This window comes from Delphinus delphis, chromosome 5, assembly GCF_949987515.2.
Source record: "Delphinus delphis chromosome 5, mDelDel1.2, whole genome shotgun sequence".
NCBI lineage: Eukaryota > Metazoa > Chordata > Mammalia > Artiodactyla > Delphinidae > Delphinus > Delphinus delphis.
This window is the reverse complement of record NC_082687.1, coordinates 93,136,542-93,208,630: the sequence shown is the minus strand read 5'-3', so window position 1 is coordinate 93,208,630 and position 72,089 is coordinate 93,136,542. Positions and strand designations below refer to the sequence as shown.

At 35.1% G+C, this 72,089-nt stretch overlaps 1 non-coding gene and 1 pseudogene across 1 annotated transcript; both read right to left on the bottom strand.

Moving 5' to 3' along the window:
* Positions 1-18,942: 18,942 nt before the first annotated feature.
* Positions 18,943-20,253, bottom strand: LOC132426303 (probable ATP-dependent RNA helicase DDX10 pseudogene; annotated as a pseudogene).
* A 4,888-nt stretch (positions 20,254-25,141) lies between these two features.
* On the bottom strand, positions 25,142-25,248 carry LOC132426385 (U6 spliceosomal RNA). The gene has a single exon (XR_009519679.1). It is a non-coding gene; the product is annotated as a U6 spliceosomal RNA (small nuclear RNA).
* Between the last annotated feature and the right edge of the window lie 46,841 nt (positions 25,249-72,089).

The window sequence follows — 72,089 nt, the reverse complement described above, 5'->3', positions numbered from 1 at the left end:
CATGGGAATATGCATGGATATTAAAAGGAATGAAATAAATCATTCAAATTCTTAAAAATTGACACGTAAATCTTAAATATTAAATGTGTTTATTTTTTGTATGTATTATAGAACAAATCAATTAAATGCAACTTTAAAAGATGACATTTCATAAATTACATAAAACAGAAAATTGAAGTCATTAAGTAAGTAGGAATGGAAAAAAAGAAAAGTACTTTAATTACAACCAACATTTGCTGAGTTTTCTTTCACTGTGTTTTCAGCAGAATGCAAGGCATACTGTGGAATGCAGAACGGTATGAGCCACAGTTCTCCTCCCTAAAGATAGTACAACCTAGTTGAGAAAACAATACCAATATTTACAAGACAGAATTGATCTGTACAAAACAGGGATTGTTTTTCAGCGATGAGTTTCACGGAATTGATTTTAAGCACAATAAGAATTCAGAGAATGGCCTTTCAGCAGGGCTTCCTGTTCTCTGTCTTGACAAGGAAGATTTTAAGAAGATGAATGAATTAAGGTTTTGAAAGATGAATAAAAATTGTCTGGAAAGAGATGCCAAAAAAGAAGTCAGGGCTTCCCTGGTGGCACAGTGGTTGAGAGTCCGCCTGCCGATGCAGGGGACACGGGTTCGTGCCTCCGTCCGGGAAGATCCTACATGCCGCGGAGTGGCTGGGCCCGTGAGCCATGGCCGCTGAGGCTGCGCGTCCAGAGCCTGTGCTCCGCAACGGGAGAGGCCCGCGTACCGCAAAAAAAAAAAAAAAGGAAGTCAAGTTGAGGTATATGAAGGAAGCCAAGAGGACAGAGACTGACAGGAAGAGTATGGCTTTTTGCTTTTTTTTTTTTTAACTGAGAAAAAAGAAAATAGATGAGTAAAAGTCTGATTAAGAAGAACTAGATGATACCAAGAGGAAAAGGTGGGGGCGGTGGGACAGACTGGGAGATTGGGATTGACACATATACACTGCTGATACTATGTATAAAATAGATAACTGATGAAAGCATACTGTATAGCACAGGGAACTGTACTTAATGAACTGTGGTGACCTAAATGGGAAGGAAATCCCCAAAAGAGGGGATATATGTATATGTATAGCTGATTCATTTTGCTGTGCAGTAGAAACTAATACCACACTGTAAAGCAACTATATGACAATAAAAATTAATTGAAAAAAATAATAAGGACTAGAAAGACAGGAGAGGAGGCCAGCCAGAAAGAGTCAGTCAAGGGAGATTCTTTGAGCAAGGAAGTGACTTGATAAAGTTGATTTTGAATAAGTTGTTGTAGAGACTGGAGCTAGAAAAGTGAGCTAGGAGATGATCGAAAATATGTCATGAGGTAGGAAGCTAAGCTAAGCTAAAGTGTTGGTTCAGGGGATGGAGATGATTTATTTAAGTGCAGGACTTACATGAAGAAAAAGCTAAGAATTGTCAGTGTAGTATATCTTCAGAAATCATATACATTGAACATTAGTTACTCTTGGGACTACTTAATAACAAAACAAAATAGATATCCAGTGACAGTAAAAAAGAAAAGTTGTGCACCTGTGTGTATATTTAACCAGCAATTCACCCAACCTAAGGAATCAGTTTTTTATATTACATGAATGAGAGAAATGAGATAATAAAGAAAGGCACCTCAATAGAAATTCCTAAGTAGTTTAATGAACGAAAGATTTGAATTATACACCAAAAAGGAGCAAAATCAAAGTGCTAGTTTCTGGTTCAGTGGCGTGAATTGCAGTTTCTGGTTTAGTCCTTTGCCACCTCATATCCTTATTACAGGGAAGCAGAAAATTTTTCCCTTTCTTAACCTACTTAATTCACTTGGCTTATAAGATTAGCTCACATTTTAACCACTTACCCTGTGTGCAGGTTGAAGCAAGCACACCTCTTCTGTATCCCACTATACTACTCATTGCTCCTATCACAGCACTTTTCACATTTTATTATAATTTTGTATTTACTGACCATCTCTTCATTAGATGGTGAGCTTCTTTTTCTTTTAAAATTTGGAACAGAATTACAAAAAAATCAAGAAAAATAAAGCCAAAACACAGTGCTGAATAAATGACTAAACGACAAAGGCAACTTCTGAACTTAGGACACCTATGTTTGATATTCACACAGGGTGGGAAGAAGGATAGTGGCACCTGAAAGGAGGTCTGAGATGCAAGTAGAAATTGTGCACATTGAAAATGCTTAACTTGCAGATAATTCCCAATCAAGTAAAACCTGCATATACTCACATATGCAACGTGAACGTATATTTGCCTTAAGTGTTTGGCTTCTTCCCAAATTTTTCATGAAAACTCTGCTTTTGCAGTGGTCAGCAACAAAACTCAACCTGGCATTCATGGCTTTTCTTTTCTCTGCTCATTCTATCACCATTTCCCTGATAAATGTCTTCCATGAAGACATCAAGGTCTGTGTACCTTCTCCTTTGCCATCCCTCCTTGGGAAATGGGATTTATGGAAATAGATTTCGTGGGACATGACAATGTCTCAGATCATGCCCTTTCATTACTAAAAACTGAGAAAGAGCCTCCAGTTAAAATAAAATTACAATGTGTGAAACTAGTGAAATAAGACTCTCAGGTAAGTTGTGAGGTTAACTAAGAATGTGAATTTTTCTTAAATTTGTAGTAAGTAGTTTGAAAAAAAGAGTCCTAAAGCCCAAATTTAACATTAGGTATCTAGTCTGCTGTGAGTTCCCAGAATCAGTATCTCTTCCTTCCTTGAAGTTCAAAGACTGCTGCCCTTCACATTTTGGAAGATGCAGTGCAGGAAGCTCAGCTACAAGCCTGGGGTGATGCCTGTGGAGTATCACTGTTTTATCAAAGCGACTTTGGAAAACTAACTTCCTTCAGTGGCTCCTGGGGAAAAACAGGTAATTGATTCTTTGGGGTGGCTGTTGTTTTAACTTGCTTCATTATACTTGTTTTATAGTTTTGTGTGACATGTGTACAGCAACCAGGGAGCACAAAGAGATGGAAATGTGCAACGGGTTAACATGCTTTATTTTCACTGGAATAAAATGACATTTCAAAAGCAGGGACACCGTATTGTCTGCAGTTTTCCTTAAAAAGCTCTCAGCAATGTATAATGCTTATTTTGACCCTCAGTTCCTAGGTAAGGCTGCCATTACCCCAAGCCGTGTGGCTTTCAATAACAGTGCCTTATTCCTCGCTCTCAGTAGTGGCTGTGGGTTTTATGGAACTCTGCAACTCATGCTTTCTCATTTCAGGTTTCAGCCTAAGGAATATACTGCTCCCCAGGAAGACACTGAAAATCACACAGCAGTTAATAGGTAGGAATAATGTTCTAATAGAGAAAGGGAGCAGATAATTGGGCACTTACCCACTGTATCTGTTTATATAACAATTATTTCTCTTGGCCCCCTTTCACTTCCCTTTCCCTTTCTCCTCCTCTTTTTCTCCCTCCTTTCCTACTCCTCTTCTTCTGACAGCAGAATTACTGTAAAAACACTCTGCTTCAATATTGCTCAAATGTGAGTCATGTAAGGTACAATTTTACAGGAAAATTATACCCATGGACTTCTGCCATTGATTTACTTTTATCATAATGTTAACGTTTAAATATTCACACTATAAAACTAGTATAATTTTCTTGTGCTTATATCTCTTTTTCAAGAAGGAAAGAGAAACACATTTATATATTAAATGCAAGAAGTCTGCAAAATGTTAAAATTTAACTTCAAAACATTAATTTATTGTGCCCAATGATACATTTTTACATAAACTACCTCACCTATGTCAAGTTAAATGGTGGAAAAAGTATTATCTGGCACCGCTCAGGGATAGTGTTGTAATAATGTTAATGCAGAAAATGACTATTTGCATTAATATGTATAAAAATGACATTAATGCATTTAATTTATCTTTGTATCCTCCAGACCTGCCAAGGTGCCTGGTTCACAGTAGATGTAAAGATATTATATGTCAAACTTTATTTACCAGCTCATGATAATCAGATCCCATATTTAACAAATGTTTAAGAAAATAATCCCTCAGCTGCTTATTTTAATGAGTGCCAGGCACCCTGTCAGGCACTGAGAATATGACGAAAAGCAAAACAGATTATTTCTTAGCCTGCAATGAATAAAGGAAAAAAAAACATTGTAAATGTTAAAAAGTAGAATTATCTGTTGCTCAAGAATATTTAAAGGACAATTAATCTAGTCAGAAAGATCAGAAAGTAATGATTGAGCTAAGATATGAAGGAAAAGAAGAGCTAACTGTGCAGCGGAGGAGAGAGGAAGAAGGCATCTCAGACAGGAAACAACAATTATGAAGGCATTGTGGTGGGAGGGAAACCAGTGCATCAAATAAGGCCAATGTGCTAGACCACAGGGAGAAAAGGGAGCACAGGGTGTAATATTGCTACGGAGATGCATTAAATGAGGTATCAAGTATTAGTACTCTGAAAGCTGTTATTCTAAGAAAAAAATAGAGGCTACTAATTTTTTTTTTTTTTTAGTTAGTAAAAATTTTGGTCATTTATTGATTGTGTGATTATATATCTACCCAAAAGAATTTACAATCTACTTGAACTTTCAGGTCTTCTTTAAATTCACTCAGCAATAGTTTATAATTTTTGCATAAAATTTGTACATTTAAAACATTTATTCCAAGATATTTGATTATCTTGTTACCATTATAAATATTTTAAGTTGATTTTCTAGATGCCCATGTTAGTAAACATTAACCTTGTAACTAAATGTTTTAAGCAGGGAAAAATAACCAATTATATATCACAAAAATAAGTGACTTCAGATTATGGTCAAGTGAGAAGGTAGGAAAATCCTCTCCTTATAAATTTGGAAAAAAAGTACAAAAATAAAAAATACAAACCCACACCCACACAAAATCACATAAAGCTCAAAATACCTTTGTAGTGATTTGGAAATTAATAAAACCAAAGGCGTAAAATATTATGAGAAGTATCTTTGCCAAAAAACCCCAAAAAACAAACAAAAAAATCCTGCTGACCTTAGAAGAGTGAACATCAGAAGAGTGGAAATCTGTAAAATTCTGGCCCAAGGCTGTTTCTTAACTCACTCACATCCCCACAAGTTAGTAGACATAAAAGTTCTGCCAGAGCAGGGCAATCCATACGGAAGAGCAGCTTCTGCTGCCATCCAAGGAGGCTCCCTTATTTTGTAGTGATGGTGATGCCCACTCTCAGTGGCATGAAGGGCCAATGGCTCTACTAGCCTGATTTGGTAGTTGTTGTATATAAGAATATGTTTGAGGCTTGACTGAAGCTAAGACATGGAGGACCTCAGACAGCCACACACTCCTGGCCAAATCTGAGGATGCTCACATGAACACAGAAAATTAAAAAGGGCTCAATAGAAAGTAAAATCTGTAGTATATATGAAACCAATCTGAATTTAAGTGCACTTTTCTATACAGGCAAATACATGTCATATGCAGAGTATAAAAGTCTTATGGACTTGAAGTGGATGAGCATAACCTCAATTATTAGTTGATGACTAAGGTTTGCAAACATTGGGAGACCTCTTAAAAATAATTTTAAAAACAATAATAAAAAAAGAACTGATCAAAGACATCACTAGCTGCACACTGAAAGGGAGACAGACTTCATAACTTTAGTCCAATCAACCATTAAAGGAAAAAATAAAAATAAAAAATGAAAGGAAATAAACAATAAAAACCCATCCACAATTATCATTCAGTAAAAGTCAGAATCAAAAGTTGCTACAACTAGTTTATCTAAAATGTTCTGTTTCAACAACAACAACAAAAAGTTTGATATGCAAAGAAACAAGGAAGTATGACCCAAACCACGAAAAAACAGCCAATACAAACTGTTTCTGAGGGATCTCAGGCATTGCATTTAGAAGACAAAGACTTCAAAGCAACTATAAATATGTGCAAATAGCTAAAGAAAAGCATATTTCAGGATTTAAAGGCAAGCATAACAACAATAAATCAAAGATATACATGCTAAAATTTATAAATTAAAATTAAGAACTAAAATGAAATTTAATGGTAGAAAAGTACAATAACTGAAGTTAAAATTTGTTAGTAGAACTCAACAGCAGATTGAATAACTAATGAAAATACTTTCTCCAAAGAAAAGCCCAGGCCCAGATGGCTACACTGGAAACTTCTATCAAATATTTAAAGAATAAATAATACCAGTCCTTCACAAACTCTTACTTAATTTAGACAAGGAGGACATACTACCCAACTCACTATGAATCCAATGTTACCCTGATACCAAAGCAAGATAAAAACTTCATAAGAATATTACATAACAATATCCATGATGAATATATGGGCAAAAAATCTGTAACAAGATATTAGCATACTGAGTCCAGCAATGAATAAATGGATTATACACTATGGTGAATTGGGACTCATCTCAGGAATGCAAGGTTTGTTTAACAACCAAAAATCAATTAATATTATACCACTGTAGTAAAGAACATAAAGGACAAAAACCACATTATTATTTCAATAGATATAGAAAAAGCATTTTAAATATCACAACACCAATTCATGATAAAAACTCCCCCCAAAATTGGAATAGAAGAGCACTTAAGCTCAGTCTATTAAAAGCCATCTCTGAAAATTGTGTAGGCAACATCAAAGTTAATGTTGGAAGACAATATGTTTTCCCTGATATTTGGAATAAGGTGAGAATGTCTAGTTTTGCCAATTCTACTCAACATTGTACTAGAAATTCTAACTAATGTGATAAGACAGTAACTAAGAGAGAAAGAGATAGAGGCATTCAAATTGGAAAGGGAATAGTAATGTTTCTTTATGATTTTAACATTCTATGAAGGAAACCTTAAGAAATTCATGGAGATAAGGATGGTTAATAGAAATATAAATAAGTTAAAAATTCTAGGATAGAAGATCAATATACAAAAATCAATTCTCTTTCTATTCACTAGCAATGAAACACACAAAAAGGAAATTATGAAAACAATTCTTACTTCAATAGCATCAAAAATAATAAAATGCTTATTTATAATGGAAGAAAAAAATAATTGCAAGACTTGCAAACCGAATATTACAAAACATGGATGAGGGAAAATAAGATGATCTAAAATAATGGAAAGATATTTCATTTTCATGGATTGGAAGACTCAATATTGTTAAATGATGATTCTCCCCTGATTGATCTATAAATTCCATGAAATCTCTTTTAAAATCCCAGTAGTCTTTTGAAGAAATTATTAAGTAGATTCTAAACTTTATACAGGAATTCAAAAAAAACAAGAAATCCATCACACTTTTGAAAAAGAAGAAAGTTGAAGAATGTACAGTATCTGATTTCAAGACAAAGTATAAAGCCATAGTAATCAAAATAGTGTATTGACACAAAGATAGGTATATAGATTAATAGAACAAAATTATGGGTCTGAATGACGCTGAAACAATTGTAAATCCCTATGCAAAAAGAAGAATGAGAAAGAGGAGGAGGAGGAAGAGGAAGGGGAAGAGAAGCACTTAAACCTTTAACTTACACCATAAGAAAAAATTAACTCAAAATTAATCAGATCTAAATGTAAGACCTAAAACTATAAAACTTCTAAAATGTAGGACAAAATATTTGTGACCTTAGGTTGGGTAACAAATTCTAAAAAATGGCAATGAACATAAGAGAATAAAATGACTAAATTGGACTTCACCAAAATTAAAAAGTCTGTGTTTCAACAATACCATTTAGAAAATCCACAAACTAAAAAAAAATATTTATGTCTCATACCTGAAAAAGACTTTGTAAATTGTGATGATTATTAAAAACTCTATAATTTGCTAACAATCATTGAATTGTACAATTACAATGGGGAAATTTTGTCGTATGGAATTATATCTTAATAAAGTCATTGAAGGATGAATGGCTGTGGAAGAGAGAACTGTTTGGTGGGTGGTGAACAAGGAATTTGATACAGAGGATTAGTTAGGAACATATTGCACAAATACAGGTTAAAGAAGATTAAATGAAAGTGCCATGCATGCACCGATGCACAGAATTAGAAATGGAAGTGACCCTAGAGATCTTTGTCTTTTCACACTACTGGATTTTAAATTAAAACTCAATAAGAGTAAGTGAGTTTTCTATTTTCAAATAGCTTTATTGGAAGAACCAAAAGTAGATCTTAGGTCTGTTGAAATATTCAGCACTCATTATACTGTTCATTATTCAGGAGTTGGTAAAAACTCAGTTGAAATCGTTAAGAGCAAAGTTTTCTCTTTAAAAACATTATTGTTCACAATATGCTTTATTAGCACAAGAAAGCAAATGCTTTTGTATGAACTGTGTTAGAATGGGCTAACTGTGTTAGAATGGGCTCTGAATATGTATTAAGAAAGAAATAAAATAAAATAAAACCAGCTAAATGTGTTATTCAGAACTTTAAAATTTTTGAATGCATTTTTTTCCAAAGGAAACAATGAATACCAATTTGTCCAAAAAAATAACTAAATAAAACAAAACAAAACCATTAAATTGGGAAGTATCAGATGTAACCAATTTCCTTGAAATCATAGGCAAGATATAATTCTGATCATGTTTGTTCCACTTGGCAAAGAAGGAAAGGATGTTGGTGGATGTGGGTTCGAGAGCGGGGATGATACCAATGAGATCAGTTAACCCAGGTAGTAAAAATTTGGTGTTCAGGTCAATTCATTCATTTTAGAATGACTACTAGATTTATTTGGATTTAACAAAAGGAGTGAAGATTCCAAAAGCCATAATTTCCCTAGAAATAAGATAAGCAAAAATTAGTTCATTTTCTCTGAATTAATACTGAATTAGTGAATTTATTTCTGGAAGCAAAAAATGATTTACGTTCAATATGTCTGCAATTTCAAGGTGAAAAGCCTAGCCTGTGGAATATTACATGCATGGAAAAATCAATCCAAGGATTTTTTTTTTCCCGTGAAGCAGATATTTCAATAATTAACCTACAATCAAGCGACACCCTCTATAATAATATCTTTCTTACAGTGAATACTAAGAGCTTAGTATACAGTGCTCTTCTTATTCTATAAGCACCTATTTTGACGAGTGACTCTAGAGATTGTTAACGCAATGCCAGCTGATTGAAGGCATTGCATAGATTCAGACCTTCATATAAATGTTACCTGACTACAGTGATCATGATCTCAGTTCTCTAGCCCCTCACCTTCCATGGTAAAAATTCCATGGGATGGAAATATTTGAAATCTAATCCTGGTAATATCACTGATTATCTCTGGAACTTTAGGGAAATTGTTTTAAATCTTTGAGCCTTAGTATCACCTACTATAAAATAGGAACAATTGGACTTGCCATTCCTATCTCAAAAGATCTGTATTAGTCAGTTTAGGCTAGGCATGTTATGGTGACAATTAAAATAAAATAACCCTCACATGTCTGTGTTTTATTTCCCACTTGTGTGAAATTCAGTCTAGATTGTTGGACCTCCTCCACCTTGTAACTATATTATCTGGAACATGTGCTATTCAAGGTTACTGTCATAGGGAATGGGAACGATATAAAGAGGCACCTAACTCTCAATTGCCTCAGTGTGGAATTGACTCACATAATTGTCCCTTACATTTCATTTACCAATAATAATCACATGGTCCCAATAAATTGCAACGAGACCTGCAAATGTGGAGGACTGCCTGATGGGCACTGTCATTGCACACTATCATTAATGACAATAATGGTAATATTATAACTAACAGCAAATATTTCATGTAATCTACTCTACCATCCTCTCCTAAAAGAACTATCATGCTTCCATTTTAGGGATGGGCAGTTTAATTAATTTATATTTTTTGCTCAAAGTCACATAGCTACTAAGTGTTGAAACTAGGAGTCAGATTCAGATACGTCTGATTCCAAAGCTTCTCCTATGAACCACTATGCTATTCAGTATAGAGATATGGAAGGCAAATTTAATTCTCATGGTGTTAAACACAGGGTGCTTCACCTTCTTCTGTACTATTTTGGTCCTATAGCTTCTGATCTAGCCTCTAGATAACCCGAACCATTGTAAGAGCTCATAATGTTTTTTCTTTGAGGAGCATTTGCAAAGACTAGCAATTTTTAAATAAAGGTGTTTCTATATCTCTTTTTAGGCTTAAATATCATTGATGTTGCTTATGTTAATTTAAATAAATTGACATTAGTTGATGTTTCATTAATACAATGTTCTGTTCATGAAAATATGACTGCTTAATGAAAACATTTTAATTGCACAATTGACAACAAAAGTGACAGGCTAATAAATATTATCCTGCTGATATAGTGCTTTATATATACAAACAGATACTATATAGAGTTAGATTATAATATAGTGTCTGCCATTTTAACCTTTCCAAATAAACCCTGGACTCTGTTTTGTCTTTTTTTTTTTTAGCATATAACAACTCACATTGTGCCACTAAATGGCATCTCTCTTCAGAGATTACAAAACAATGATATATGCATTAATGAGCATGCTGCTGCGTTGAGAACATTATGAAAGAGAAAGCATATTGGCAGTGATATTAAAGGATCTACAATTCAGAAAGGTAAGCTGTAAAGGACTAAAATATTCCTTGCTATTATTTAAGTGTAACTCATTTTTCTAGATATTCAATGTGCGATGAATGCCTTTTATATAAGTGGAAAGAAGAAGTTAGCAACACAATATCAGTTTACATAAAAGCTGGTCCATTAATAACTTTGCCTATCAGGTTGAGGTCAAAAATTCAATTAAGTTCCACTATAATGATGATTCTTTCTACTAGAAATCTGATTCTCACCTATCCTGATAATAGAATGATTCAATCTTGGGAATTAGAAGTGTCAGGAGCAATTAGATTAACATGTTTGTATTTTGCTATAAAAACATTGGAAGAAAGAATGCTTTGTAAGACATTACAACTATATTAAATTGATTGAATTGTAGAACCAATTCCTGGTATGTAGCTCCTATACTTACAATTCATTATAAAAGCTTTACACTGTAGAAGATATTTGTAGTTAGATGAATATATGTTTACTATTGTTTAGCAGTGATTTTTTTTTGTTTGACTTTCTTCCTTTTTTAATTTTTTTGTAAACAAAATATATTTCTTTCCCTGGGCTGTAGTTGTAAATTAGCCTTTGAATTCAAATGACAGCATGTTCCTTTTCTTTTCCTGTACAATTCTTGTCACAAATTGTGCTGTTTTTAATGGCAAATCAGCTAATTAGAGACAGCGTGGTGTGGAAAATGAATGGAGCTAATTAAATTAGTATTAAAACACTTAGTAATTAATCACTTCTTGCATAGCTATTATTCAGAGCTTAAAATTGTTGGCAAAGCTTATTCTTATCCATAAGTTTTTCTCAATATTATTAGCATTAAAAAAAGATACTTGGGGCATATCCTAAACACACAAAAGTTTGCAAAGGAACCATTACTTCATTTAAGATTGTGTACACCTACAGAATTCACAATGTCATTAATTTTTCTTAAGATCCTATATTTAAATGCTAACTTTCCTATAAAGAGTTAGTAGATATTGAAAAGAAGACTCTAGGATAAAATATTACTATAAGAGCTTGTTTTCAATCATTAATTTCTCTTGTAACTTGTGGGCTGCTAACTGAACACCAGGTGCTCTTCACTCACACCATCTCTGACTTCTAGGGTAATATTGGCCTTCAAATCTCAGATCTTTCAGTAACTGTTTTTTTCACTCATCCAGCTTGCCTGAAAATCAACAGCTAACTCACATCTTGTGAACCTTTCCTCTAACTTGTGAGTCAACCTAGAGAAAGCTTCTTATTCTCTAATGGTTATAGTTTGTTCTCCTTTGGCAATACAGAAGTATAGGGAAAGATGATAAATTACTGATAGATTGGTTAATTGAGAATAGAACATTGGCATGAAGAGTTTTTTATTTAAATTACTGCTTCAGTTCTGTTGTACAAAAGCTTTGAATTTGGTTGTACAAATCAAGGAAATATCCTAACACGATTTTTGTATGTATTTGTGATGTTAGTTTTTATTCATGTATTCAGTCACTTATTCATTGAAGCAGTAGTTCTATACGGGTGGGACTCAACCCTCAACCCTAACTGAGGCTCTGAAACCACTTTGGACTATTTTAAAAATAGACATGTCTGTACCCTTGAAGAATCTTCATCAATAGACCTGCAGTGGGTCCAGACCAAACATATTATTAAGGCTATATAGAAGATGAGATAATGGTACATACTGGGGTTAAGAACCACTATCCGAGATGTTATTCTAGGCACAGGGACTATAAAGACTAATAAGAAATGGTCCCTGTAGTAGCTTTCAGTCTAAAACAGTTATGAACCACTAAGTAAAATGAGAATAATTATCCCTCTTACATGTGACACTGAGAGTGAACAGCTGACCATAGGAGTATATCCAATGGCTGAGGAAATTTCCCCCAGAATCATTTTTATTTCTAAGTTATTGAGTTTAAAATTGAATTTAAATATATTCATTTTAGTATATACACAGGAATATTGGGACTGATTAAAAGTGATATCAAGAGAAATGGTGTTTTCTCAATTATAGATTTAGAATTAATATTCAAAACAGTATTTTTAAAATATATTTTCTATGGCATATGGATGTCAGGCCCAGGTTTTATTCACCATTTTATTGCAAGATCAAAACCGTGAGAGATGCATAGAGATCACTCTATAAATTTTTGTTGAATTAATGACCAGATGAATAAATAATGTATCTCTGAAATGATGATTATATTGGTTATTGCTTTGCTTTGACTAAATTAATTTCACTAATCACTCCCCCCCTCATTCTTTTAGTGAATGTCAAGGAAACCTTTTAAGTATTATGAAAGGAGTTTTCTGAATTGCCTCCCCAAAGCATGACAGCCATAATGACTAACAGAAATTTTCTCACCTGCTGAGCAAACTACCTCAGCAATCTGTGCAAAGTCAAATGCTATTACTGCCAAGATGGGATTTTGAATTCTACAAATCTTGGATCCTTCTTCCTAGAATATAACCAAAACAAGATTCATGAAACCAAGAAAAATGCTGCCAAGGCAATTACATTGTTGCTTTCCAATTCCTGACTGTTTTAGAAGGCAAATAGCATTGGGAACCAAATTCTGTCAAGAATTAATTATGGAATTAGGTGATAATGACAAAGATGACAGAGAATTTGAGCCAATTTGGAGAATTAACTGAAGAATTAAAACTACAGTAACATGGCAACAATTGAGAGGATTAATAGTACTTACAGTATAGCTTTTGCCCTGATTTCAGCACGAGTAAACGATGAAAATTCTGAAACTCCAAATATCAGTCTCAGACAGAGAGGTGAGAGAACTGACTTATTAGAAGCAATTCCCAAGATTGATAATAGTAGCTCACACTTATCTAATGTTTCTTGTACCGTGTTGCAATGATCTCATCCCTGCTCTGAGCATGTTATAAATACTGACCCCTTTATCCTTCCCAAAACCCTATAAGGCAAGTTCAATTATTATTTTGTTTCTTCCTAATATATATATATATATATATATATATATATATATATTTTTTTTTTTTTTTGCGGTCGCGGGCCTCTCACTGTTGTGACCTCTCCCGTTGCGGAGCACAGGCTCTGGACGCGCAGGCTCAGCGGCCATGGCTCACGGGCCTAGCTGCTCCGTGGCATGTGAGATATTCCCGGACCGGGGCACGAACCCGTGTCCCCTGCATCGGCAGGCGGACTCTCAACCACTGCACCACCAGGGAAGCCCCCTAATATTTTTATGGATGAGGCAGACAGATCTTCTCAGCGTCAGAAACAAGATTTGAACCCAAGCTTTCTGGTTCTAGAGTTTTATGATTTTAACAACTGTGTTGAAAGAAAAGAATTTTACAACATTCCTTTTTGAAAAATATGCTCTCTTGACATTTTTATGCTTGGCTGTTCAGAGACAATAAATGAAATATTTTATGTATTATTTAGTTTCCAGAAAATATAATCTTATTTTCAAACCCCTCTTCCTTCTATTATGACACTAGTTCTCCATTATTGAAAAGCCATCCTAGTCATCATTCATTTTTACTCCAAAATATAGTAATATTATTAGATTTACTGTCAATAAGGACCTGCTTACACCTGAAGTATTTGAGATACAAATGTGTACAACAGGATGTTGAATAAATTTCTGAGATTCCATGACTCTGACACTTAGCAGTTTCAGTGATGATATCTTTGACAGTGTGTTACTGGTGGGAATTCTTTTCAACTATACCATAAATATATTTGGAAAATATTCCTATGTTTTGTGATTTCAGTTTAGAGAGAGAACTGCTAAATGAAAACAGGAATTTAATGGATCAGGTTGACTTTTGAAAAAAGAATTAAAGAATATTACTCAGCTATAAAAAGGAATGAAATAGTTCCATTTGCAGAGACTTGGATGGACCTAGAGATTGCCATACAGAGTGAAGTAAGTTAGAAAGAGAAAAACAAATATTGTGTAATATTGCTTATACGTGGAATCTAGAAAAATGGTACAAATGAACTTATTGACAAAGCAGAAATAGAATCACAGAAGTAGAGAACAAACTTATGGTTACCAAGGGGGGAAAGGAGGATGGGATGAATTGGGAGATTGGGATTGACATATATACACTACTGTGTATAAAATACATAAGAAATGAGAACTTATTGTTTAGCACAGGGAACCCTACTCAATGATCTGTGTTGACCTAAATGGGAAGGAAATCTAAAAAACAGTGGATATATGTATAGGCATACTTGATTCACTCTGCTGTACTGCAGAAACTAATACAACATTGGAAAGCAACTATACGCCAATAAAAGTTAATAACAAATAAAAATTTTAAAAAGGAATATAAGACTAAAATCCACTTGTGTTACTATCTTGGCTCTCTTTGAATAGCAGAATTTCAATTGTGTCCAGATAGTCTTGCCACAGTAAGAATCTTTATCCTCTTCTCAAGCCTTCTCAGACAGGCTGCTTGACCTAAAGAGTTGAAAAATCTCTTCCTTTTCCTTTTTGACTTAACCCAGAGGATAAAGCATGTGGGTTTATAAGCTTGTCATGACGTCTTAAATTTTGAACTTTGATAATTCTAGGCTTCATTCCAACCATAGTCTTGGCTCTTGGTTGTCTCCTACAGGTAAGATGTGCCATTTATGGATTCAGAGGAATCATTTTCCTTTCTACTAACAAGGATGTAAAATCTTGAAAACTTGACATGATTCTGGCATCTCTCAGCTGCAGTCAGTAATAAAATTCACCTGCAGGCTTAGTCCAGCCAAATTCCTGAACACTTAAGAACTTCTGATCAACAGAAACATTGGCATCTGGATCTTACCTTATGTCTCTTCTTTTGGCTGGATTTGTATATTCAGTCTTTAGTTTCTGGGTTCAATGCTCCACTGTCCCTATGGGATGAAAATCTTTCCTTGAGTCCTAGACTGCTTGCCTTTTGCCAGTTTAATCTCATGTTTTCAATGCTCATGGTCACTAGAATCTATGTGTGAATAGTTTAAGCTTAATGAGTATAAACACCTTAACTCTGCATTTCTAACCATGTGTCTTATCCATATAGTCCTTGATTACTGAAGGAAAGGCAATCCTCTTGTAAATAGAGTCTGGCTCCATATTTAATATTTGATTGCTGGTATCTCCTTCTACCCTACATCTGGGAAAGCTGATAAGAAAGCCTACTTTCTCTCTCCTTTGATGCCACTGGGAAGATCAAACCCCATAAGCTCCAGCTAGTGCATGGGAGTCCTCACCACAGCCTCATTCCCTAACCACCTTAAAACCCCAAGTTAGTCTCTTTTCTCTGTTCTCTCAAGCCCTTCTCACACCAGTTTCAGAACTCACCCCTGTTCTCCCAGAAAGTCTCTGTGTGACTAATAAACCTTTCATAACTTCTTGGTGCATATATGACATCATTAGGATTGACATCTGAACCAAATTTGGGATGAGTGTCTATTCTGCTTCTTTTGAGTGACCAAAATTAGTTGTCATTCTTCTTGGGACTTTTCTCATTTTTTTATTTCTCTATATTTCCTGTAGCCTGATTCCTTTTGATTCTGATTTCATTTCTGAATCCTTTCAACTTTTTTTTTTTCTGGAAAAAGAAGGCTTATCTACCTATTTCCTCACCCTCTTCATGGCCTTTTTTCTCTACTAGCTTGCGTTCTCTTAATCCTGGATCTGCCTAAGGATATCACTTCCTCTACAGGACTCAACAATGGACAATATTCGTTTTACCATACCCATTGTGGATAATCCCACCTGGCTTTTACCATTCCAATTATGCATCACCCCTTTTCCACAAACAAACTTGTACTGAAGAGTTCTATGCCTGGTTTAGATTTTCATTCTTTATCCTAGATATTTTCACCATATATCTAGGAAACATCAATAATTATGAACAAAATCCATCCAAGTAACCAGGTGCTAAATTCCTGGGCTTCCTCCATTTACTGGCTTCACCCATGCTCTGCTTCATTATTTTCTTCCTACACCATTTCATGACCCTTCTTTTATCAGGCAGACCAGCATAAAAGAAATCTTAATATCAAGCAAGATTACTCTCTGTCCAATAAATCTTGTCCTTCCAAGAATCTCACACCCTCACATTTACTAAACTTTCTAATTAAAGTCCTGAGGCCACCAATTCTTTGACCTCTCTTTTCTTCCATCTTAATGGAAGCTCAGCAATATTAAGTCAGTATCACACAGATAGTAACTAGACAATTCCTTGGTTTGCTTGGAAAATAAAGTTATTATGCATGGTCTTTCTCAACTTTCCTCCCCTCTGTCTGCTCCTCAACTTCATTACTATCTATACTTACTTCCTTTTCTGTAATTCCAAAGAATGAGATCCCTCTTCCTATTCGTAGGCAACCTCTGACTCTATCAATGTCTTTGACCTCATTAATCCCTGACTCTTTTGGAATCTTGTACCATCAGTGAGCCACACTCTAGCTTTTCTATCTTCAACCAGTTTTTAGCCTAAGTATCTCATCCTTGAATCACGTTACTCCCAAGCTCTTATCCTTCTCAAGCCATTCTAATCCACGATTTCAAAATAATCAGCAACAGTCTCTATCTCCATTTTCTCACCTCCCCTTCCCTCCAAAATAAATCATAAAAATCTATGTAAATTTTTGGCTTACATGGTACCAATAACATCAATTCTCAAATGCAATGGATTTTCTATTATTTTCTTCCTTAACCTTTATTCTGTATTTAATTGGCAATTCCTTTCATCTTGAAATGCTGTTTCTCTTTGATTCTGTAACATCATTCTCTCCTGCCCTCTTCATACTTTTGAAGATACCTTTCTGGTCTTGTCTATCCCCTCCTTTTCCTCTACCCATTATGCTCTTATTACTCATATGTTTTCCCATGACAAGGGCATCCAGTTACATAGTTTCATGCTAATCACACTCATATGGATTGCTCAAGTCATCTTCATATATCTACATTAAATTTTGCTGAACTCCTTCACCTGAATATGCCCCAAGCTCTATATATTGATTATGTGCCAATTAAATCTCCACTTAATTCTGTACCATTTGAGTTGCTCGACTCTGTCATCTCTCGAGAACTTAGCTGTCGTTTTCACTTTTCTTTTACCTTCATCCACCACTTTCAGTTATTTACCAAGTCCTAAATATTTCACATCCAATATATATATGAAATAAAGGCATATTTCACATTATGTGTATATTATATCCATTTATATCTGTCTATATCTATCTGTCTGTCTATCACTCCTCTGCTTTCATATCAATCTTTCTGCCCTAGTCATGTCCCCCAAATCTCAAAACTGGATTATTGTACTAATTCCCTAGCTAATCTCTCTGCTGTCATTCTTCACTCTTTGGATTATGCTGGTTTCAGTGTTCTGTAAATACAAACCCAACTGTGACAATTCTATTGAAAATCCTACCTTTACTCCACATTTTCTAAATATGGTTTACCAGGCATTGTAAGGTTTGGACCTACTCATGCAGACTTACTTCCTGCTATCTTCCTTTATACCTTTCATACTCCAGCAGCAATGAATTGCTTATATTTTCTCTATACCTCAATCCCTCCCCAATATATCACACTGCTTTTGCTTATGTTTATCTTTGCCTAGCTATCCCTTCCTAGGCATAGGCCTTCTCCTTCCTCCACTCCCCCAGTCTACCTGGAAAACTTCTACCTCTACTTATCTTTTAAGATTCAGATTAGAGGTCACTCTTTCCAAAGCCTTTGCTCTGACCTCTCTAGGCTGCATTATGTGTCCCTCTTCTGTATGTCTTTTACTTATTAGACTCTATACCATGTTTTTTGCCTATCTTTACCATTAGATTATGATATCCTTTAGGGCACAGGCTATGTCTCATAAATCGTTGTTACTCCAGCACCTAGCAAAGTTCCTGACACATGGCCAATAAACTTTTATTGCATGGGGAGTCTTCAAGCCATAAAATGATTCACAGGAGAATTAATGGAGAAGTAACATGGTCTGAGCACTCCTTTGGGAATCAGTACTCTGTGTGATGTTGGTGAGGTCACTTAACCTTTCTGTGTCTCTATTCTTTCAGCCGAAAAGAGACCACCTACATATTAAGATTCTTTTTCAGCTCCATATTTCTATGAAATGTGTACTCTTCATGCTACACTTACATTTTTGATTATAGAAATTTAACAACTCCCTTGAGATATTTTCAGACATTACACACAGTAACTACACTGAAGTTAGGAAGTTATTTTGAACCAAGTCATTTATACAGATAATGTTCCCTAGGAAAGTAATATAAGTAAATGTGAATTGAATAAATAATAAATTTTTGTGACTTAAAAAAATTTCTTGACAATATTATATATGCAGTGGAAGTACTAAACATATACATATATGTATATACTTATTCAATACATTCTATATATAAAATCATACATATAAACCATACATATTTCTCTCCAGTAATTTTTTTTTGCTTCTGTAGCTATGGTCACTTTTTTCTTGACACTGGATTTAGAAGGTTCTTCCTTCTGTAATGTTTTATTCTCTTTAAGGTCCAACCCAAGCACATTTCACCTTAAAGAAATCAGCATCGAGTCCTTCTTCCTCCTCCTCATCATTTCCATCCAAGAACTGCATAGAAATATCCTTGATCTTCTGTACCTCATCAGTGTTAGAGACCAATTGAGCTTGAGCTCCTTTTGCTTTTCCCAATTTCTTTTTCCTTTTTTATTCATCTTCTTTTTTTCTTCTTCATGATTAATGCAATTAACCAGTCTCTACTCTGCCCCTTCTGGTCTTTTCCCACCTTTTTGAAGGATGAACATTTTCTCATTGAAGTAAGCTCTAAATTCTTCCACTTCATCATTGGTGAGGGAGGGAGCTCTTGGCTCAATTACTTTATTATCTTGACTTACTACCAGTTCTTTGGTGGGTTGTTTCTGAATTTTCTGAAGAAATTTTACCCATGGTGACACAGCAAGACTAAGAGACAGGCACATTCAGGCATAGGTAACATGCCCACATTAAATACATTTTATCCTTCATTAGATATACTGAATGTATGCAGAGAACAAAACACCTTTGAGCTCTTTCTTTTGATCTTGGGGCTAAAAAAATTCCATTATTTTTCTGGATGTCTAAAAGTTTTATTCTGGATTTATTTTGATTTTCTTCATAGGCACTTTCTTCTGGAGAAGCTGCTGTACCACCTCTCTTCCTTCTGAGGGAAGCAAAATTAATAAAGTGTCACCATTCTCTTTGCACCTACAAGTTTTATGTGTTGGTGTCCTATGGACAAACCCAAGAACCCAATTCACAGCCAGGAATCCATCCCCCTGGCTGTAATATCAGCAGCAAAGAGTACTGCAGATCTCTTGAAGGCAAATTCATTATAGTAACTTCCATTCTCCTCACTGCTGCTGTCACACATGGAGGGCAAGGATAGAAATATCAGGAAGACCAATAGCTGGCAGATCTTGTTACAAATACTAAACTTCTTTGCAACTGAAGAAAAATGTAATGTGCTTCTTATTTAGGCGGCTTCTCAAAAAGGAATATATCCCACTTCTTTCTTACTGCAGCTCACAATCTATGTAATTCTGTTTCAAAGTGACAGGGGTGATGTATTTTGCTTTTTCATGAACTTTATATATATATATATATATATATATATATAAACATACATGTATGATTTTTGTCAAAAAAGTGTAAAACATAATCAAATATCTACAAGGTTTTATTTTTTGGGGGGGGGTTGGGTGGAGGGAGTATGAATACTTCAGATAAGCTATGTGTTAAAACCAAACCATTCTTCCTTAAACCAACATTTTGTTTTTAGAATCTACTGAATTCCGAGACTTTTATTATATGCAGTGGGAAGTCCAATCATCAATAACAATTATATCACAATTATCAATTTAATTCTATTTTCATTCTACTAAATACTTAGTTTATGTGTCTGGGGAATTTCTTACTCATCTCTCTATGTTCCTGGTAGAATATAAGTTCTGGAAATTCACCATTTGAATTAAGATTCTGGCCCTGCATATCCCACCCGTGTGGCCTGAGGCAAGATATTTGAATTTCCTGTGGCTTAGATTCCTCTTCCATAAAGAGGAGAGAAATATCAGAGAACCTACCCATATATTGGATTAGGCAGATCCCCAAAGCACACTCTGGAAGAGCCCATGTAATCATAACCCAGGAGAATGCGTAAGCTACAGTGGTTATAAAAGGGGATTTCAAAGTGGAAAATGAATTCAGTACTGGATATTCTGTGAAGTAGCATGGAAAGAGTTTTGAACTTGGGTCAGGTTATTTTTTGCTAATCTTTCTCATTTTAATAAATGTGTTTCTTTTCTTTCACCACTTCTCAGTTCCACCTCCTGTGGAACTGGAGGTGCCCTCTTGAAGGCCTCTCCCGTTGCGGAGCACAGGCTCTGGATGCGCAGGCTCAGCGGCCATGGCTCACGGGCCCAGCCGCTCCGCGGCATATGGGATCTTCTCGGACCGGGGCACAAACCCGTGTCCCCTGCATCGGCAGGCGGACTCTCAACCACTGCGCCACCAGGGAAGCCCCTAAAACCTTATTTTGATACACATTGTCTCACTTAAATTTCACAGTTACTAGTGACTTGCACGTAAATTTTCTCATTTAAATAAAAAAAAGGGAAATAAAGCTGATTGGCTTGTGCAAAGTTACACAGCTAATCTTGCTAGAAATCATGTGACCAAACTAGATCCTGCAGATGATGCAGGACAGAGACCCAGTTTCTTTGTACTGATCAGGGCTCAATCTGCAGAGCAAATATAAGGGAGAGCTATTCATTCAATAAATACCTAATAGATACCCAGCAAGCACCAGGCATTGGTTTAGGGGTTGAGGATAAAGCACAGACTAATACAAGCTACAGTCCTGTCTTTGTGGAGCTAACCTTCTAGATGGGAAAAGCAGAAAATAAACAAAATAATGAGCAAAATATGTTACATGTTATTCTGGACTCAGAATAAAAATAAAGTAGGTATGGGGGATAAAGAGTACCCATGTGCTATTTTTGAATGGTTAGAGAAATTCTCACTAGAATGATAACATTTAATTAAAGCCCTGTAGAAGAAGGACAGGGGTGCCCTGAGATCTCAGAGAAGGGCTTTCCAAGTAAAGGTAATTATAGTAAAAGGCCCCTTGATAAAGCAGAAGTGGGAACTCCAAAGTTGCTTCTCCTCCACTGAGCCCTCTTCTACCTCTCTGGGGATGGTAGGTACTTTAGGGTCTGAAAAACATTAATATAGTCCATTCCCCTCAGTTTAATGATTGAAAACAGAGTTTCAGGGAGTTTAAATGATTTACCCAAGAACAAAAAAATTTTTAATGGCAAAAAAAGAACAAGGAGCCCAGTTCTGTGCATTTTTGTAACATATGCTCCCATTTACTTCCTACATTGTTCCTACAATATTAACATCTGAAGGGTCTCCTATCTCCCACTCAAATTCTGAACCAGTTAAGAGATATATGAAGAAGTTTATCCTATGGAGATAAAAATATAACTCATATAATTGATGGAGAGCACAGATCACTGTGTGATAACAAAAGGCAGCTCCCCAGGATCAGGGCTCACCTTGTCACAGGTAGCACTGCTTCCTCCACGTGGAAGGAGCCTTTACCAATAAACTTAACCACTGGGGACAAAAACGGGCCAGAATACAAGCTTCTTGGAGGCCAGATTAAAACTGAATGGGTAATAGGTTGAGCTCTACCTACCTAGTTTCTACTCCCTAAATTTCTAGATTACTATCTTCCAGGGAAGTGAGAGGTCAGTAAGAGTCCAGTGCTACCTTAATATAAGACTCTTGTTGTAAAATGAAACATCGGGAGAATGGGTTTAGTGACTCCCCCTAATGGTATAAGGGGCACAGGTCTGATGAGATCACACATCATAACATATGGTTTTATTTTGTTTAAACGTCTGGTTTTAATTTTTGATTTGTGTATTATTCTATGAAGAATAACATTCTCATGAACGTATCTCAATATTTGAGTACATATCAAATTTATAAATATTATATATTTCCTTGTGGCTTTGTAATTTATAGATGAACTTACTTATTTCTGAAACTGAAAGTTACTGTAGTGAGATGTTATGTGAGGCAAAACCAAATGGGGATAAATCTTGAAACAGCATTTTCCCCTATCACCCTGAAAGAGCAGAGTAGAAGTAATTGTCATATCTTTAAAACAGGAGATATCCCAAGAACAGGGTGGAAGTTGGAGTCTTAGAATCAGTGAGACCTTGCAGGACTTATGAGAATCAAATAAAGAAGCTGTGAATAGACAATTGATGAAGGAAGCTTGTGGTAAAGAGGGGCTTGAAACACATACCCTCCAGGTAATAATATTTACCTAAGTAAATTCCAATACATTTTGAATCTCTGATTAAAAGAGGATTACTAGGGCTTCCCTGGTGGCGCAGTGGTTGAGAGTCCGCCTGCTGGTGCAGGGGGCACGGATTCATGCCCCGGTCCGGGAAGATCCCACATGCTCACGGCTAGGCCCGTGAGCCATGGCCGCTGAGCCTGAGCATCTGGAGCCTGTGCTCCAGAACGGGAGAAGCCACAACAGTGAAAGGCCCGCGTACCGCAACAAACAAACAAACAAAAAAGAGGATTACTAGATATTTAATTTAAAATAAATATTCAATTTAATTCAAAAACAAGTTTAGCACTTGGCAGCATCAATTTCAAGAGCAACCATTGAAAAGTCAAGGTACTCTGGAGGTTACAAAAACCATCTTTCTGTGTATATAATTATAATATATGGTTTCAAGAGCTAAGAGTTCAAAATTACTATAAAAATTAATATAAATCCTAGCTTCAATCCCCAAAAGAGAAAATTGCATATTCCTTCCCATTATTCTCTACTTTTCTTTGAATCTCAGATCTAACTTCTATCACTGGGATGTAGATCACTCTGGTGAAAGTCCTGCCTCCACTGTTGTTGATATTGTCACTAACTTCAACCCATCTTCTGATTCTCAGCTTAAATATCACCTCTGCAAGGAGCTCTCCCATGATCTTCAAATGATAATGAGTTCCCCCGGTTGTGTCTCTCATACTACTCTAAGATTCCTCCTGTCCCTTTTTATAACAGCCTCACTGTTGCTCATTTGGTCAATCAAAAATGTTTATTGAGCATATATTACATGTCAGGCATTTTTCTAGGCTCTGGATATACAATGGTGAGGAAGACAGGCTAGATTCCTGCTCTTATGGAGTACACATTCCATGCCACCAGGAATCTTAGTGGCTTTTCTTTTTTTTTCCTACTGATGTTTGCTAAATGTCTATAATAGCTGTTGATATATGTATGTGCTCAATAAATATTTATTGAATACATGAGTGAATAAATAAATGGAAATTATGGGGAATAAATAAATAAATATATAAGATATTGATTAATGTTTTGCAGAGAATTCATACTGGATGAAAAAATTGATAGTGGATGACTTGTCCTAGATTGGTTGTTCATGGAAGACTTCTCTGAGGTTTTAACATTGAAGTTGAGACATGCCTGATAGAAAGAAATCTGTTTTACATGATTTACGTAGTCAAAAATGACCGTGCTTTGAAAAGTTCAAGCAGTGGGGAGAGGCCTAGAGTTTGAGAAACCTCAGAGGGAGAGAATGAGAGTGAGGGAGAGGGGATGAGAAAGAGGGTTGGGGGAAAGAGGGGAAGAAGGAATGAAAAAGAGAGAGAGGCAGGGAGAGGAATAAAGAGGAGAGGAGAGGAGAGGAATGAAGAGAAGAGAGGAGAGGAGAGGAGAGGAGAAGAGAGGAGAAGAAGGGAGAGGAGAAGAGAGGAGAAGAAGGGAGAGGAGAGGAGAGGAGAGCTGGCAAGATGAACCAAGGCAACAAGCATGAGAGATGAAGCCATTTGGAAGTGGATCTTCCAGTCATAACTATCACCATGTGCATCAGAGATGAACCATCCAAATTCCTTTCCCACAAAATTGAGAGTAAAGGTAAAATGGCTTTTTAAGTCCCTGTGTCCTAGAGTTGTATCACAGCAACAAATAATTGAAATGTGCCTTTCACAGTCACTGTAGCATCCACAAAGCTCAATTACCAGCCCACACTAGGTGAGGAAAAAAAAAATGGAGAAATCACATCACTAGCTCTTCTTAGACTCGAGTTTTTACTTATTTATTTATTTTATTGGAGTATAGTTGTTTTACAATATTGTGTTAGTTTATACTGTACAGCAAAGTGAATTAGCTGTATGTATACATATATCCCTTCTTTTGTGGATGTTCTTCTCATTTAGGTCACCACAGAGCACTGACTAGAGTTTCCTGAGCTATGCAGTAGGTTCTCATTAGTTATCTATTTTATACATAGTATCAAGAGTGTATATATGTCAATTCCCATCTCCCAATTCATCCCACCACCCCCTTTCCCCCTTGGTATCCATATGTTTGTTCTGTATGTCTGTATCTCTATTTCTGCTTTGTAAATAAGATCATCTATACCAATTTTTTTCAGGTTCCACATACATGCGTTAATATACAATATTTGTTTTTCTCCTTGTGACTTACTTCACTCATATGACAGTAAAAATATGGAATGCTTCACAAATTTGCATGTCATCCTTGCACAGGGACCATGTTAATCTTCTCTGTATTGTTCCAATTTTAGTGTATGTGTTGCCAAAGGGAGCACGACTCTGAGTTTTAGTGTCTTTACATGTGGAGTAAGGGTGCTATATAATTTTCAGAATGTTTAAGAGAAGTAAATCAGGTAATATATGTAATATGTTTAATACTGTGCTTGCACACTGTAGCTACAGAAGTAGTAGAAATATGTTGTTCATTTCATTCACTGTTTATTCCCAGTGCCTAACCCATCACCTATTAGACAGAGTCCTCATTAACATTTTTTTAATGAATAAGAAAATGAATGCATAAAGCAATCTATTAGACACTGTTTAGGTGACTAGGATCATAAAGAATAACAGCTCACTATTTTATAGTGGCTATAGATATGCTGTCTGTTCTAATACAATAATGTAAGTGCTATAGTAATGGTCTGTGCAAGGGTTTATAAGAGCCAAGAATGGAGCATCAGATTTTGCCTGGAGAGAGAAAGTCAGGAAATATTTTACTAATGTAAGGACTTCTGTTAGCTCTGAGTCTTAGAGCATGCCAAATTGATCATTATGAAAACATGAAGTCAATTCATTCCTAACAAAGAAATTTTGTCTTTAAAAAAATAGACCAAACTGAGACTAATATATGACATATCAAGACACTTCAGATTGGACTTCTGAGGGACTTATATCAGGCATAGGATATAGGTGGGAGAATGACATGGTAGTCAGATAAGCAGAAATCAGATGATGAAGGGCTGAGCATGCCACCACAATGCATTTGCCCTTCATTGTATAAGGAATAGAGAGACAGTTACATGTTCTATTCAGAAGTCTGGCACTCTTAGACTCTCATTTTACGAAAGTTACTCTAGATCATTGTGAAGAATGGATTGGAAAGCTTGAGATGGAGGCATCTAAGATGCTGGTGCTGTTACCTCTCCTATTACCGAGGAGAGAAATAATGCTGACGTGAACTAAAGCAGTGACATATGATCAGTGAGTAAAGAAAAATTATGGAGAAATTTAATAGGGTTAATTTATTGGACCCGGTTGACTGATTATATATGGAATTTGAGGAAAACAGTGGAGTCAAGAGATTCATTTAGATTTTTGTAACTGAGAACAACATGATACAGTCAACAAAAAATTTCAGTACAATTTTGGATACTGTAGCAATTGAATATGGCCTTTCATAATAGTTCATAACAAATAACCTCAAAATCCCAGTGACTAATGAAACAAACTTTTTTTTTTTGCTCATATGACTACATGTCTGCAAGGGATGAGCTGCAGGGTGTGGGTGGAGCTCAGGTCTGTTCCATATGTCATTCACTCTCTTCAGACCAGAGGCTCGCTGGAGCACATATGTCTCATGGAAAGTCCAGGAGCCAGGAAAATAATCAGAAACATGCAGGGCCTCTTAAAGTGTAGGTACATATCCCCCATACTGCCAATCCCATCCACATGCCATCAGTGAAAGTAAGTAAAATGGCCAAGTCCAACATCAACAGGACAGCAACACACATTCTGTCACACCAGGAAGTACTACATAGTCATATGACAAAGGACATGGATACACAATTCTAATATAGGGAATCAAGTGAGGAGTTGGGAACAATGACCCAATGTCCATGATAGTCATGTCAGTGCATCAAGTAAGTATATCCATGAATAGAGCTGAAAAGAGAAACATTAGAGATGTCCACACTGAGTATCTTTCTTGCCACAAAGCTTCTTTACCCTCACTTCACAGTACTTTGAAATCATTGCTTTATGGGGCTTTCTATACTAAGTTAGTTGTTTTTTAAATCACATTTGCCTAATTTTTGTACTACTCCATGTAAAGAAAAATGCCATAATAAAAATCAAGCCAACTTTCTCCAATAACAACAAGAGATGAACAATGGCACTTGTAGATGAATGTTGATACTCATAGTCTCAAAGATTATTCCCCAAGAATGACCTATTCCTTGGAAACGAAATACCACTTAGGCATCAAGATACTGCTGTCTTCTTAAGGCCCAAATTTGGACTCATAATTGTTCTCTTACTAACTGCAAACTTGACCAGTACTATGAGGAAGAAGGAAGACAAGGCTTTGCCTAAGGGTTCAGGAATGAAAAAAGGTAAATAGTTCAAGATAGTATCAAGATAAGTTTAACTCCTCTTCACTTCATGATCCAGACAGGGACCCTTTTACCTGGTTCATATATCATGCTCTACAGCTCTATAACTACCTTTTCTGGTGGCTATACAGGAGTACTTGAGATTCTGCCAAAACCAGTTGAAATTCATATCCAAGAGAAGGGAACCCAGAAGTTCTTGATCAAACCATTGTGGTAGGCAGAATTAGGATTCCCCAAAGATGTTTGTATCCTAATCCCTAGATCCTCTGAATATGTTGGGTTACAAGGCAGTGGACAATTAAGTTGCAAATGTAATTAATTTTACTAATCTTTACTTACTTAAAGATCAAGATATTATCCTGTATTATCTAGGTGGGCTCAAGGTAATCACAAGAAGATTCTTTAAAATAAAAGAGAGAGGCAGAAGAAGAAATCAGAGTCAGAGAGAGATTTTAATATACTGTGTTGTTGGCTTTGAAGTTGGAGGAAGTGGCCACAAAGTAAGAAAGGCAGCCGTCTCTAGATTGGAAAAGCAAGGACCAGATATCCCTTAAAACTTTCAGAAGTGCAGCCCTGCTGACACCTTGATTTTAGCTCACTAAGACCCATTTCTGACATTGTACTTCTAGAACAGTTAAGATAATCAATTTCTGTTTTTTTAGGCCGCAAAATTTGTGGTAATTTGTTACAACAACAATAGAAAGTGAATGAAGTCCCATATCTTTTGCTGATGATTGATACCAGAAATACCAAACCCCTTTAAAGAAAGAGCTCTTCGGGCTTCCCTGGTGGTGCAGTGGTTGAGAGTCCACCTGCTGATTCAGGGGACGTGGGTTCGTGCCCCGGTCCGGGAGGATCCCACATGGCGCGGAGCGGCTGGACCCGTGAGCCATGGCCGCTGAGCCTGCGCGTCCAGAGCCTGTGCTCTGCAACGGGAGAGGCCACAACAGTGAGAGGCCCGCGTACCGCGGAAAAAAAAAAAAAAAAAGACGAACTCTTCAACAGGGGATTAAATTTATCTGATGGATAACCATACCAAAATGCAGTAAGATCATTGTCTTCCCATAAAAGACAAAGCCAGCAAATTAATATGATTTTCCCCCTTTAAACCATTTACCATCTATTCTTTAAGAATAGCTTCAAAAATACTGACATTCTGAGGCAAAACAACAAAAATGACACCACTTTACTGACTATGTCTTGGAAATATGGTTTTCTTCCCCTTCAGTAGGGAGAGAGGATCTACTAGGGAGGAAAATTCAATTTTCTTCAAATAAGTCACAAATTTAATTTACCCTTTGGGATTGTAAACTACCCATATAGGTAATAAATAAATAAATAAATAAATAAATAAATAAATAAATAAATAAATACCTCTTTGTATGTATCACAGTCCCAGATTTATGCTTTATGCATAATAAAAAATATTTATGCCTTGCTACCTCAATACCATAACATTCTTATCTCATTCAGTTGTCAGTGAGCTCAGATTAATGGCCATTTCATTTCTGACTCTCTAGAGTCTAACAAACATGCCTGACATATAATTCCCACTGCACCATCATTGTTGGATTCATTAATTAACCTTAAGTGCTTGTTGAATTGATCCATAACACTTCATAATTTATAAAAAGGTCTGAGGATGAGATTTTTGCAGATCTGATCCCTTTTAGATGTAGTTCATGCATAATGGGCAAGCCTAGGATAAGTTAGTAATATTAACATATTCACCATGTTAAATTGCTGGGACTATAAAAGATAATTACTGAAGGGAGAAAAATATCTGTAGGCACAGTTTTAAGAACAGAATGATTTCTCCTAAAATGTATTAAAATTGCTTGGCAGTAACAGTGTACATTGAGCATTTGATTATTTTTAACTGTTTTCATTTTTGTTCATTTTCTCTGTGCAGTATTCTTAAATAACTTCCACCAATATTTTTTTCTTTCTTTAGATCTTTAGATCTATGAAATGTAAATGAATTTAATCAATATGCTCAGAGGACTAATTAGTTATAATATCTTCAGGACATTCAAAACTAAAAATAGTGCAGTTAAAAAAGTGAATATGCTATAAGTGATATTCCAGAAGTGTTATTAAAGGAAATAAAAGCTGTTTAAAATAAACAGACATTTTTGGCAATTGAATACACATGGGTTTCATCTTATGTTACTATTTGGTTTGACTAAGTTAAATTGTCCAAGTAAAATAATGACTTAGCTGTTATAATGCCTCCCAAGTTCTCATCTGCTATTTCTAGTCCTTGAATGTTTCAAGATCTATAAGACTTACAGAACTCACAGTAAGATACTGTATGCAAAAGGCAAGTAATGGTGGCCTAGAAAACACAGAACTGGACTCATATCTATGAATAATTTTATTTGGCTTAAAAATTTACATAAACTGAATGCAATTAAATTATTTTAGATTAAACCAAGAACATTTCTGACTTTATAAGATGAATGCTGCTCCACACTCTGTCAGTGTACGGTCCCACAAAATGAGATAAAAATAAGACATTCAAATCTTTAGGAAGGAGAGATACGTATTGTCTGTGCTCATATACAACACGTGAACAAACCAAGGATTTCAGTAGCAAAGACATGTGCTGGTCTTTTCTTTTTAACTTGACGTTGCAGCTGTCCAGCACCCAGTCGCTCACAATCTCTCACAGCAGGATCCAAACAGCTGGGACTTAAGGGAGAGGGCAGCAGGTTTAACCACACAGACGCCACGATTTAGGAAGAGAAGGTGATCTATAGATATTCGCAGTGACTGAGACCTGGGAATGTAATTAGAAGATGTGGCACCACATCAGCTGCAAAAACAGCAGTGAAATATGAAATGGAGAATGATACTAATGTCATTGGACAGTACTCATGTTGGTATTCCTCAGATTTTGCTTAAATCATGTAGAGCATGTTAGTATAAAGGCATGAGATGGAACTCATTCTGTGTGTGTATGTGTGTCTGCGGGGGATGTGTGTGTGTGTGTGTGTGCACACGTGTATAATCATTTTGGCTCTTGCCTATATCACTTAGAAATTTAGGCAGGTATTTTAACTTCTCTGCATCTCATGAGAACACTGAAAACTAATTCTCAGAGTTTTATTTTGCCAGAATCTGGAAAGATTTTCTAATTATAGCAGTGACTTAAGAAGCACAGCTGGTTTCCAATGCATTGTTTGCCATCAGAAATGGAGTAAACCCACTGGGCTAAAAGGAGGGGAGGAGGTGCTATTTTTCCTTCATTTTCTGCCCTTGTCTCAGAGACTGAAGAACTGGATATACTTTGTGAGAAGGATAGAATACAGCATTCTTCCTTCCCTTTAATACTTCTCATTCTAAGAATATTTAGTGACTTCCACTTACAAAATCAGGATAAGAAGGAAAATGAGAGGTAGGAACTAACTGTGGCTCATTGGATCTTTGAAACATGCATTTCCAAAAGAAAAAAAAAAAGATATAGGGAAGCAAAACCCAAAAGCATTCCAGAGTTAGTGCAAGCTGTGGAGTGTAACTTATAAAATTCATGTTTCTATGTGAACAAAATGAGGGAATGGGGGTAGAAAATGATCCCACTTTTATTTAGCATGGCTCCTTTAGTTAAATTTCTTATTGTTTTCCTAGGTTTTTTGAGATATAATGGACATATAACATTGTGTAAGTTTAAGGTGTACAATATGATGATTTGAAACATGTATATATTGAGTAATATTTACCACAATAAGGTTATTTAATGCATTCCTCACCTCATATAATTAACATTTTGTTGTTGTTATTTCATTTCCCTGGGATACATACCATCTGTAGGACTGTTGAATCATTTTGTAGTTTTACTTTTAAGATTTTGAGGAAACTCCATAGTGTTTTCCGTCTTGACTGTACTAATTTACATTACCACCAACAGGGCTCAGGTGTTCCCTTTTCTCCACAGCCTTGTGAATTTTTATTGTCACTTGTCTTTTCTAACTGGTGTAAAGTGATATTTCGTTGTGGTTTTGATTTGCATTTTCCTGAGATTAGTGATGTTTATCACCTTTTCATATACTTGTTGACAACTTGATGACTTCTTTGGAAGAATGTCTATTCAGGTAACCTATCATTTTTTTTTTTTGCGGTACGCGGGCCTCTCACTGCCGTGGCCTCTCCCACTGCGGAGCACAGGCTCCGGACGCACAGGCTCTGCGGCCATGGCTCACGGGCCCAGCTGCTCCGTGGCATGTGGGAATCCTCCCAGACTGGGGCACGAACCCGTGTCCCCTGCACCAGCAGGTGGACTCTCAACCACTGCGCCACCAGGGAAGCCCACCTATCATTTTTTAATCCAATTATTTGATGAAATATTGAGTTATATGAGTTCCTTATATAATTTGTATATTAATCCCTTATCAGATGTATGATTTGTAAATATTTTCACACATTCCATAGGTTGCCTTGTCACATTGTTGTTTCTTTTGTTGTACTTATTAGTTTGATATAATCCTACTTGTTTATTTTAGCTTTTGTGGATTGAGCTTTTGGTGTCACATACAAAAGTTATTGCTAAGAACAATATCAAGGAGCTTTTTCCTTATGTTTTCTTATAAGAGTTTTATGGCTTCAGGTCTTATGTTTAAGTCCTTAATGTATTTTGAGTTAACTTTTGTGAATGGTGTAAGACAGTGGTCCAATTTCATACTTTTGCATGGGAATAATCAATTTTCCTCAAACCATTTATTAGAGACTATCCTTTCCCCATTGAGTAGTCTTGTCTCCCTTCTCAATATTTGTTCAGTATGTATGAATGGGTTTTTTTCTAAAATCTGTTCCACTGGTCAATGTGTCTGTTTTTATGCCAGTACCGTACTGTTTTGATTACTGCAGCTTTGTAATATAGTTTAAAATCAGAGTGTGTGCTGCCTCCAGCTTTATTCTTCTTTCTCTGGATTGCTTTGGTTATTTGGGGTCTTTTGTGATTCCATAAAAATTTTAGTATTCTTTTTTCTATTTCTGTGAAAAATTACATTGGAATTTTTATAGAGATTGCATTGAACCTATAGATGGCTTGGGTATTATGTACATTTGAACAATATTAATTCTTCTGACCCATGTACTTAGAATATCTTTTAAATTATTTGTGTCTCCTTCAGTTTGCTTCATCAGTGTCTTATAGGATTCAGTATACAGATCTTTCATTTCTTTGGTTAAATATATTCCTAAATTTTTATAGTTTTTTATGCTAATGTAAATGAAACTATTATCTTTATATCTTTTTCAGATAGTTCATTGTTAGTGTATAGAAATGCATCTGACTTTTGTATTTTCATTTCATACCTAAAAACTTTACTGAATTTTTCTATTAGTTATTTGTGGAGTCTTCAGAATTTTCTACATCTATTATTGTTTCATTCTTCCTTCCCTTTTGGTGTGGTTATTCTCAGGGTTTTTTTGTCTCTCTCTGTTGCTTAAAATGGATATTTGGACTCTGTAAGAACTATTTTCATTTATGGATAGCTGTGTCATTGTTGATCTTTGAGGAGAATGGAGGCTGGGTTTTCTACTCTGCTATATTGGTGACATCAGATAAATTTCTTTTTGATAATGGCTATCAGATTTATCTTTGAAATTGAACTTTTCTGAAACTCTTAATCTGAGAAACAGCTTCTACCTAAAAGGCCAGTGGACAGTGAGTATGGCTGACAAATCCTATGTAGGGAACATGCTTCTCAGACATTTATGTATCTATGAATCACCTGTGGATCCAGCAAAAATATAAATCTTAAGACAAAGCTTGTGTGATGCATTTCTAATAAGCTTCTAAGTGCTTGTTGCTGGAGACATTCTTTGGTGGGGTAAGCAACATCAAATTAGTTGGACATTGTCTTAGGATGAATAAACAGGAGAAAAAGGGGAGAGAGGTATATAACCAAAAATATAGAAGGACAAATGACATAAAACATGAGAAGTACCTTAATTAAATCAGAAAAAAAAGAGATAGGAAGTTTAAAAAGTTAGGAAGTTGGAAGAAGGAAGGAAGAGAAGGAGAGAAGAAGGAAGGAAGGGAGGGAGGGAGGAAGAAGAAGAAATGGAGGGAGGGAAGGAAAGAAGATAGAAAGTAAAGAAAAATGACATAAAAAGGACCAAGAAAAAATATAGTCTGGAAGAGCTAAAAAACAACCCAAAAAAATTGTACCTTTCCCAAAGAGTGTTTAATTAAAGTTTGGAACTTGTTAAGATTCTAATCTAAAATATATAAATAAGTCCTTCACAATAAAGTGCTAAAATGAGGAAATGGGTTGACAATAGAGACAATAAAGTAGAAGAAATTAACATAAAACACTATTACAGAACAAACTTGTAGACTAGACACAGCAAGGAATAGGATGGACACAACTGAAAGTGAAGAAAACCAAAAATAAAGCAGGATGTGTGGCTGAATCTGCTTGGATTTGAAACCCAGCTCAACCACAAACTAAACACATGGCCTTAGTCAATTACTTAACGTCCCTGAGCCTCCATTTCCTTGCTTGAACAGTGGCAATAAGAACAGCAACTTCTTCACTGGGTATTGTGGGAATTTTAAAATAGAGATTCCTGGAAACATACTTAAAAGAGTAACTGGAATATTCAGTCAATTCCTGTCACTCCTTTACTGGTAATTTCCAATGTTTTCTCATATTCCTCAGAGTAGAAAGCGAAGCCCCCCAAATGGTCTCCAAAGTCCTGTATGATCCAGTCACTGCTGCGCCTCTGCCCCTTTCCCTACTATAGTCATCCTTGCTCCTTCTCCTTCAGCCATGCTGTTCTCCTTGCATATCCCGACTCAAAGCCTTTACACAGATTCTTCCCTCTTCCTGAAATGTGCTCCTCCTGTTACCTACACAGCTCCTTTGCTCATCTCCATGTCTTTACACATAGTTTATCTTTTCACTGTTGGCTACTCCCTCTAAAATCCACAATTTATCACATATTTCTAAATTTACAGTCCTTCCCACCTTTGCCCCAACAGCACTTGCAGCTCCTGGACCTTGATTAGCATTGTCACACACACTGTGTTAGTTAGTACTTGTCTATCATCTGCCTCCCTCTCGCTAGAATATAAAGTCTATGAGGTTGAGACTTTGGCTATTTGGGTCACTGCTGTGTCTCTGGCACCTAAACAGTATCTGAGACTCAATATATATTCGTTGAAAGAATGAATTTCATGCATCAAGTCAGTATTAAGATTTAAAATAAGGCCAAATTTTGTGACATACACATACATATAATCAAACACATAGTCATTTATTGCTGACGTAACTGATGCCTCTCACTTTACTAGATGTTATATACACATTATTTTTCTTATTTATAATGACAAATCTGAAGTACATTATTGTGCCCATTCTTCAGTTTTAGAAACTGTGCCTCTGAAAAATTAAATAATGTACACTCAGTCACACACATAACAATTCTTAAAACTGAATCTGTGTGATTCCAGCCCATTCTGCTCATCATACCTGGCCTGATACTGTATTTGCACTTAATCTAAAAATGAGTTAATACATCCACTCTGACTCCATAAATTGTCAAACCCATTCACACGAGTAATAGGCAGCCATTCAAAAATGAGCCTTGCTTAATTCCTGGCATTGTCTTTTGTTAGCAGAGCTCTTGACTTGAGATTGACTGGTTATGGTTATGACAAGCTTGCTTTCATTAGAAATATCTGAACAATAAGAAAAGAAAACAAAAAGTTGGCTTACTTTGCATGTTTTTAGGTATCAAGTACCTACTTTTTTTTTTTAAAGTGGTATGTTATAAAATAGCAATTGGCATTTTTACATAAATATCTAAAAGTAATAGTTCAGTAGAAAGGCATGTAAATTTGATCTAGTTTTTTCAGTTTATCAAAATTCTTAGGGTCTCCACTCTGATTTGATTTTGGTCCTTGTTCATTGATGTGACAGGTTTAATGATCACGTGTCAGTATTCCAAGAGCCTCCTGTTTAACAGAAGAGCACTGTTCCCTGGAATACTCTAGTCCCCGCTCATCACCTGACCTTTCCCCTGGAAACATTCATCAACAGTGACACTGACTGATGAGCAGCATGATCTCCTGACCTCCAATTTATTCATGTTGATGGTCTTGACACTCTTCGCAGTCTCCCAGGCTCCACACAGCTGCCTAATATCATCAGTGGATTTTTACTTCCCAGAAATACTTTCTGTTTCCTCACTGTACAGACAGTATTACTTTCTTCTCCATCCAGCATGAACTGTCACTTTTTTTTCACTGATTGCTTTTCAAAACCCTCAGATTTTCTCCCACCCCCACTGACATTTCTAGGTCTCTCATTGAGTAACCTACAGTCTGTCCATCTTAAGGGTCATTTTCTAAGGAAAGTATACTCTTCCTGGTAGAATATCCTCATCAGTTTGGTAAGAAATTCCTCATCAATAATAAAGGGACAACTTGACCTAAGCATACCTCTCCCATCTTCAGATTACAGTAACCATTTTCATGACCTCACTTAATGACTACTATTATTAATTCCATGTCCCTTCCTTAAGAAGTTTCAGCAATTCATGCTGCTAACAAATATACTATCACTATTAATAGTAATAACTACCATTGTTTTTACTATTTTTCAAAAAAGAATAAATGAAGGAAGAAAGGAACACATTTAATATCAATATTTGTAATAATAAAATACCTTTCCTGAACACTTACAATGTGTTTGAAACTGTGGTCAGTAATAAGTATTACAGTATCCTCCACTTTTCAGAAAGTTCACTCTATTTCACTTTTATAAGACCTACATTAGTACCTGTTTTCGCTAACAAAATAAATCCGAAGAACATTTTCACTTTATGAAAAAAGGTGTAAAGCAAAACCAGCATCCAGCGTTTGTTTTGCAGTGAGCCCTTATAGAGGCAGCACATGTTCCAGTGGTGAGAGGGGCACCCCCAAGCTCTTTCCTGAGGAACTATACTCTGCTTCTCAGCATCAAGCTGCCACAGCTTTGAACTGTGTCTGTGAGCATCTGTGCTTTATCTCAATTTATTTTTTGCATTCATTAGCAAGACATGCCCTAAGGTAATTGCTTCTTCCTTTTATGCCATTTAAACTTCTGAAGTTTTCGTAGAAATGCTGTACTTTCAAATAGCAAGAGAAAACTGTATCTCATTTAACACTTCCATCAATTCTATGTGGTAAATGATATTACCATCCTTAATTTGAAAACAAGAAAACTGAGACACAGTAAAGTAATCAGTAGGTAAATAACATGCCCAATGTCACACTGCTGTTTATTGGCAGAACCAAGATTTTGTTAGATGATTCAATAATTATCTTGGATTAGCAAGTTTCATCAACCAAATTTGACTCAAAGAAAAAAATAGTTACGATGATGAGGATCGTGGTGATGGTGGTGATGATGATGATGAAGAAGAAATATTACTAATAAAATCTGTTATATTTGGTAGCAGACAATATTCTGTGTACTTTATATACAGATTCTTGCTTGTTTTAATTCTTACAAGAGAACAAGATAGTTATCATCATGACTACTCTGTAGATCAGGTGATTGAAAATTGGAGAGGTGAAGTATTTTTCCTGAGATAATGGGAGTGATTCTTAACAATTTTGTTGGCCATATGAGTGTCCAGAGCATGAATCATTATATTGAGAAAAATATTTACCCGCAGTAACAGCTGATGGGAAGTTTGATCAAAGTCTCTTTACAGGTAGGCATATAATATCCTCATCTTCCCCTTAAATGAACCGGAACTTTGTTTTTTTTTTTTCTTTTGCGGTACGCGGGCCTCTCACTGCTGTGGCCTCTCCCATCCCAGAGCACAGGCCCCGGACGCGCAGTCTCAGCGGCCATGGCTCATGGACCCAGCCACTCCATGGCATGTGGGATCTTCCCGTGCCGGGGCACGAACCCGCGTCCCCTGCATCGGCAGGTGGACTCTCAACCACTGCGCCACCAGGGAAGCCCTGGAACTTTCTTGACAGCAAGTGTTCTGTGTTATCTGAGAATCTAGTCCATACACTGTCAAGAAATAGTTGTTGAATTAAAAGGACTGCAGGAAAGAAAGCTGAGAGAGGTTTAGGTGCTTGACCAGGCTCCCAGGGCTGGTTAGTAGATGAGCTGCGATCTAGTGCCCTGATTTGTATTGCAATGCTCTTACGTAGTCATCTTCTGATGCATTTACAGATGAAGAATTAAAATAAGAAATGGAAAATATGCTTGTATGGTAGGTTTTCAATGGTTAACAGAGGTCAAAATATGCTATCCTAATTTCCATTTCAGTCTTTATTTCTCAACGATTTATCTACAATTAATTATTGAACATAACATCTATCCTTTATTCATAAACATTTATTATTTTTCTATCTCTGTTTTGTCTCCTCTTTCCAAGTGGTTTGTCACAGCTTATTAGTCATTTAAAAGATAAAAATGCATTCATGTATTTGTAAAAATCTAGTTCATTTATGTATAGGTCTTAAAGGACAATAAATCTTAGATGTGTTGCATAATTTTGAAAAGACACTTTCCCCTTAAATATTTGTAAATATTTCTATTTGTAATGGGTGAAATAAATGAGTTTTTCAAGTATTAAAAAGATGCTTATATTTGCTTGTGTGATCACTGCTGATCACATTTGAAGCAGTATACTGATTGTTTTACATTTCCCAAGATAATTTAATTATGTCAATGACTGGTTTCTATATGTAATTTGGAAGAAGGCTAACTGAATGATGGGTGTTCTACTTTATCTTGACCCACTGAAAAGCATAAACACTTGGTCTTAAATACACCTTCAAGTATTTAAATATTAACATATAGAAAAATATCACATTCATCTAACCTCATTTTTCTTTTTTGCTTTCTTTTTTGCGGTACGCGGGCCTCTCACTGTTGTGGACTCTCCCTTTGAGGAGCACAGGTTCCGGACGCGCAGACTCCGGACGCGCAGGCTCAGCAGCCATGGCTCACGGGCCCAGCTGCTCCGCAGCATGTGGGATCTTCCCAGACTGGGGCACGAACCCGTGTCCCCTGAATCGGCAGGTGGACTCTCAACCACTGTGCCACCAGGGAAGCCCTCCTAACCTCATTTTTCTTAACTTTCCAGAATGCATTACTATATTTATGTTCTTAATATTTATGTTGCTTATATTTGTCCTTTCATTTTATAGTCCTCCCATCATTTACATCACTAACAGCAATAGTTTTATAAGTCTTGATAACATTTCACAATTTTTTTCTTCCTTAAGAATTGCTTGAGGAGTGACATCTGCAAAATGGTGGCATAGGAGTTTCTAGTGCTTATTTGTCTTCCCAGGCAGCCCCCCAACATCAATTTAGAAAATTATCCATGTGTAAAAATAATTCACAATAGTTAAGGATCCCAGGCAAGAGATTGTAGCACCCAGATGAGGCACAGAAATAAGAAAAGATGCATTGAGGAGGGTAAGAAAGATAGATTCACATTACCCCCAATAACTACCCCCCAAGCCAGGGTAGCCCAGTGCAGAGAGAGACACCCATCCCATAGAGGAAGGAGAGGAAAGTGAGCATCTACTTCACCATGGACCCCAAAGCTAGCCCACCCCAACATCATGCCAACTCCCATGGATTAAGGTGGTTCCCTGCAGGCTACCATGAACCAAGGCCCCCAACTTTCACTGGCAATTGCCAGCTCCTTTGGCCACATGTGAGTCTCACAACACTAGGATGCTGGAGGTCTCCAGCAATTACAGGCTCCCAGTCCACCAAGGTGCCAGCAAGTTTCCATGGCCTGGGTGACACTGGGGCCCCAGTATCCCAGCAAGGTCCTGTAAACCTAGGCTCCTGGCCCATCCCAGCAATGAGTGGCTCTCCTGGCACCAGGCTTTTAGTAGACTCTTGCCAACCAGGATCTCAGCTCAGCCCAGCACTGGCTGGCTTCCACGGCCTTGGGAGGCTCCCATGGCAACAGACTCCTGATGGGCTCCCATGGTCCTAGGAAGCTTCTATGGCCCCAGGATACCAATTCGCCCCTATGAACCCTGGCTCCTGACTAGGACCAATGCCAGACTAGGACCAATGCCAGAATAACTACACAGACCCAAGCTTTTGACACACCCCTGCCCGAGGCTGTATCACATACACCCAGGCTCCTTGCTTGCTCCAGTACAAAACAAATTCAATAGCACAATATAAGGATAATATACCATAATCAAGGAGAATTTATTCCTGGAATGCAAGGATGGTTCAACATGAGCAAATCAATAAATGTGATATACCACATTAATAGAATGGAAGATAAAAATCATGTGATCATCCCAATAGATATAGAAAAAGCATTTGACAAAATTCAACATGCTTTCAGGATAAAAACTCTCAACAAATTGGGTATAGAAGGAATATACCTCAAAATTATAAAGATCATAAGTGGTAAACTCACAGCTGAATCATACTCAGCAGTGAAGGGTTGAAAGCTTTCCACCTAAAATCACAAACAAGACAACTGTGCTCTCTATCACCACTCTTAATCAACATAGAACTATAAATCATTTCCAGAGCAATTAGGAAATAAAAAGTAATGAAAGGCATCCAAGTCAGAAAGGAAGAAGTAAAATTGTCTCTAACTGCAGATGAAATGATATTATATATAGAAAATCCTAAGACGCCAGCAAAGAACTATTGGAACCAATAAATAAATTCAGTAAAATTAACATACAAAAATCAGTTCTGTTTCTATACTCTAACACATAACTATCTGAAAAAGAAAGAAAGCAATTCCATTTGCAATAGCATAAAAAATATATATAATACCTAGAGATAAATGTAAACAAAGAACTGGAATGAACTGTACACTGAAAATTATGACAATGATGAAGTAAATTAAGAAGACACAAAAAATGGAAAGATATCTCATGTTCATTATTATAAAAATTAACATTATTAAAATGTCCATACTACTCAAAGCTATCTATAGATTCAATGCAGTCCCTATCAAAATTTCAATGACATTTTTCACAAAAATAGAAGAAAAAGCAATTCAAAAATTCTTATGGAACCATAAAAGACCCTAAATATCCAAAGAAATCCAGAGAAAGAATAAAAAAGCTGTAAACATCATAATTCCTGATTTCAAACGTTATTACAAGCTATAGTAATAAAAATAATGTAATGAATATTGTACTTACATAAAACAGACACATAAATCAATACAACAGAATCAAGAGCCCAGAAATAAAGCTACATATATATGGTTAACTAAAATTTGACAAAGGAGCCAAAAAAAACTCAATGTGGAAAGTATAGTTTTTTCAATAAATGATGTTGAGAAAGCTAGCTATTCACATACCAAAAAATAAAAATTTGACTCTGATTTTACACTGCTCTCATGATTAACTTGCTATGTATTAAAGACTTATATGTAAGACCTGAAAATGTAAAACTACTAGAAGAAAACGTATGGGAAAATTCCTTGACATTAGTCTTGGCAATGGTTTTTTAAATATGATGCCAAATGCTCAAGCAACAAAGCAAAAATAAACAGGTAGGACTATCAAACTAGAAAACATCTGCACAGAAAAAGAAATAATTAGCAAAATGAAAAGCTAATTTTGGAGTGGGAGAAAATATGCAGACCATGTATCTGATGAAGAGTCAATGATCAATCTGAATCTGTATAAGTAACTCATACAAGTCAATAGCAAACAAAAACAAACAAACAAAAAACCAACCAATCAGATTAAAAAATAGGTGGAGGAAAAAAAAAATAGGTGGAGGACTTGAATAGACATTTTTCCAAAGGAGATATACAAATGGCCAAATGGTATATGAAAAGATGCTCAACATCACTAATCATCAATGAAATGCAAATCAAAACCACAATGAGTTATCACCTTACACTTTTTGGAAAGGCAAAAAGATGAGACAATAAGTACTGACCATCCTGTGGAGAAAAGGAAATTCTTGTGCTTTGTTGGTGAGAATGTAAATTGGTGCAGTAACTATGGAAAACAGTGTGGAATTCCACAAATATTTTAAATCAGAACTATCATATGATCCAGCAATTTCACTTCTCAGCATATATCCAAAAGAAGGGAAATCATTACCTCAAAGAGATATCTGAATTCCTATGTTCATTGTAGCATTATTCTCCATACCCAAGACATGGAAACAACCTAAGTATCCATCACAGGTGAACAGATAAAATGTAATTCTACTTACCCTTGAACAATGTGGGTTTGAACTCTGTGGGTCCACTTATATGCAGATTTGTCTCAATAAATTCATACTACACCACTATCCGAGGTTAGTTGAATCCACGGATGTGGAACCTTGGATATGGAGGGCCATCTGTAACTTACATGTGGATTTTTGATTGTGTGGAGGGTCAGTAACCCTAAGCCCGATGTTGTGCAAGGGTCAACTGTATATATATATAATTCAGTCTTAAAAAAAAGAAGGAAATCCTACCTTTTTCACCAACATGGGTGGACCTGAGGACATCATGCTAAGTGAAAGAAGTCAGACAGAGAAAGACAAATACCATACGTTCTCACTTATATGTGGAATCTGAAAAAGCCAAACTCATAGAATATAAAGTAGAATGGTGGTGCTAGGGACTGGGATAGGGGAAATAGGGAGATGTGGGTCAAAATGTACAAACTTCCAACCATAAGAGAATAAGTTTAGAGGATCTGATGTACAGCATGGTGATTATAATTAACAATACTTTATTATGTACTTCAAATTTATTATGAGAGTACATCTTTAATATTATCACCACAGATTTAAAAAATGGTGGTTATGAGAGGTGATGGAGGTGTTAACTAACCTTATCGTAATCATTTTAAAAAATATACATGTATCAAATCATCATGTGTACACCTTAAACTTGTATGTTACATGTCAATAATACTCTAACATATAAAAAGGAAAATAAGAGAATTATTTGAAGAATTAATCTATAGTTAAATAATCCTACTCAAAATCTACCTCCACATATATAACCATAGATTCAGTATTTCATTTTTCCAATTACACACCCAGATCTTGATATTCTCTCATGGAGAATTTGATTTCACATGTAGTCCATACCAGTAGAATATCATAGATTAAGAATGATTATAAATCATAGGAGGAACATTTGAATTAAGAGATGGTTTGCTTTTAGAGGTAATACAGCATGTAACATTAATGTGCCTCATCCTTTGTCATTAGGTATTTACTGGGCACTTTAAATATCAGGTGTCATCCTGGGTTCCAGGGGTGTAAAATAATGGTTAATATTCATTACTCTATGGAAGTGTATAGTCCAAGTGAGGAGGCAAAAAACTATACAGAAAAGTACAATACATGGTGAAAATTGGTACGTGCAAGGTGCTTGTCAGAGGTTTACCAGCTTAGCCAGGCTTTGGGGTCAAGTAGGGTTCCTCTGACAATATGTTACCTCTACCAAGTTGTGACTAGTGCTTAGGAGTTATCTAGGTGAGAGAAGATGGGAAAAGTAATCCGAGTTGAGACAAACTGCATGTGGAGAAGCTAGGCAAGAGAGCTGGACACTTCTAGTGAATTTTGAGTTGATCTTGACTGGAACGGAACAGTGAGGAGTCAGTGTCAGGAGACAGCTATGGAGAGGAGATTGTTATCCAGGCTCTATGGAACCATGATCCCAAAGGTAACAATGACCATGGAGAGTATAAGTTAGAAAGTGACTCATTGGATTAATTTGAATTAATATTTTAGTAAATTCTTTAGGCAAAATATGACTTTATTGTTTAGCATCTGATAAAAGCATTTTGTGTGATATGTGGCAAAAAAAATCATAGGTATCTAAGATCCTCTCCTATACTTTTTAATTATACTTGGGATGTGAATAAGAAAATAGAAAAATATACAAGTGTCCCAGAATAAAGAATGGATAATCTAGTAGAAGTAAAGAGAAATCAACCAAAGTTAATTAATGTAATTATTCAAAAAATATTTATTTAATTTCCATCATGTGCTGGATATTGTGCTAAAGTGAGCACTCAGTGATAGACAAAGTAGATATGTTCCCCATTCTCTAGGAACTCATGGTCTAGTTAGTGAGAAAAGGAACCATGAACATGTGATGTGTGTAGCAGACTTCCAAAGGCAATCTCTGCCTTAGGGTTGGGGAAGTTTTCTGGCAGGAAGGCAAGAAGGTCACAAATTCGTGTCCACAGGTATCAAGCAAGGTAACACTAATGCATGAAGTAACCCAAATGTTAAGTGTCTTTTCATGGAATCAAGATTAATGCATGACTAATAATATTCTTTTTTGAAATATCGTGCAAACAAAATAAAAACTCAAATCAAAGCATGCTCATTACCTGAGATCTAAATTCTCTGGCTATATGATTATGTGAGGGAGACCTTACAGTGCCCATCATAGAAGCTCCATGACCCTGGATCATCAAGATTGGAGGACAGAAGTATACAGGTGCCCTTTGACAAACGATGAAGAATAATCACATCACTCAGAGAAAAAGGGTCCACTAGAGAAACAGATTTATACTGTACATCAGCTCAAGATAGCAATTGAGAAAATAATAAGAGAGAAAAAAATAACCCTCTATCCTAAGACAATAATCATAAATCTAAAAAATTATACACACCAGGAGATTCATAACAATAATATTTGTAGTGATGATTAAATGGAGAAAATATAATTGTCTGAAAATAGTGACCTGGTTAGCTAATGTATGGCAGATACCCACAATAGAATATTATGCCACAGTTGAAATTCGGCTCCAAATGCCTTTAGTATAGCTGGGATGTTAGCAAACCATGTGTTGGTAGCCTAATTTTCTAATTGCACCAACTTTTTTTCTCTTCAGACCACAGGGTAGTTTTTTGTTTATTTGTTTTGTCTTGTTCCTATTGTTAGTAGTATTTACCCGTGTGCACTTCTCTTTCATCCTCTATACCCTATATCCTTTTGTTCTAGATTTATCTAAATCCCTCTCACAAAGTTAAAGATTTATTTATCAGTGTCTAATGATAACTTATCTGTTCACAGAGAAGCACATCCTAATGGGTATTAAAATCTTAAGGTTAATATGGAAGTATTTTAGATGCCAGGCAGTAAAAGGAGATAGATTTCTGAAGATTGAGCCTGTACCACTGAATCTGAAAGCACCATAGATAGCATGCAAATGGTTTTGCACAAAACTGGCCATCCTCATTTCCCTTTTTTAAAATTAAGGTATAATTGACATAGAAGATCATATTAGTTTTAGGTGTACAATGTAACCATTCAATATTTGTATATATTGCAAAATGATCACCATAATGTCTGATCAATATCTGTAAACATACACAGTTACACTTGTTTCTTGTGATGAGAATTTTTAAGATCGACTTTCTTAGCAACTTTCAAATATGCTGTACAGTATTATTAACTATAGTCATCATGTTGTATATCACATCTCCATGACTTACTTCACATTTTTTTGTGACCATCATTCTCCTCATTTTACAGATAATGGAAGTGAGACAAAAGGAGAATTAACACAGCTGAGAGCCAAACTCAGGTAGTCTGCTTCCAGTCCATTATGCTCTTATGCCCAATACCCTGAGGCTTCCCTAATCATTTCTTTTGCAATCCTTTCCGATTACACCTTACTTTTCAAATGTGATGCTTGGTGTTGCTGGCCACAATTCTGTTCACCTCGCTTCAGATTTCCTCTCTTGCCCTCTGCTGCTTTGGACTACCGAAGGCAGTATCTATTCCTAGACACTTCCAACAGTCTGCATCTCAAGATTTACATTTTGTTGCTGATAGAAAGATATATTAAAAAGGAAATGTAGACCTCTTGAGGAGAAAAATCATACTGTGTATATATTGCCTGGGGCTAGTCTGATTCAGTTTGAGTTAAAATTCTTTACTATACATCTCAATAACTTGTATTTTCTAGAATATGACTAACAGCATGATAGAATCTTGGCCATGAGTATGAACAACATTTTGCATTTTCGATACCCAATTTATAGTTTATTGATTCCATAATATTTATTTCATCTAAAAACCACTGTCTGAAATTAATATGTGTTCTAAATAAGAATGGTAGCAACATTTTGATAAAGTAAAAGACATCAAATATTGTCTCAAAGTCTAACTATTAATGCCAGTAAAGATAGAGACCAACTTTTAACCAAAAGAGTCACCGTGGAGTGACAGACATTATTTTCCTTGGTAACTCTGGCTTACCCTTTCTTTTTCTTTTCCAGTAAAATTATTATCTTGTATGAGGGTTAAATTCAAAATTAACTGTTTCCCTGTACCTTTTACTATCATTAAGAAGTACACCTCACATGAATGATTTAGTGATTGCTTTCATGTTCATGTTTGACTGTATTGATTAACCTTCAAGATGGGGGCTTTTGTGTGCATGGCAGAGGTTGCCAGCACTCATTGGAATTTTTTCTCCTTCTAGGCTCACAAGAAGATGGTATGTCCCAGTTTCAATCAGTTAGGAGTGGCCATGGGATTATTTGAGTGAGTGAGTTTTAGGTGGAAATGACATAAGTCATTTCTGGGCCAGAGTATTTAATCACAAGAATGAGACTCTATAGCACACTTTTTGTCTGCTACCATGGACAGTTATGTGGGCATGGAATAGCAATCAGGATGTACCTGACTAGGTTTGAAACATAGAGTCCCCCTTGGAAATAAAATTTATTTTATTATTTGTTGTTTTTGTTTGTTTTCTTTTTTTAATTTTGCTTAATGTGTTTTAATAAAATATTATTGTTTTTATTGCTTAGGCTATTCTGAGAGATATTGTATTACATTAAACTTTGATTCCACAACAGTACAATACTTACCTCAGTGTTTGAATATGCTAAACATTTAAGACTTGAAATTAATATTTTTCTCACATTTTGTCTTTGCTTATTTATTAATTAGTTTATACAATGTACTAACTGCTAGGGTAGTTGTTTTGAGGATTAAAAATATTATCAGCATTCAAGGGATTTCTTTTCAATGCCATAGACTATATATGAATTTCTTTTAATGTAGGTACACGGAATCTTTGACCGTGTGAGAATGTTACCCAGAAATATTTTTATTATTATTCCCTTGTCACCATACCAAAAAGCGCATGTAGTTATTCAGGTTTTGTATTAGAATCCAGAAATTGGACATTTTTTTTAGAAATAAGAAAAAAAAGAACTTTATTTCAGATCAAAATACTTTTAAATGTTTATAGCATTTATTAGGTGGTAAAATATTTCACAATAAAATTCAGCCTAATTTAAAGAAACATAGCAAAGGCTGCACTCCAAAAGTTTTGAATCATGATTTGTTTTAAGAGTTAATCCTATTGACCCTAAGAAAAGCTTTATCCATGTGCATGGAAGTGCAGGATGCATATGTGTATTGAAAAATAATATTGATGAATTTGGGTAATCAAATACTCTAAAAGGACCTCTGGCTACTGTATGAGGGAGGTAAGTTTTCTCTAACTGGAGCACTAGGTATGATCACCAAATTCACAGCCCCATAGGGATAACATTTATTATCATAAAAAGAACTATAGCATTTGAAATCTGAGGTTAAACATTTACTACAAGGTTTATGAGGAGACTATGAATCTCAAGTGAATTCACTGCATGAGAAAAGTGAATTTATTATCAAGGGCATGAAAGGAATAAGTCTTCTGAATGCTTAATACCCTCTGTTAAAGCTTCATAATAAACTGTTCACCTCACTGCATGCTATTCCAAAGTCTACAATGCAAGATATGACTAAACTCTAAATCACAGTCCTTTTAAGGCACTGCCAATAAGGTAACTAATTCATGTGTATTCATTATGAAAAAAAAATATACCAAATAGTCAGCATTGTGCTACTGACTTTTCTAAGATCTTCTGTAGAATAGATTCTAGCTAATTTCTAATGTAAATAACTTGCCTTCAAAACATACAAAATATTCTAAATGTCAAAAGATCATAAAATAACAGAGATAAAGTGATGGGCAGAGCTGACAAGTTTTCAAAGCATCTTGGAGGATACAAAATACATTTTTGTTGGTTCACAAACACTAAACTGGTTACTCCATGAGTACTGAATTTTAAAATATATAACTGCCTCAAAAATCTCACCTCAGGAAAGGTTAATAAGCCTGAACTGGCAATATCATGAGATCTCTGATGGAATCTAATTAGCACGAAGTTCACATTCTGAAAACATTTTGTTAGACTGACAAGAGGTTAGAAAAGGAACAGATGATACATGAGAAAGGTCTTTTCCTCCTTACTATATGTGTATAATTTCCATTATGGGTAATTAGAACTTCATACATGGAACAGTGAAAGAATAGACCAGAACATATTTTTTTCCTTAAAAAGCACTATTTTAGCAGCAATGGAACAGACTGCTGAGGTCAGAAGGGTCCCAGAGCTAGACAGTGTTTACAAAGCCAGGGAACAGGTTTCAGTGTGAAAGAAATTCTCCTAGCCAAATGAAGGAAACATAAGGAAATTATTCTGATGAATATGAAACCTGTTAAGCATTATTTAGTTTTCATCATAAAATAGTATAATGGGCTTTCATTTTACTACATATAGCTTTTGGAGCATAAATTTCTCCAACAAATAACAAATGGGAAAGCAAGTTGGAATTAGGCAAGCCCTGGAGATGGCATAAGGTAAAATGTCCATCCAAGCGGTGACCTGGCTGTTGAATTGATGTTACTACTGAGTAAATGGAAATCAAAGGATGAGAGGAATAAAAACAGTATAAGGAAATTTGTAAGCAGGTTTAGATGACACTCTTTTGGTCCCTGAGTTAGAACCAAGCAAGGCTTCCCCTTCAGAAACTAGGTAATCTTTCAACAAAAAGGCAAAATAGGATGAAAGCAGGTGGCAATACATTCAAATAGAATAAGGAGGTACTCATTCTCCTCTGGTTTATATGACCACCAATACCAGACTTGCCTACTAATTGTCTTTATCACTATAACGATTGTTATGATGCTCTATAGCAATCATTATTTCACATACCTTCTTCCCTCTCTACAGTGTGCTAAGGCTATGAGAAGCATGGCTGAACACATTTCCATTTCATGGTTTTGACTCTCATTTTCCCCTGAAAGTCACTAATTACCACAGAAGTTTCATGAGGAAAAGTCAGATCTCTGACCCTGAACTCCCCTGAGGTCAATGTACCTACGTAAAGGAGTAGGGCAGGGTAATGTTCTTACATATAATCCAAAGTATTTTTCTTTTTTAAAAATTTATGTTTCCTCCCTGGAATCATCTTGCAATTAAGACTAGGCCAAGGGGATTAGGTTTATTGTCATAGATAAGAGGCAGGCAGACATTGCCTAGGGGGAAAAAAAAAAGTCAGTGTTTAGCTTTGAACTTAAAACTAAATGCCTCAGGGTGAGTTCTTTGGAAGCAGTTGCTGAGACAGTTTAGCATGGGAGAAATTTATTCGGGATTCACACCTGTGGCAAAGAGTGAGCAGAAGTAGGATCAGGCAGAGGGAGAAGTGGAACTGCCATACAGGTCAAAGAAAGCCTTGGATAGGTCAACTTCTAGCGGACTGTGGGTGTAAAGCCCCCTCTGTGGTTTGTATGTTTTGTGACCCATGAAGGGAAAAGAAGCTCCCTGCAGCTGAGGCTGCTGCTGGCAGCTGAGGCTACAAATCTCTTCTTGAAGAAGAATCTTGGCAGTGTATCTCTGAGTCAGGCACTGGCTTTGAATAAAAGCTCAACTGCAAAGTTTTCAGCCACATTTTCGAATGATAGAAAGGAGATTTCTTGAACATCCTAAAGCTGGGTTTTTACATGTCCACAACCTTGAATTAGAGGATTAATCTCAGAGTAAACCAAGAGTAGGGGGAATGCAAGCTTTAAAGTGAAGAAATTTACCACACCACCTACAAACTCCTTCCAAGATAGGTGAGGGTATGAGAAAGGAAAGAGAGGATTTCATTATGATCTCTTGCAAAAACACTCAGAGTTTTTGGAGAATCTCTCAAAACCTCACTGATGATTCTCTGCATCCTGACCTAGCCTGGAGATTCTGGCAGCCTCTGGGAGAATCCTGCTTTGTATGGCCTGGGATTAGTAGAGTTGTCATGGCTGAGACAGACCTAAGAGTTGGGCTCCAGGGCTTCCTTACTGGGAATTGTTCATACCAGCCTCTTCAGGGAAAGCAGATGAGACTTCTTTATTCTCTAGAGTTAGGAATCAGATATTTTGTGAGAAACAGTAGATATGAATAGACCTGGGGGTCAAAAGAAGGTCACTTACACAAGCAGAAGAAATATGCATAGTCATTAAGTTTAGGTATTAACACAATCTCTAAATGACGAAGGGAACTAAAATTAAATTAAGATCAAACAAATAAAATTAAATAAAGTTGAATAAAATAAAAAATTCAATTCCTTTTTTTTTTTCTAACCACATCTCTGGAGCTCAAGAGTGACAAAAGGCTAGTGGCTACTATCTTGGACAAGTTATATACAGAACATTACCTTTATCACAGAATGTTCTATTGGGCAGTGCTACTTGAGAAAAATGTGAGCTTATTTCAAATACATATTTTTTACATTTTTAACATCTGAATTCTAATGTATCTTTTGATCATGTCATGTGAAGAAATAATTTTTCAACGCTGTTTAGAGCTAGGAAGAAGAAAAAAAATTTTTTTGAAACTTAGATTGTAGCGAGGCCAATTTTTTCACTCTGCATGAAGACACCATACTCACTACAACTCTTGTGTTTTCATCAATTTGCATTCTAATCCAAATATCATATATCTGAAAAATTCCTTGATGAATCAGTCTCTCCACAAAGCCCTCTCTTATAGAATGCATGACCATTAAGTGTTATCCATCATTTCTCCAATACCCAAAGCAATATAAAAGTAATTAAGTTTGTCTCAGAAGACTTTGTATCAGGCTTCTTTCACCTAGCAATTTTTTTTTTTTTTTGCGGTATGCGGGCCTCTCACTGTTGTGGCCTCTCCCGTTGCGGAGCACAGGCTCCGGATGCACAGGCTCAGCGGCCATGGCTCACGGGACCAGCCGCTCTGTGGCATGTGGGATCTTCCCGGACCGGGGCACGAACCCGTGTCCCCTGCATCGGCAGGCAGACTCTCAACCGCTGCGTCACCAGGGAAGCCCTACCTAGCATATTTTTGAGGTTCTTATACATTGCAGCAGGCATCAGTGCTTCATTTCTTTCTGTAGCTGAATGATATTCTATTGTATGGATATGTACATTTTGTTAATCCATTCGTTTGTTTTGGTTGTTTCCACCTTTTGGTTACTGGGGATAATGATGCAAACATTTCTTGTTATGAAGGTACTTGTTTAAATACCAGTTTTTAATTCTTTGGGGTATACACTATAGAAGTGAGATTACTGGTTCATATGATAATTCTGTTTAATATTTGGAGGAACCATCAGACAGTTCTCCACAGCTTTTGCAGCATTTTATATTCCAGCCATCAATGTATGAGGGTTCCACTTTCTCCACATCCTCACCAACACGTTACCTTCCATTTCTTGTTTGTTTGTTGTTTGTTTGTTTGTTTTCAATACATGCTACTTTAATGGACATAAAATGGTTTTTGTGTTTCCCTAAGCCCTAATAATGTTGAGTATCCTTTCATTTGCTTGTTGCCCATTTATATATCTTCTTTGTAGAAAGGTCTATTCAAGTTTAAAACACTCATTTAACATGTGAGAAAATAGACACCAAATAGTTTAATTGTTGTGGTTATATAACAATAGAAATCATTATCAAATATTGATACTTAGCTCCCACCAAGAATATATATTAAGCTTTGCAATTTTTATTTCACTTTTTCTTCATAATAACTATGAAGTTTGTATGAAAGAATTTCTTATTTTACATATTTTACTCTCCACAAGAGTTAAGTAAAAGATCGGTTTAGAAATTGCTTTCTGATTCAAAACTCATTTATTGGTAATATTTTGTTCATTTTTAGAATTGCTATCAAATTTTGGAGAGTTTTTATGTAAATATTTTAAGAATTCAGGGATGTCCTCTTTTTTTTTTTCACAATTACTAACCTTGACTGTTCATTGATTTTATAAACTCACTATGCAATTTGTAATCTATACCCTCATTGCAGAAGCATACTATGAGTTTTAAGCTCATGTTTATGGATTTCAATAAGTCTTCTAAAAGTGGTGATATTTTAATGAGTTATAATATATGTATAGTAAATTGTGTAAAGTTCACTAACTTTAAACCTTAAGCTAAATGTATCTTTATCACCCAACAATACTATCACCCAAATCAAGAAATAGAGCATTCTCAGTATCTCAGAGTGTTCTCTTTTGTCCATTCCCAGTCTAACCTCATCTTTCAGACATGACAACTGTTGTTAATTCTTTCATAAAATTTGTCTATCCCTAGTACAGTATATTATATACTATTTTCTGTCTAGATTTTTTCATTCAGCATAATATCTCAGAGATTCATTCAAGTTGTTGCATTAGTTTGTTCTTTTTTTATTGCTTTGCAGATTTCTATTTTATATATATAATAAAATGTATGTATCTATTTTCTTGCTGGTGATATCCAGGTTGTTTCCAGTTATTAGTTATTATAAATAAAACCGTTTTTGGGTGGACATACATACTTATTTCTCTTGGACTCTTAGGACTGAAATTGCTGTGTCATTTTTAGTTGTGATAAGCAACTCCTAAGATGGCCAACAATGATCTCCACTTCCTGGGGATCAGCCCCTGTGAAATGTTTCCCTCTTGGACATGGGATAGATTTACTGATTTACTCCTAAGAAACCTAATATGGTAGAAATAATGAGATGTCACTTCTGAAATTAGGACATAAAAATATTGGCTTCTGCCTGAAGTACACTTTCTTTCTCTCTCTCGGATTTCTAGAAGACATTCGAGCTAGCCCTATAAAATGGCCCAACTGAGTGAGCTCAAAAGTAGATATTCTGAAGACTTTCAACAGTGGTGTGATTCTGGAAACAGCTCTTCTGAAGTCCACTGACAGACGTGTGAGTAGGCTTCATGGATAATCTTCCCTCAGTCAAAATTTGAGATGATTCCAGGATGAGCTGATATTTCAGTGAGAGACCCTGAGCAAGAGACAGCCAGCTAAACTGATTCTAGATTCATGATCTATGGAAACTGTGAGGCAAAAAATATTTATAGATTTTGTCTTAATTAATATAATTTAAAAATATATTTAGTTTTAATAATTATTGAAAATAAATTTTTAAGCGTTTTATCACTTTATACTTCAGTCAACAATGTATGAAAGTCCCAATTGTTCCACATCTTTGAAAACAGTTGCTATTGTCAGTCTTTTAAAGTTTAGTCATTGTGGTTAAATTATCATTTCTCTGAAATGATATATGATATCATTTCTCTGAAATGATATGTGGTATGGAGCACATTTTTTATTCTTATTAGCTACTTGTATATTTTTTTTTATGAACTGCCTGTAGAAATATTTTGCCTGTTTCTATGTTAGCTTTATATTTTTCTTATCAATGTATCAAGCTTCTTTATATGTCATAGACCTATGTCATTTGTCTAATGTATATTTTCTAAAATCTTCTCATAGTCTGTGGCTTGCCTATTCTCTTTCCTAATGGTTTATTTTTGTGAAAAAGCAACTCTAATAACTCTGTCATAAATCAGATGACTTTATTTTTTGACTCTATTTATTAACTATCGTGCTTCATGAGTGTTTTGTCTATAATTGGACCATTACCACACTGTCTTAAATACTTCAATATGCTTTAAGTCTTAAATAAAAATAGGGATCTTCAAATTTGTATTTTTATTTAAAACTTTCTTAACTGTTTTGGTCCTTTTCATTTCCATATAAACCTTAGGATAGTCTTACAAATGTTCAGACACACACAGACCTGCTAAGATTATGATTTGTATTGTATTGAAAGTATGGATCAGTTTGGACTTTACATTGTAAAAATATTGAGTTTTCCAATACATTAACTTGTATATCTCTCCAGTTATTCAGTTGATTTAAATTCTTTCAATAATTTTGGAGTTTCTGGAGTAGATACCTTACACATATTAGATATCTTCCTATATATTTTATATTATTTCTGCACTCAATATATTATATTTTAATTTCAATTTTGCATTTGCTAGTATATAGAAATGTAGTGCAATTACTGCTATTAGATTTTTTTGTAGATTCTTTGCGGTTTTCCATGAACACATTTATGTCATCAGTGAATAAGTACATTTTTCCTTTTGATTATTTCTTTCCATATTTTTCTTGTTGCTTTGCCTAGGACCCTCGTACAATATTTGAGAGGTTGTAATACTAGAATTATTTAGCTTTTTACCATCATGAGGAAGAAAATACTCATAATTTCACTAATAAGTATATTTTGTCAGCACATCAAAGATAGTATTCCACTACCTTCTGCCTTCTTTATTGCTGTGGAAAAGTTTGCTGTCAGTCCACTTGTCATTGCTCTGTAAGTATTCTATCTTTAAAAAGTTGTCTTTTCTTTTACAGTTTGCACTTTCACTAAGATATATCAAAGTGTGAATTTTTTAAGTATATGAGCTTTGGATTGATTGTGCTACCCAAACTTTAAGATTCTTGTTTTTACCAAAAGTCCATGCTGTTTCTGGAAAATTCTCAGCAGTATATTCTTCACCGATTCCTTTCTTCTCTCAAATTCCCTTTATAATCTTCTTTCTTAACTCAAATATATAATAGTTTTTCATTCTATTTTCCATTTTTAAATTTTTGTCAGTTTTCTTATATAACAAAGAGATAGATAGTTATCTCTTCAGATTGGATCACTGAAGACATTTCTTTTTTCATCAAGTAAGGGTTTTTATGGGGAATTCTATTTTCACATAGTCGTATCTGATATGACCTAAGTAGAAAGTCAAAATTATTATTGACTTAGGGATTAACTTATCAAGTAAGAAATAACAGTGAGACACTTTCATGGCAATCAAATTGATATAATACAATGAATAAAGCAAATATTTACTAATGTTTTCAGAAATAACATAATTTTCTCATACTTAATCTAGTTCCCCAGTTTAAATAATGTATATGGGTTTATGTTTCCCAAGTTTATAATTTTACTACTAAACACGTTCATGAGCTTCAGACTCACAACCAAGGCCTGAGGTTTATACTGCAAAGTTAAACCTTCCCGAAACAAAACTTCTGAATTCCCCCCAAAAAAGCTTATTCCTTCAAAATTAATCTTCATTTTATTGTTGGCAAAATCACCCATCTAGTAACTCAGGTCAAGTTTTTAGATATTATTTTAAATTTTCCCTTTCCCTTACCCCCTACATCATCCCTCCACTACAGCCATGGTGGCTATACTCAAAAATTTCTCCTGAAATTAACATTTTTTCCACTGCTCACTGCTACTCTTCTAGGCCAAACTACCATAAGAACATTCCTGAACTTCTGCAATAGCCCCTTTATTCTTCTCCTTTTTTCATTTTTGTCCCATTTTAGTACCTCTTCTAGGAAGCAGCCAGGGTAATCCCTGAAAAAGATACATTAGTTATTTTTCCATTTCTTAGGTGCTTCTACTGCCTTCTTACTTCAATTAGAATAAAATTCTACTGCTTTTCAGCGTCTTCAAGGCCCTGTTTGTCTATTCATCTCTCCAGTCCCCACTTATATCACTTCTTCCTCATTGAAGTCTTTTAATAGCACTTGAGTTCTTGTTAAACCTTGAAAATACCAAGATTTTTCTTGCTAAAGCACTTCTTAAATTTTTAACTTCCTTTCCTCAATATTCTTCTTGACACAGATATTTAAATCATTGTCTCTTTATCATCACTTTTTAAGGAAGTGCTTAAGCAGTGTCATGAAGACAGAGGAGACAGCCTGAATGGACTTTCACCATCCAAGTCTAAGGTAGTTTGAGCATCAAAAATAATGGAAATAATGGTTTATAAAATTCACGTGTCCATAAGAAAGAAAGAAAGAAAAAAGGAAAGAAAGAAAGAAAGAAAGAGAGAAAGAAAGAAAGAAAAAAGGAAAGAACGGTAATGCTTTTTTTGTAGTGGAATGCCAACTAGTAAATGTAGAAGAAATGGTGGAGTTAAAACATTTATCATTTTTCAACTATCAAAGGAATAATTAGTTGCATAAAGAATCAGAGATGGATGCTAAAGCTAGTGGTAAAAGTTTAATAAGGAAGAGGATATTTATATAATTTTAATATATTTTCCCACAAATTACTTATCAATACAAATGGTAAAAATAATAATGTTATAGTGAAGAAACATAACAAACATAACCTTAATCAAGTTATTAAAGTTGACTTTACCAAAAATGGGTCAAACCTATATCAGGTAATTTTTTATATGATGCACTAAGAAGAACATGATAACAGAGTATGCATAATCTGAATCTCATCATGAGAAAACATCAGGCAAACTCAAACTGAGGAACATTCTACAAAAGCAACACAAAACAAAACTGGTCTGTATTCTTCAAAAATGTTAATTTCATGTAATACATAGAAGTCTGAGAAACTGTTCCAGATTAAAGGAGATCAAACACACATGCCAAAAAAAGTGGTATCATGTCTACAGTTACTCTGAAATAGTCCAGATATACGAATATTGGACTAATTGTGAATTTAAAAAAAAATTAATAATAATTTACTTTGGACTCAACTCCTCCAATTCTGCCTTGATTCATTTGAACCACATTTCCCACCTCCACATTGTAACTTACCTTTTTGTGGATGGATTTCTGATAATTCAGTGGACCTAGTGCATGTTCTAAGAGAAATTTTTTCTTTATAAAATGATTGATTTGTCAGAGGTAAATCAAAAAATATCTATGCATCGAAGCCAAACATATGGCAAACACCTGAAAATAGGTCAAGAAAGTAATCACAAGTGGGACTATTGCTATAAGAACATTAAAACTATCAGTATTACCTTCGGGCCTATAAAGATAATGAAGGCTAGGAAAACTACAGTAAATATCTTGATGATTTCTCATACAACTTTATAACACTCTTCTGTTTAAAATTCAAAGAAACTGTTTTTGGACTTTGCAATGTTTTTAATATTTTATCAGTTGTAAATGAAATTCAGCTTTTCTATTGAAATTGCTAAGTGGCTAGACTATAATCTTTGGAAGCAATGTTTATTACGTACATTGTATATCAAGCAGTGCTAAAAGTTCAATTTAAAAAATATAACATAAAAAGTGATAGTTAAAATATGTAGTCATTGGAATCATTTTTTTGTTGTTAAATTGCTGTGGAAAATATATAAGAAGATTAGAAAAATAAATGCCTACTCAATGTCATGCTGTTTTGTTTGTTAAAACATATAAGACATAGTATATTATTTACTTAACAAAAATGTTAATTAATCACCAACTATGTATAGGCTATGAGCTATTTGCTGGGGATTGTGGGTACACACATATGACCTGGCATAGGTAGGGGTTTCTAAGCTGAAGACAAGATTGCACTCTAGAGCCTGGAGGAAATGAGATGCTGTATCTTTATCCTTAAAAGGCATCTCCATTTTCCATTATGAAATTCAGAATTTTAAAGAAGTTAGGCAAATTGGATAAATGCCTCTAGAGCACCATTCTTTTGTTTTCATAAAATTGTTGATGCATTAAGAATGGGAAAATGAAGCCACATTTTTGTTTATATCACGCTATCAAGTTTGGTAAGATATAGCACATGGTTCTCTAACTGCTTTCCTTCTTTAATTTTTAGACCCAGACATTTTTTCACAGAAATTCAATCTTAATGTTCTTCATTCCTTTCCATTTAACTCATCAACAAGTGGCTTTACATGAGATTTTTTTTTTTTTTTTTTTGTGGTACGCGGGCCTCTCACTGTTGTGGCCTTTCTCGTTGCGGAGCGCAGGCTCCAGACGCGCAGGCTCAGCGGCCATGGCTCACGGGCCCAGCCACTTCACGGCATGTGGGATCTTCCCGGACAGGGGCACGAACCCGTGTCCCCTGCATCGGCAGGCGGACTCTCAACCACTGCGCCACCAGGGAAGCCCTCTACATGAGATTTTGACATTCAACATAAATTTTATTATTTTTTCTTAAACATAGGAAGCTGTATTTTGCCAAGGGTAAACGAAAATATTTAACTTCAGTTTGACGTCATCCAGTAATATACATACTTGTGTGCTTATTTGTGTGTATGCTACTTTTGGTAAAACAGATTTCTTCCTCTGTTCTAAAAACTTTACTGGCATGATAACGAATGAAGAGGAAGGAAGGAAAGGATACACATGACATTCAGCATGAACAAATTAATCATCCTTGAATAAAATGTTGAGGGGATAATGAATTTACACCACAAGAAGTAATAAATTCATTCCATAATTCTTCTTCCTCCAGTGTTTAAGTTGTATTCATTGGTACTAAATATTTTATAAACTAATGTTTCAGAAAAAGTAACATCTAATACTTACTAGAAACCATCTGTCATTTGTTTTGTACAATATGTATTATGTATTTCTTAATTTTTATATAATTTTGAGAATTAAGAACAATTATTTACATTATACAAATGAGAAATTTAAGGCATTGAAAGATTAAGTATCTTCCTCAATCACACACCTATAATTGAGTGACTAAAACAGGATTCATACTCTTTCCTCCTGATTGCAAAGTCTATGAATTTTAGCATACCTTATACTTTCTCATTCTATTTGGCATATAGTCCACTATGACCTTCAAATTTTTAAAAAAGGAATAAATTAGTTTGATTTGTCTCAATCTTCATTGAACTTTTAGTTCACTTATATTAAAAATATGTCAAAGATCACCAGTTGGTAAAATTTTATGTTTCTTCACATGTTCATAAGTAGTTTGTGCATCAAAGTGGGATTAATTTAGGTACTATTATTCAAAGTCCTGGCTTTCACCTTTAAACATTATTCTTCTTTGTCAATGATTAAGATCTTGAAATTAAATATAAATCCATTATTAAATTTTTTAACAACATTTATAAGATTATAAATAACAAATGAACATTATTGGTAATGAGCCAAGGGAGTTAAGTTTATAAACAGTCCTCATCTAGAAGTTTCCATAAGAATTATATAAAAGGTATTTTCCCACTAAATTCGTATTTAAATGTGGTTAAGCAACTGGACACAGAAGTCATCCTGCTATTAAAGCTCAACCTAAGCCTTAAAAACCACTTCTGCTTTTCATTGCACAAACTTACAGAATACATAATTTCATTGACTGTAGAAAACCTGAAGCAACTTGTTCCTTGTAGAAAAGGAACATTGAGTTGGGTAAATATGTAGACAATTATTTTGCCAATTTTTCACAAGCGCATGAAAAACATTTTTCCAAAAATGTAATGTTAGCTTTATTATTATATTAGAAAATCAGGAAGTGATTCTAAGATTCAAATAATCAGTTATTTCACTGGTGATGATGATGATGATGCAATTATTGATATGCATGCATGTGTGCTGACTATGGGACAGAGTTTACAACTAAAAGAAGACCAGGTTTAAAGTCCTTGTGTAGGTTAAACAAATAGATGCATAGAAAGGATGACACAAGTACAGTGTTTAGTCCTTCAGATCGACCCACAAGTTGCCACCTGCTGCTGGATTCAAACATTTTTCTTTGTGGCTGAATAACGCATTAGATAAAAGTTACATAGAGATAACTTTCAGTTAGTCTCTGGGAAGGATTATGTAAGAGAATGAAGCTACCCTAAAATAAGAAGTAGGACACTGAGAGCATATATCTCATCTCCCAGAATAGTTGTATTTTTTGACTACCTCCATATACTATTATAGCACCAATTGCAATATATGTTCATGTTTGTTATGTCTGCTGGCTGTATCTGTCCATTTCTAAGATAGAAGCATTGAGGTGTCCAACTATGATAATGGATTCATCTATTTCTCCTTGCAGCTGTAGAAGTTTTTGCCTCAAGTTTGATGCTCCATTGTTAGGTGTACACACAGTAAGAATTGCTTACGTCTTCTTGGAGAATTGACCTCTTTACCATTATGTAGTACCCTTCTTTATCTCTGATAACTTCTCTTTAAATTAATATAGCTACTCTCCTTTATTTTGATTAATACTAACCTGGTATATATTTTGCCATCTGTTTACTTTTTTTTTTTTTTTGGGCGGTACGCGGGCCTCTCACTGCCGCGGCCCCTCCCACTGCGGAGCACAGGCTCCGGACGTGCAGACTCAGCGGCCACGGCTCACGGGGCCAGCCTTTCCGCGGCATGTGGGATCCCCCCAGAGGTGGGCACGAACCCGTGTCCCCTGCATCGGCAGGCGGACCCCCAACCACTGCGCCACCAGGGAAGCCCCATCTGTTTACTTTTAATCTATATGTACCTTTATATTTAAAGTGAGTTTCCTGTAGGAAACATATAGTTGGGTCATGTTTTTTGATCTACTCTGACAATATGTCTTTAAATAGGAGCATTTAGATCATTGACATTCAAAGTGATGACTGATATACTTGGATTAATGTCTACTATATTTATTATTGTTTTGTACTTGTTGCTCTGGTTCTTTGGTCCTATTTTTGTCTTCTACTCTTTTTCTGCCTTTTGTGGTTTTAATTAAGCAATTTGTATTATTCCATGATTTTTTCCTTTCTTAACACATCAGTCATACTTTTTTTCACTTTTTTTAGTGGTTGCCCTACAGTTTGCAATATATGTTTATAACTAATCTAAGTTCACTTTAAAATAATAATATACCACTTCATGAGTAGTATGAGTACCTTATAATAACAAAATGATCTTAATTTCTTTCTCCTGTCTCTTGTAACACTGTTATTCATTTTACTTATATATAAACATACTTAAACAGGTATATAAATATATATATGATATATACATAAGCATACCTAATCAAATACAGTGTGGTTATTATTATTTTAACAAACTGTTACTTGTTAGATCAATTAAGAATAAGAAAAATTAAATTTTTAATTATACCTTCACTTATTATTTCTTCAATGTATTTTCTTTTTTTAGATAGATGGGAGTTTCTGACCTATATTATTAATTTTTTCTCTCTGAAGAATTTGTTTTAGCACTTCTTGCAAGGCAGGTCTATTTTCAACAAATCCCTTGATTTTTATTTGTCTTCAAAAGGCTTTATTTCTCCTTCACTTTTGAAGTATAATTTTGTAGAGTACAGAATTCGAAGCTGGTATTTTTTTTTCTCAACACTTTAAATATTTTATTCCACTCTCTTCTTGCTTGCCTGTTTTTTGAGGAAATGTTAGATATAATTCTAATCTTTGCTCCTCTGTAAGTAAGGTGTTTTTTCTCTGACTTGTTTCAGAATTTTTTCTTTTTATTTTATTTTCTGTAATTTGAAAATTATATGCAGAGGTGCAGTTCTTTGACATTTATACTGCTTGGTATTCTCTGAGCTTCCTGGATCTGTGGCTTAGCGTCTGACATTAATTTACAGAAATTCTCAGTCATTATTGTTTCAAATATTTCTGTCCCTTTCTCTCTTTCTTCTTCTTCTGGTATTCCCATTACATGTATGTTACATCTTTTGTAGTTGTCCCAGTCCTCGGATATCCTGTTCTGCTGTTTTTGAGGATTCTTTTGATTTATTCTCTATGTCAAAGATTCTTTCCTCAGCCATGTACACTCTACAAATATGTCCATCAAAGACATTCTTCATTTCTGTTACAGTGTTTTTTATCTCTATCATTTTATTTTGGTTCTTTGTTAGGATTTCCATCTCCTCTGCTTATGTTGTCCATTTGTTCTTGCAGGTTGCCTACTTTATCCATTAGAGTTTTTAGCACATTAATGATGGTTGGTTTAAATTTCCATTCTGATGATTCCAACATCGCTGCCATGTCTGGTTCTGATGTTTTCTCTGTCTCTTCAAATAGTATTTTTTGTCTTTTAGAATGCCTTGTAATTTTTATTGTTAGCCGGACATGATGTATTATGTAAATAGGACTTTAGTAATTTAATGGTGAAGTGTGGGGGGAGCAGAAGCATTGTATAGTACTATGATGAGGTCTCAGTCTTTTAGTGACCTTATACTTTCTGACTGTTTACTTTGCAGGTGTTTCTCAGTTTTTTTCTCCTTCATTTAGTGGGACAGGGTGGCTACAGTGGTCTTGAGAATTGGGTATTTTCCTTCCCTAGGTCAGTTAAGCTCTAGTAATACCCTATGAGGTTAGACTTTGGCTACATAGCTTCCTCTGAGGGCAGACCTTGTTCAGAAGAACACAATTCTCTGGAATATTTCAAATTGGTTTCTTTTTCCCTCCCCATGTTGGAAACCTAAAGGACTTTTTGTCAGATATTTACTATGGAAACCTGTTAGAGCTCTTTGGGGGTAAATCTCATAATATTTTGGGTTCCCTCCTATAACTGGGTCCCCCTGGAATTTTTAACTCTCTGACTCTAGTACTCAGACTCTTATCATTTTATCTATTAACAGTACAGATTTTCCTACCCAGCACTTGTTCCCATGGAAATTTCTGCTTGTGAGTTTCTAAATCATAAATGCCTATATTTGCTTCTCTGTCTCTCCAGTCCTGGGGACTGTGTCCTTTCTCTGCATCCTCTCCTCTCTTATTAATCCAAGAGAGTTGTTGATTTTCATCCTGTTCAGCTTTTTACTTGTTGTTGAGATGGAATGGAAACTTTCTCTCTCCTTACATGCAGAACCAGTAACCAAAGTCTAGATTTCACTTATATATCTCTTTAATAAGACTATGATCTTCCAAAGGACAATGACTCTATTTTATTCAACTCTGTATCCTTCAAGACTCATGGAAGGCTACCACTTATAAAAGTCTTGTGAATTAAGAATTATATTTAATTATAATTAAAGTATTAAAGTTGTTTAATCATAATTGTGCCTTCTTCCTTCTACTCATCACACATTATAAGATCAATTTCAATAGGACCTGTCTGGGATGCAGCTGAAACTTTACTCTTTGAATGGTATGTAAAAATTGATGGACAAAAAACACTCTAGAGTATAAGGATTTCCAAAAATCAACTCTTCCAGAAAAGCAACAAAAACACTGGGAAAAGTGTCAAAATTATGGTTGGCCTCTTGAATATGGTCTGCCAGGATAACATGGAATGACATCTTTAAAGTTCTGAAATATATTCTCAATATTGAATTCTGTATCTAGTGAAAATATACTTTAAATATGATGGTGGAAATACTTTTCCAGATCAATGAATAATGAGTGAATTTGTCACCAGTGAACAACTGGAGCATTGTCATAGTAAATACAATTCGTTGTATAAAACAAGAATGTGTAAACCTGTAAATAAGTAAATAAAATTAATGTAAAAATAAATATGCTGGAAAGGAACACTCTTTCTGACAGAATAATATAAATTAAAATAGAAGTCATGATTAATCAGAAAATCATCACTTGATGCTAAAATTTGTTGGTGAAAGATTGATGAGAAGGAGGATAATTCATAGTTTTGCAATTTTCATGGATTTCTTATTAATATGACGAGAAAAACAGTATCTATACAGTGGAGAAAGTTTTCAGATACCACATTAACATTATCAAATTTATTACTACCAATATGGGAACAAATCAATCTCATGCCTCCTGATATTATGTTGAGAAGAAAACGTAACTTCTGTGACATTTCTGTCAAAAATGCATTACTTGAATCTCATCCTGAGAAAACATCAGACAAGCATAAAATGCAAGACATTCCATAAAATGACAAACTTTTAATCTTAAAGAATATCAAGGTGATGAAAAATAAAGGATGAGGAAATAATCCAGATTAAAGTAAATTAATAACACATTACAGCCAAATGAAATGCGTGATCCCAGATTATATTCTAAAAAGGGGGGAAATAGCTATACATCAGCAAAGTATGAGACATTTGAATATAAACTGTTGGATGGTCAAGAGTATTTTTTCAATGCTAGGTTTCCTAATTTTACTAAGTTAATTATTTTTTTAAAGAAAGTGTTCTGTTCTCAGAAAATGCTTAACTATTAAAGGGTGAAGGAGTACAATTTCTCTAACTTACTCCCAGTTGTTTACACACACACACACACACACACACACACACAAAGGTTTACAATATGCACCTTAAACTTCCCTACTCTACTGTCAAAATAGATCATAAACCTCATATATAATGTAAAATCCAGCAACAGTGCACGTTAACTTCCCTGTCACATTCTTTATATTCTGCTAATGTTTTTATACATTTTATTTCTACACATCTTATAAACTGTATAGTTCTTCAACATTATTTTTGCTTTAAACAGCCAATTTTTTAAAGGATATTAAAATTCAAAAGAAAATATTTTATATCTACCATCACATTTTATATTTTGGTGCTCTTCTTTGATTTGTGTTGATCAGAGTTTCCATCATGTAGTATTTTCTCTCAGTCTCAAGACTTTAACATTTTCCACAGAGCAACTGGTGATAAAATCCTTTGGCTTTTGCTTGTCTAAAAAGTTATTCTTTTTGTTTTAAATTTTAAAGCACATTTTTTTCTGTATATAAAAAATTTAGGTTATTTATTTTCTTTCAATACTTATAATAAGTCTCTGACTTCCATTTATTCCAATGAAAAGTTAACCATCATTCTTATTGCTGTTGTCCTATGTAATCGTTCTCCACACCTTATGGCTTTTCAGATTTTTCTCTTTATCAGTGGTTAAGATGTGCTTGGTGTGGTTTTCTTGTGTTTATTCTGTTTAGGCTTTACTGAGCTTTTTGGATCTCTGAATTTTTTGGTTTTATTCAAATTTGAAAATAAATTCATCCATAATTTTTTCAAATAATTGTTTGGTACTCTCTCCCACATGCCATTTTACCCTGGGACTCCAATTACATCATATTTGACTACCCAGTATCTTTCCACAGGTACTGAGTTTCATTCACTATTCTCCATCATTTTTTTCTCTCTCTCTTTAAAAATACCTTATAATATGTTTTGTCTTCTTGTTCACTGATCTTCTCTTTAGTGCTGTTTTATTCGTTTTTAAGCCTATTCTATGAATTTGCCTAAAAAACAATCTGATACTGTACTTTCAGCTTTGGAAGTTAAATTTGCTGATTTCTATAGTTGCAGTTTCTCTTCTTGCTATATGCTTTCCATAATTCTTGAACATATTTATAATAACAAAGTCCTTTCTTTGTAATTCCTCTTTCTCTGTCATTTCTAGCTCTGTATCTATGACTACTTTCTATCCTATCGTTCACACTTCTTTGTTAGTTTAGTATTTGTGGGCTGGATGCCAGGCAGTATGTTTGTTATATTCTTGAATATTAGTGTTATGTTGTGCCTTTAAAGCCTGTTGAACGTTTGTTCTATTTTTTAGGGGGTGGGGAGACTCTTAAGTTACTTGCCAGTCACCTTGATTCTTATGAAGTTTGATTTTAAACCTAATCAAGATGCTTCTAGCATAACTTTTCTCTCCTACTACTTTAGACTTACTACTAAGGTGTGATCCTCTGAGATCCCTACTGAATTATCTGAATGCTAAGTAAAGTTTCTCGACTATAGCTAACTGGAATTCCAATGTCTTCCAGTGCTGTTTGTGTTCTGAGGATTTTTAGCTAATATTTGCTTGATAGTTTTTTGTTGGTTTTGTTGGTTTGGCCCAGTCCTGTGACATTTCTCTATGCATATGTAGTTTAAAATTCAGACAGACTCAACTGCAGAGTTTTGCAACTCTTTCTCTGAGTAGCTCCTTCATCTCCAGTGCACTGTCCCACAAATTCTAACCCTGTTGATTTCTCTGAACTCCCTATTTCCTCAGCTCAGTGAAATACCTTTTCATCATCTCTGTGGTTCTCCCTTCTGTGCACAGCAGTATGGAGAAGCATTTCCAAGAAAAACACAAGCTTTATTTATCTATCTATTTATTTGTTTTTTTGACTGTGCTGAGAGGCTTGTGGGACCTTAGTTCTACAGCCAGGGATCAAACCTGTGCCCCCTGCAGTGGAAGCACAGACTCTTAACCACTGGGCCTCCAGAAGCAATCCTGAAGAGAAAAAACCAATGCAGGAGGTATAACTCTTCCAGACTTCAGACAATAATACAAAGCTACAGCAATCAAAACAGTGTGGTATTGGTACAAAAACAGACATATAGATCAATGGAACAGAATAGACAGCCCAGAAATAAACCCACACACCTACAGTTAATTAATCTTCAACAAAGGAGGCAAGAATATAAAATGGGGAAAATGATGCTCTTCAGCAAGTGATGCTGGGAAAGTTGGACAGCTGCATGTAAATCAATGAAGTTAGAACACACCCTCACACCATGTGCCAAAATAAACTCAAAATGGCTTAAAGATTTAAACATAAGACACGACAACATAAAACTCCTAGAAGAGAGCATAGGCAAAACATTCTCTGACATAAATCATACCAATATTTTCTTATGTCAGTCTCCCAAGGTAATAGAAAGAAAAACAAAAATAAACAAATGGGACCTTATCAAACTTACAAGCTTTTGCACAGCAAAGGAAACCATAAAAAAAAAAAAAAAGAACCTACAGTATGGGAGAAAATATTTGCAAATGATGCGACAGACAAGGGCTTAATCTCCAAAATATACAAACAGCTTACACAACTCAACAACAAAAAAACAAACAACCCAATCCAACTGATAAATGGGCAGAAGACCTTAATAAACATTTCTCCAAAGACATACAGATGGCCAATAGGCACATGAAAAGGTGCTCAACATCACTAATTATTAGCGAAATGCAAATCAAAACTACAATGAGGTACCACCTCACACTGGTCAGAGGTACCACCTCACACTGGTCTTAACATCATTAAGAAGTCTACAAATAACGAATGCTGAAGAGGGTGTGGAGTAAAGGGAAACCTCCTACACTGTTGGTGGGAATGTAAATTGGTGCAGTTATTATGGGAAACAGTGTGGAGTTTCCTCAGAAAACTAAAAATATAATTACCATATGATCCAGCAATCCCAGTCCTGGGCATATATCTGGACAAAGTTATAATTCAAAAAGATACATGCACCTCTATGTTCATGGCAACAGTATTCACAATAGCCAAAACATGGAAACAACCTAAATGTTCATCAACAGATGAATGGATAAAGAACATGTGGTACATAGATACAGTAGAATACAACTTGGCCATTAAAAAGAACAAAATAATGCCATTTGCAGCAACATGGATGCAACTAGAGATTATCATAATAAGTGAAGTAAGTCAGAAAGAAAAAAACAAATGCCATAAGATGCCACTTACTTGTGGAATCTAAAATATGGCACAAATGAACCTATCTACAAAATAGAAACAGACTCACAGACGTTGAGAACAGATTTGTGGTTGCTAAGGGGGAGGGGGTTGGGGGAAGGAAGGACTAGGAGTTTGGGGTTAGCAGATGTAAACTATTATACATAGGATGGATAAGCAAAAAGGTCCTACTGTATAACACAGGGAACTATATTCAATATCCTGTGATAAACTATAATGGGAAAGAATATAAAAAAAGAGTGTCTATATGTGTATAGCTGAGTCACTTTGCTGCACAGCAGAGATTGGCACAGCATTGTATATCAACTATACTTCAATAAAATAATTTTAAAAAGAAAAAGAAAAAGACAAGCTTTCTTATTCGTTCCCCTTCTCTCAGGTTGCCAGTCTTTTGTTGACTATTGTCTGTTGGCAGTCTGAGCATGAACACTGTGGTCCCTCATATGTAGAAGACTCCAAATATTTGCTGTTGGAGTCTGTTGCCTAACATTTGGCCTCTGCTTGATACTTTAAACTCAATATACTATTTAATGTATTAAAAATAATCTTCCTCTTTCAGCACCTTCAAATTTTGTTTAATGCCACATTTATTTGTAAACATAGAGCATGATTTTAAAATAAAAGTCAGTTTATATTTATATAATTTATTGTTTAATGAAAAAGCATCTTTTTATTCTTATAAAAATAAAGAGGAGCATTCTTAGCTAAGAAGAGCACATGGAATTTTGAAGACTACCTATTTTCTGGACTGCCATTGGGATTGTGCAGATTGTATTAATTTACTTCGTATTTCTCAGCTTCACATATGTCATGGTTGAATGGAATTTTTGAACTCATAACAATCTACCAAATGTCCTTCTCCTCTGAATTTATATAGTGAAATGAGCTTGTTGTGCATCCTTGGATTAAAGGAGAAGAGAATGGATGGTTAAGTTGCTAAATTCCTCAAGTTCTCAAATGCAAGGCCATTCACTGTAGCTATTCTTCTAGCTCATTTTTGTACTTTTTGATCTCTTGAAATGTAAATATCTCTCAAGTTGTTATCAGGACATTCTTCTTACTTTTACTACACCTGAACTGTAGTGTTACATATGCATAGTACATTTAGAATTTGCCAAAATTATCTGTAAGTATTATAGGTCCTTGACCTTATCAAGCTCAAGTGCTTAAATATGTTCTGCATTCTTTCACGGTGTAAAGGTCAGTTTGAATTTCTACCTTTTTATCTACAAATGTCCAACTCAGCTGTATATAAGACTATATATATATATAAATATATATATATATTTATATATATATATATACTGTTTAAATTACATAGCTTCCCTAAATATCAGAAATTTATGGCAGATATGGCAGGAGATTTTATTGTGGCTTAAATAATAATCTTTTCCCTCCTCACTAATGCCAGCCTTAACTCAGAATGTGACCTTATTTATTTCTATAAAGGAATTGAATATTTGAAGCTGTAATTAGTTAGGGTTATTGAGATCAAATAATCCTGGATTTAAGGTGTGCCATGGAGAGACACACAGAGGAGAAAGCCATGTGAATATGAAGCAGAGATTAGAATTAAGCAACACAAGCCAAGGAAACCCTGGGATAAATAGAAGTTGGAAGAGGCAAGAAAGTATTCTCTTTCAGAGACTTCAGAAGAGCATGGCTCTGCTGACACTTTGATTTTGAACTTCTAGTCTCCAAAACTAAAAGAGTAAATTTCTCTGGTTTTATGCCACCAAATTGTGGTAATGTGTTATGGAAGCCTAGGAAACTCATATATGTATATTTAAAAAAAAATTATTTTAAGGAATGGGAAGGAATAAATTAGGAGTATGAGATTAACAGATACACACGACTATATATAAAATAGATAAACAAAAGGATTTACCATATAACACAGGGAACTATATTCAATATTTTGTAATAACCTATAATAGAAAAGAGTCTGGAAAGAATATATATAACCGAATCACTTTGCTGTATATCTGAAACTAACACAATATTGTAAATCAACTATAAATCAATAAAATATAAATAATTAATAAAATAATTTTTAACTTCTTTCATATGTCATATTAACTATACATCTTTAAGAATCACTTACAAAATACACTTCTGATGACAAAAACATAGAAATTATATAAGTAGCCTTAAAGATAGAATTAACTAAAACAATAGAATACGTTGTACACCTAAATTTTGACCACATAATTTGATGCCGGGTTTTGATAACTGCTTGATGTCTGGCTGATTCCACAGTTGAGGCGACCATGGTAAACCTATAAAAATGTTGAGATTGCCAATTACCTTTAACTCTTGGTTCTTCCCTAAAATTTCTTATGATCACAACTCCAATTACAGGCAATTTTAAAATGGAATTTTTCTGTATGGGCATTTTATGGGTGAGAGAGAGGCTTTTCTACTTTTCCCAGCTTTCTAAGAATATAGACCTCTGTAATTGACCCGATCAACTTGGAAATGACTATATCAAATACTCTGGCTAAGTGCAGACTTATATGAAACTAATTGAAGAAGAAACTAGATTTTGGTACCACCTCATTATCTGCAGTGAAGTGACCACCATCTAGTAGGATAACATTACTTAAATTGTGAGTTCCACAAGAAAATAATAGGTATTTCCTCCAAAAAATTGTTCTGTGGTGAAAAATATGTAGTTAAATTTAAATGTGTTTCTTTAAGAAATCCTTATAGTCTTTAAGAAACTAGTATGTACTATGAATCTTTATTTAGAAAACTACACACAATTTCTCAAACTTATTTGCCCTTTTAACCCTATTGTCATAGAGTAGAGTATCTATAGCAACTGCAAGGATGTGTGCTCTGGGGAGTATAGTTTAGAATTAGCTCTCTAATGATTGGTAGCATCATGGACTTTTATAGTAATAATGACAATATTTACTCTAAACACTTTCTTACTCTTTTGTAATACATAATATTAACTTACATTAATAGTTTGTTTCAGGAACTGTTCTAGATTTTTGTTTTTTGGCTGTGCCATGCAGTATGTGGTATCTTAGATCCCTGACCAGGGTTTGAACCTGCAGCCCCTGCAGTGGAAGCAAAGAGTCTTAACCACTGGATGGCCAGGGAAGTTCCTAGACATTTTCATTTTATTACAACATTTAATCTTCTCAATTATCTTGTGAGATGGGTAATTCTAATATCTCCATTTAACATATTCACATAACATACTAAATGTACCATAGCTGGTTCTTGTTACAGTAGGAATTTGGAACCCATGTAATCTGGCTACAGAGTTTTTGGATTTAACATGCAACAAGGACTTGTGGGTAAATGTTTAAGCTTGATAAAGAGAAGAATAAGCTAAGAAAGAAAATCAGTGTTTCTTAACTTTTTTTTTTTTTTTTTCAGTATGCGGGCCTCTCACTGTTGTGGCCTCTCCCGTTGCGCAGCACAGGCTCCGGACGCGTAGGCTCAGTGGCCATGGCTCTGCGGCATGTGGGATCTTCCCGGACCGGGGCACGAACCCGTGTCCCCTGCATCAGCAGGCGGACTCTCAACCACTGCGCCACCAGGGAAGCCCTGCATTTTTTAATAGATCTTTATTGGAGTATAATTGCTTCACAATACTGTGTTAGTTTCTATTGCACAACAAAGTGAATCAGCCATATGCACACACATGTTCCCATATCCCCTCCCTCTTGAGCCTCCCTCCCATCCTCCCTAGCCCTATCATGTGCTCATTTGGGAACCCTAAGAAAGCTAGAGAATCTATCCTCATAATAATGTGTACACATATATCCATACAGATGTATTTGTTTTACATGCAATCTCCTAAAGCATCCAATGAATACTAGGTTGAAATTTACTTACCTAACGCTCATTAAGTATGACTAAATTAATGAGTGTCATAAGCAGAAAAATCATGAAAATAGATTAGTGTGTAGTAGAAGTATACGAAACTTTTGAGGTTGGGGTCTAGAAAGCCAATTAAATTATTCTCTACCATTCAACAGGCTGGAATGGTATCCAGACAGATGTCGTTGTTTGTTTCGACAATTTCTATCTTTATTTTCTGTTCATTTTCTCAAAATTCTTCGGGTAACTGATTATTCTTAATCTGAACAAAATAACTGCTGTGATCTGATGGGATAGGACAGACCTCTAATTTACTCTTTTAGTCTTATTTGATTACATCTATGTAGTTCAGGGTTTTATTTTAATTTGACTCAGTTTATCAATTTATTCTCATAGAAAAGATATAAGTTAAAATTCTGACTTAATTTTAAGTCAGAATTGGATTTGCAAATCCAAACAGTGAAATAAAAGTTTATGTAAAATTAAATAGGTGTTTATTCAGTATTTAAACAAGGGAACCTAAATGAGTTTGTTTGTGTGTTTGTTTTCATTTAAAAGAATGTATTAGTAGAATAGGAGTTGACTGTGCCCCAAACATATAATTTATCTATAATAGACTATTTGGTATTTTCAGAATAATGGTGGAAATGTGGATTACTTGAATGTAGCCTAGCAGAGTGAAATGATGTGGAAATTGGAGAAAGATAAGCCTGAGTTCAAAATAATTTATTCAAAAAATATCCATCGAGTATGTGTTGGGTAGTATAACCTTATGCTGCTGAGGGCAGAGATTACATTTTATTTTCCAATGTATTCTTCAAGTATTCTTCATCTCAAATAGTTTACCACTTATGATCTGTATTACTTGGGGCAAATGACTTAATTTCTCTTTATGTGCCTAGAAGCAATTATTTTTACCTGCTTAATGACCTCCTATAATTACCTGTTCAATTTAAATCACATGACAACATCCAGACAACAACTCAACTGGGTCTAGCACAATGTATGTGGCTCAATGAGAATCTGTTGAATAATTGCATAATGAAGAAATAACTGTTGTTCTGAAGTTTAATAAATATTAAATATATCATGGTATATACCAGTATACAGTAATTGCTGAAAATATATTTTTATTTTTCCTCTTTTTCTTTCTGTATAATCTTACAAAGCCCAGAAAATCTTAAGTTAAAAGTAAGATGTCATGTGCATGATAGTTACTAAATTTGAGGTTAATGAACACCTCTGGGCAAACAGTGTATTTTTTCTGAATGTCTCTTTAGTGCTTGCTTTGCTCTTATATTCAGTGTTCTCACATTATATGTTTATGGGTAAAGAAACAGTGACTTATGAAGTTCCCACTCTATAAACAGCATTGTTTTGAGTTTCATGAAGACTACAGGAAGACCAAGCTCCTCTCGAAAAGAATAATATTTTAGAGGAGGCAAAACAAGCTTAGTCCTCAAAAATACTAGCAAAGGAAAAATATAACCATATATGGCTTTGTAGTGTCAAGTGGAATGCCAGAACAATTGAAGTGCCTAGAACAAGATGGGCTTACTCTGAAAAGATTAATGGAGATGAAATTGCTTTTTTCCCATTAAATAGGAAATCCATTTATTGTGCCACTGGTTCAGGACAAGGCGCTTTACATATATTTTGTTTACTTTTCACAATA